Genomic DNA, 71,799 nt, shown 5'->3' on the forward strand with positions numbered 1-71,799 from the left:
TATATCGTCCTGCAGACTGAGGCTATCCTCCTCGCTATTTACCACCCTACCATTTTTTGTATCAACAGCGAACTTACTGATCATACCTTTTACATTCATATCCAAGTCGTTAATGTAGACCACAAACAGCAAGGGCCCCAGCACAGATCCCTATGGTACCCCAATGGCCACTGGCTTCCAGTCACAAAAACAACCTTCGACCATTACCCTCTGCCTTCTGCCACTAAGCCAGTTTTGTATCCAAAGTGCCAAGGCACCCTGGATTCCATAGGCTCGTACCTTCTTGACCAGTCTCCTGTGGGGGACTTTATCGAAGGCCTTACTGAAATCCATGTATACCACATCCACTGCGTTACCCTCATCCACACGCCAAGTCACCCCCTCAAAAAATTCAATCAAATTAGTCAGACATGATCTTCCCTTGACAAAGCCATGTTGACTATCCCTGATTAATCCTTGCTTCTCCAAGTGGAGACTAATTTTGTCCTTCAGAATTTTTTCCAATAATTTTCCTACCACTGATGTTAGGCTCACTGGCCTGTAGTTCCCCGGTTTTTCCCTACTCCCCTTCTTGAATAATGGTACTACATTAGCGGTTCTCCAGTCCTCTGGCACATCCCCTGTGGCCAGAGAGGTTCTGAATATATGTGTTAGAGCCCCCGCTATCTCCTCCTTTGCCTCACAGAGTAGCCTGGGATACATTTCGTCCGGGCCTGGGGATTTATCCATTTTTAGGCCTGCTAAAACCGCCAATACCTCCTCCCGCTCGATGTTAATATGTTCGAGAAGATCACAGTCCCCCTGTCGTATTTCTCTGTCTACGTCGTCCTTCTCCATAGTGAAAACAGATGCAAAAAATTCATTTAGAACCCCTCCTACATCTTCTGGCTCCACACACAGATTGCCATTTTTGTCCCTAATGGGCCCTATTTTTTCCCTAGTTATCCTCTTACCCTTAATATACTTATAAAACATCTTAGGATTTTCCTTTATTTTGCTCGCCAGTGTTTTTTCATGGCCCCTCCTTGATCTCCTAATTTCCTTTTTAAGTATCCCACTGCACTTTTTGTACTCCTCTCGGGCTTCCTCCGTCCTTAGCCTTTTGTATCTTCCAAAAGTCCTCCTTTTTTTCCTAATCCATTCTCGTATATCCCCTGACATCCAAGGTTCCCTGGAGTTCTTGGAAGCACCCTTGACCTTTACGGGAACATGTTGCCATTGTATGGTTTCAATCTCCCTTCTGAAAGACTCCCATTGCTCCGATGCGGATTTTCCTACAAGCAGCTGATCCCAGTCCATTTTGGCCAGATCCTGCCTTATCCTATTAAAATCGGCCTTCCCCCAATTTAGAACCTTTATGTCCGGCCCCTCCCTGTCCTTTTCCATGACCACTATAAATCTCACTGAATTATGGTCACTGTCACCAAAGTGCTCACCTACTAGCACTTCTTCCACTTGGCCGGCCACATTCCCTAGAATTAGGTCCAGTACTGCCCCCTCTCTTGTTGGACTTTCTACATGCTGGCTCAAAAAGCTCTCCTGGATGCACGTTAAGAATTTTGTACCCTCTAAGCCTTTGACACTCTGAGTATCCCAGTTAATATTGGGGAAGTTGAAATCCCCCACTATTATTATCCTATTATTTGCACAATTTTCTGAGATTTGCCTACATATCTGTTCCTCTATCTCCCCCTGACTGTTTGGGGGTCTATAATACACTCCCATCAAAGTGCTTGCCCCCTATTTGTTTTTAAGCTCCACCCATATGGCCTCATTTGAGGAACCTGCTAATATATCATCCCTCCTTATGGCAGTAATTGATTCTTTAATTAATATTGCGACCCCCCTCCTCTTATACCTCCCCCTCTGTCTCGCCTGAAGATTCTGTACCCTGGAATATTGAGCTGCCAGTCTTGCCCCTCCCTCAACCATGTCTCTGTGACAGCAACAATATCATACTCCCATGTGTTTATCAACATCTTCAGTTCATCCACCTTATTTTCAAGACTCCTTGCATTAAAATAGATGCCATCCAGCCTTGCTCTTACATATTTGCCCTGTCTTCCAAGCTGACTTGTTTTTTTCTCAATATTTGGCTGGACATCACCCCCTATTGTTGCTCCACTCTGCATCCCATCCCCCTGCCAAGTTAGTTTAAACCCCGCCCCCCCCCCCCCCCCCCAACAGTGCGAGCAAACCTCCCCGCAAGGATATTTGTCCCGCTCTGGTTCAGATGCAACCCGTCCGACTTGTACAAGTCCCACCTTCCCCAGAAGCAGGCCCAGTGATCCAGGAAACTGAAACCCTCCCTCCTGCACCAACTCTTTAGCCACGCATTCATCTGTTCTGTCCTCCTATTTCTATACTCACTAGCCCGTGGCACTGGGAGTAATCCAGAGATTACAACCTTTGAGGTCCTGCTCTTTAATCTGCTACCTAGCTCCCTAAATTCTTGATGCAGGACCTCATCTCCCTTCCGACCTATGTCGTTGGTCCCAATGTGGACCACGACCTCTGCCTGCTCACCCTCCCCCTTGAGAATGCCCTGAAGCCGCTCAGTGACATCCATGACCCTGGCACCAGGGAGGCAACAAACCATCCTGGAGTCACGTTTACGGCCACAGAAACGCCTGTCTGTTCCCCTTACGATAGAATCCCCTACCACAAAAGCTCTTCCACTCTTTTTCCTCCCAGCCTGTGCAGCAGAGCTACCCCTGGTGCCAGGAAGTTGGCTGCTGCTGCCTTCCCCTGATAAGTCATCCCCCTCAACAATATCCAAAGCGGTATATTTGTTTGAGAGGGGGACGGCCACAGAGGACCCCTGCACTGCCTGCCTGCTCCTCTTACTCTGCCTGGAGGTCACCCACTTACTTCCTGCCTGTACAACCTTTACCTGCGGTGTGACCATCTCACTAAACGTGCTATCCACGACGTTTTGAGCATCGCGAATGCTCCATAATGAATCCATCCGCAGCTCCAGTGCCGCAATGCGGTTTGTCAGTAGCTGCAGCTGGATACATTTCCCGCACACATGGTCGTCAGGGACACCGGAAGGGTCCCTGATTTCCCACATAGAGCAGGAAGAGCATAACACGAGGCTGGGCTGTCCTGACATGACTTACCCTTTAACTAATTAATTCAAATGAAATGAATTCCACCAATTTCACTTCAATTAAAAGGTATACTCGAGGGCCCTTGCTGAACAGCAGTCCCCCACTGCACAACAGAGACCCGAGAATCCACAAACTCGAACCTGAGACAAATTCAGCAGGAAAATACTCACCATCCAATCACTTACCTCTTCCTTGGTGACGTCCCACTTTGGATTACTTTTTGCTTCTTATTTATCTGAGGTCCAGGAGTTAAGTCCCTGAAAACAAAATATAAAAACGAACCTACCCTTTAAATTCCCTCTACCCCCCCAAAAGGTTAGAGGAGGTGGGAGGTTGGGAGTCACTACGAGTGTCGTGTCTCGGGTTCAGCAACCGCTCCACCTATTTCCGGGTACCAATGAATTGGCCCCGCCCCCTGCCTTTGAAAAAGCCGCGAAGCTCCTTCCCCGCTGGGGAAAAAGACTCACGTAGGTCTCTCCTCGGTCTGCTCCCGCCTGTAGCTCCGCTCCGAGTGGACGAACCACTGGTTATAAATCACTGGTCAGGCCTCAGCTGTCCAATTGTCTCTAATTCTGGGTATCACACTTTAGGAAGGATTTCAAGGCCTTGGAGAGGGTGAAGAGTAGATTTAGTAGAATGTTCCCAGGGATGAGCGACCAGGCTGCTGCTTTTACTCCCAGTCTGAAGTACAATTCCCTGTTTTTCTCCTCCTTACAGTGAACTTAGTGACGATTCTGATCCTGTCTCGAGGAAGGTGCGGTCTCTCCAAATGTGTCACCCGTTACCTGGTGTCCATGGCAGCGGCGGACCTACTGGTCGTTATCACTGATCTGATATTCAGGCAAATTCTTATTCTTTATTGGACTCAGTTTCAGTTCATTTGGGCCTTTAAAGTGTGTAATATCCACGCCGTCCTGCTTTACGCAGCCACAGACTGTTCTGTCTGGTTCACAGTCACTTTCACCTTTGATCGATTTGTGGTCATTTGTTGCCAGAAGCTGAAAACAAAATATTGCACCGAGAAAACGGCGGCTGTGGTTCTGGGAACAGTGAGTGTGCTGTTCTGTGTGAAGAACACTTTCTGGTACTTTATGTATGGAGGTGAATATTGGATTAGCAATAATCCCTGGTTTTGTTATATATCATGGGATGTTCGTTATTCACAGGTGTGGGCAGTAATTGAATTCCTTCATTATATTGTAACCCCATTTGTTCCATTTCTTCTGATTCTGCTGCTCAATGTTTTAACAGTCAGATACATTTTAGTGTCGAGCAGAGTCCGCAGGAGACTCCGGGCCCACAGCAGTGGGGAGAGTCCCAGTGACCCAGAGATGGAGAAGAGAAGGAAATCCATCATTTTACTGTTTGTTATATCGGGGAATTTTATCCTGTTATGGGCGGTGTTTCTGTTGTATTTTGTATGGAACCGATTGTATGTGTTAGACTTTATTCCTGTGTATCTACCTGAATTTGTACAAGAACTGGGATTTATGCTCCAGCTCCTGAGTTGCTGCACCAACACGTGTATTTATGCCGTGACCCAGACTAAATTCAGAGAGGAGTTGAAGAATGTGGTGAAATATCCCTTTACTGGAATTGTTAAATTCATTAAATAATGAGAAGACTTTCCATCATCACAAGGTGTTCGTCTGGTTTTCTGCCCAATCCCCTCATCTCTGTGATACAAACACAGTGAGGCCGGTTGACATCTTTTCCCGCCCTGATTTAGTGACTAACAGGGACGGTGGAGGTGGAGAAGTCCGCGGAGCTCAGTCCCGCTTGATTCCTGCTGGTTTTTAGCCCCGCTCAGTCCTCTGGAGCGGCCTGAGGCGGGTGTATGAAGCTCCCGTCCGCCAGGCTCTTGTTTCATGTGTTTGCACAAAGCGGGCGAGCTGGGCACACATGCAGCCCATGGAGTGAGGACCAGAGAATCATCTTTTAATTATAATTTTACGTTTCCTTTGGAACAGACATAGGCCATTCAGCCCCTTAAACCTTTTCCTCCATTCAATTAGATCAGGGCTGACCTGTATCTTACCTCCATTTCCCCCCTTGGATTTGTAACCATTAATACCTTTACCGAGCAAAGATCTATCAATCGGAGTTTTGAAATTTTCCACTCACCCCCAACGTCAACAGCTTTTTGGAGGAGAGGATTCCAGATTTCCACTGCCCTTTGTGTGAAGAAATGCATTCTGACATCACCCTTGAACGGACTACCACAAATTTAAAGGTTATGCCCATTTCTTCTGGACTCCCCCACCAGAGGAAATAGTTTCTCCCCATCGACCCCATCAAATCCTTTCATCATCTTAAACACCTTAATGAGATCAGCCATACTTCAGGGAATGCAAGTCTAGTCTGTGCAGTCTGTCCTCGTAACTTAACCTTTTTAGCCCCGGTATCATTCTGGTGAATCTGTGCTGTACCCCCTCCAAGGCCCATATATCCTTCCTGAGGTGCGCTGCCCAGAACTGAACGGAGTCTCGAGATGGGGTCTAACCAGAGCTCAGCACAGCTTTAACATAACTTCCACCCTTTTTTTTTCCACCCACTGAAATAAAGGCCAACGTTCCATTAGCTTTTCGATTATTTTGTTGTACCTGTCCATTAGCTTTTAGTGATTTCTGGACTTGGACCCCACAAACTCTCTGCTCTTCCACAGTTGCGAACATCTCACCATTTAGATACCCTGATCTATCTTTCTTCGGTCGAAAGCGGATGACCTCACACTTTCCCACATTGAACTCCATCTGCCACAGTTTTGCCCATTCATTTAATCTTTCAACGTCCCTTTGCAACTATCTGCTCCCATCTACAATATTTATTGTGCTTCCTAACTTACTGTCGTCAGCGAGCTTGGATACACGGCTCTCTAATCCTTCATCCAAGTCATTTATGAACATAGTGAAAAGCTGAGGCCCCAGTACAGATCCCTGGGGACACCACTAGTCACATCCTGCTGATTTGAGTCCATACCCATTATCCCCACTCTCTGTCTCCTACCTCATAAACAATTCCCTGTCCAAGTCAATAGATTGCCTCCAATTCCATGCACTCTCGATTTTGTGAACAGAGTCTTATGTGGAACCTTGTCGAATGTCATCTCGAAGTTCATATAAATAACATCCATAGACACTCCTAATTTACCACATTAATTAGCTCCTCAAAAAAATCAACTAGCTTCGTTGGACATGGTAGCAGGACAGGTAGATAAGGTGGTTAAGAAGGCAGATGGAATGCTTTCCTTTATTAGCTGAGGCATGGAACATAAAAGCAGGGATGTTATGCTGGAACTGTATAAAACACTAGTTCGGCCACAGTTTGAGTGCTGCGCACAGTTCTGGTCACCACATTACAGGAAGGATGTAATTGCACGAGAGAGGGTGCAGAGGAGATTTACGAGGATGTTGCCAGGACTGGAGAATTTTAGCTGTGATGACAGATTGGATAGTCTGTGGTTGCTTTCCTTGGAACAGAGGAGGCTGAGGGATGATTTGATTGAGGTGTACAAAATTATGCAGGGCCTAGGTAGAGTGGATCACAAGGACCTATTTCCCTGAGCAGAGGGATCAATAACCAGAGGGCATAGATTTAAAGTGATTGGTAGAAGGATTCGAGCGAAAATGAGGAAAATATTTTCACCCAGAGGGCGGTGGGGGCCTGGAACTCACTGCCTGAGAGGGTGGTAGAGGCAGAAACCCTTCACTCATGTAAAAAAATAACTGGATGTGCACCTGAAAAGCTGTGACCTGCAGGGCTACGGACCAAATGCGGGAAAATGGGATTGGGCTGGGTGGCTCGTTTCTCAGCCGGCGCGGACACGATGGGCCGAATGGCCTCCTTCTGTGCCGTAAATTTTCTATAATTCTATGATTCTAAGAGGTCCAGGATCAATTTATAGCTTATTGAGTCAGACTTGTCACTGTCCCGGACACTCCCTGTCCCTCAGTATCTGTGTCCGGGGAGAAGCTGATGGATTTGTGTGACCTTCTTCAGGTGAATCTTTGTGCTCATCGAGGTGATGGATGTCAGAGTCTGGAAATGGGACATTTAATCAGTCAGAGCACCTCTTGTCAGTATCCGGGACTCCCAGGTCAGGCACAGAGCAATTAACATACAACAACAAAAACTTGCATTCATGTAGCGCCTTTAACATAATAAAAGGTCCCAACGCGTTTCACAGGAACGATTATCAAACAAAATTTGACTCCGAGCCACATAAGGAGATATGAGGACAGGTGACCAAAAGCTTGGTCAAAGAGGTAAGATTTCATGAGCGTCTTAAAGGAGGAGAGAGAGGCGGAGAGGCGGAGAGGTTTAGGGAGGGAATTCCAGAGCTGAGGGCCGAGGCAGCTGAAGGCACGGCCGCCAATGGTGGAGTGATTTAGGAGAAAGGCAGAAATTTCGGAGGGTTGTGGGGCTGGAGGAGGATACAGAGATAGGGAGGGGCGAGACCATGCAAGAATTTGGATACAAGGATGAGAATTTTAAAATCGAGGTGTTCCCAGACCGACCAAAGCAAGCACAGGGGTGCCGGATGTACAGGACTCGGTGCGAGTTGGAATACGGGGAGCAGAGTTTTGTATGAGCTCAAGTTTATGGAGGGTGGAAGATGAGAGGCCGGCCAGGAGAGCATTGGAGAAGTCAAGTCGGCTGGAGATGCGCAATGTTACAGAGGTGGAAGTAGGTGGTCTTGGTGATGGAGAGGATATGTGAGCAAATCTCTCGCTGCACTGTCCCGTCAAACACTCCCAGGGCAGGTACAGCACGGGTTAGATACAGAATAAAGCTCCTTCTACACTGTCCAATGAAACATTCCCAGGGCAACGACAGCACGGTTTACATTTTTTTTTCGTTCATGGGATGTGGGCGCGGCGGGCAAGGCCAGCCTTTATTGCCCATCCCCAATTGCCCTTGAGAAAGTGGTGGTGAGCCGCCTCCTTGAACCGCTGCAGTCCGTCTGGTGAAGGTTCTCCCACGGTGCTATTTGGTTGTGAGTTCCAGGATTTTGACCCAGCGACGATGAAGGAACAGCGATATATTTCCAAGTCGGGATGGTGTGTGACTTAGAGGGGAACATGCAGGTGGTGTTGTTCCCATGTGCCTGCTGCTCTTGTCCTTCTAGGTGGTAGAGGTCGCGGGTTTGGGAGGTGCTGTCGAAGAAGCCTTGGCGAGTTGCTGCAGTGCATCCTGGGGATGGTACACACTGCAGCCACTGTGCGCCGGTGGTGAAGGAAGTGAATGTTTAGGGTGGTGGATGGGGTGCCAATCAAGCGGGCTGCTTTGTCCTGGAAGGTGTCGAGCTTCTTGAGTGTTGTTGGAGATGCACTCACCCAGGCAAGTGGAGAGTATTCCATCAAACTCCTGAATTGTGCTTTGTTGATGGTGGAAAGGCTTTGGGGAGTCAGGAGGTGAGACACTCGCCGCAGAATACCCAGCCTCTGACCTGCTCTTGTAGCCACAGTATTTATATGGCTGGTCCAGTTAGTTTCTGGTCAATGGTGACCCCCAGGATGTTGATGGTGGGGGATTCGGCGATGGTAATGCCCTTGAATGTTAAGGGGAGGTGGTTAGACTCTCTCTTGTTGAAGATGGTCATTGCCTGGCACTTGTCTGGCGCGAATGTTACTTGCCACTGATGAGCCCAAGCCTGGATGTTGTCCAGGTCTTGCTGCATGCGGGCTCGGACTGCTTCATTATCTGAGAATTTGCAAATGAAACTGAACACTGTGCAATCATCAGCGAACATCCCCAATTCTGACCTCATGATGGACTGTAGGGGAATCAAGGGATATGGGGATCGGGCGGGAATGTGGAGTTGAGATCTAAGATCAGCCATGATCATATTGAATGGCGGAGCAAGCACGAGGGGCCGAATGGCCGACTCCTGCTGCTATTTCTTATGTTCTTATCTTCTTATACAAAATCACAGATGGCGGAATGAATGTTGATTTCAGACAGTAAGGACGGAGGGAGGAGGGAGAAAGTGTTGAATGGGGAATTTACAGCTTGGAAGGGACAGGAGACGACCGAATATTCGTCAGAAACACCAACAACTTGTATTTATACAGAGCATTTAACGAAGTAAAACATCCCAAGGTGCTTCACAGGAGTGAAATCAAATAAAATTTGATGGTAGAATTTGAAACGAGAGACAAGAAACTAGAATTGTCTGTTCTGAAATTCTATCCTGTAATTAAAGTAGGATCTTTGGTAAACTCCTTTTACAGGATGTTAGAAGGGGAGGATTTACAGATGGGAAACTCAAACCAAACATCACGTCAAGGTCTGACAGTCACTCGATTCATCAGGACCTGAACATCATCGGCCTTTGGATACAGAAGGAAAACTCACCAATCACAGCAGTGAGAAACTGGTCACGTGTTCTGTGTGTGAACATCCTTTCAGCCAATCGTCCAGCCCATGAGACACAAACACAGACGTGCCGGGAATCAACAGTGTAAATGTGGGGACTGTGGGAAGGGGTTCAGTTGCTGGAAACTCTTCGACACAGTCACACGGGGAGAGGCCGTTCGCCAGCTGAGTGTGGGAATGGATTCACTCGCTCATCTCACCGACTGCCACACCAGAATCTTCGTAATGGGGAGAATCCGTTCACCAGCTGTGTGTGTGGAAAGGGATTCACTCGATCATCCCATTTACTGACCCACCGGCACTGTCACACCGGAGAGAGACCGGTTAGAGAAAAAGTACTAGGTAAACTAATGAGTCTAAAGGCTGACAAGTCCCCTGGAACTGATGGCTTGCATCCAAGAGTCTGAAAGGAGGTGGGTGCAGAGATCGTGGATTGGAAAACCGCAAACGTAACACCCCTATTCAAGAAGGGAGTGAGACAGAAAGCAGGTAACTATAGACCAGTTAGCCTAACATCTGTCATTGGGAAAATGCTAGATTCCATTATTAAGGAAGTAGTAGCAGGACATTTGGAGACTCATAATACAATCAAGGAGAGTCAACATGGTTTTATGAAGGGGAAAACATGTCTGACAATTTATTCGAGTTCTTTGAGAAAGTAACGAGCAGGGTGGATAAAGGGGAATCAATGGATGCAGTATATTTGGATTTCCAAAAGGCATTCGATAAGGTGCCACATAAAAGATTACTGCACAAGATAAGAGCTCATGGTGTTGGGGGTAATATACTGGCATGGATAGAGGATTGGCTAACAAACAGAAAACAAAGAGCCGGGATAATGGCAATCTGTAACTAGTGGGGTGCCGCAGGGCTCAGTGCTGAGGCCTCAACTATTTACAATATATATCAATGACTTCAATGAAGGAACAGAGTGTCTTGTGGCCAAATTTGCTGATGATACAAAGATAGGTGGAAAAGCAAGTTGCGATGAGGACACAAAGTGTCTGCAAAGGGATATTGACGGGTTAAGTGAATGGGCAAAAATTTTGCAGTTGGAATTTAACGTGGGAAAATGTGAAGTCATCCACTTTGGGAGGAAAAATAAAAAAGCAAAATATTATTTCAGTGGAGAAATACGACAGAATGCTGCGGTACAGAGGGATCTGGGTGTCCTCGTACATGAAACACAAAAAGTCAACATACAGGTGCAGCAAGCAAACAGAATATTGGCCTTTATTTCTCGGTGGATGGAGTATAAAAGCAGGGAAGTCATGCTACAACTGTACAGGGTGCTGGTGAGACCATACCTGGAGTACTGCGTAGAGTTCTGGTGCCTTTATTTAAGGAAGGACAAACTTGCATTGGAGGCAGTTCAGAGAAGGTTCACGAGGTTGATCCCGGGTATGGAAGGGTTGTCTTATGAGGAAAGATTGAACAGGTTGGGTCTATACTCATTGGAGTTCAGAAAAATGAGAGGAGATCTTATTGAAACATAAAAGATTCTGAGGGGATTCGACAGGATCGATGCTGAGAGGATGTTACCCCTCATGGAGGAATCTAGAACTCGGGGTCATTGTCTGAGAATAAGGAGTCGTCCTTTTAAGACGGAAATGAGGAGGAATTTCTTCTCCCACAGGGTCATGATTCTTTGGAAATCTTTACCCCAAAAGCTGTGGAGGCTGAGTCATTGAATACATTCAAGGCTGAGTTAGACAAATTGTTGATCAGCAAGGGAGTCAAAGGATATGGGGAAAGGGCGGGAAAGAGGAGTTGAGGTAAAAATCAGATCAGCCATTGAATGGCGGAGCAGGCTCGAGGGGCTGAATGGCCTGCTCCTGCTCCTATCTCTTATGGTCTCCCCGGTGCCCCGTCATGTGATCTCCCCAGTAGTTACCTGAAGTTGATCTTCCAGTTACAGTGGTGGGGGTGAAAACCTCAAGTTAACCGAGGGAACTTAGACTGGGGAATCTGAGGTTTGTATGAAAGGAGTGAGTAATAAAAAGGAAATTAATAAAAACTGATTGAATAAGAGAAAGAAACAGGTGAATTATACTAAAGTGAGCAATAAAAAGTAACTAAAAGAATACAAATTAAACCCATCTGATAATCAATGTTTAATATTAAAATATGAATCAATTATCTCTGGAAATTGATAAATAAATAACTGCAAAGAAAGAATGAAATCTCCAGGACCTGATGGTTTTTCCCTCAGGGTATTAAAGGAAACAGGTGGGGAAATTACAGAAACATTAGTCATAGTTTCCCAAAGCTCTCTGGACTCGGGAATTGTGCCTTTGGATATGAAAATACCACTCCAATATTTAAGAGAGGAGGAAGAGAGAGAAAAGGAAACGACAGATATGTCAGTTTAACGTCAGGAGTGGGGAAGTTACAGGAATCTATCAACAGAGACAGAATGATTGAGGACTTGAACAAGTCTGAGCTGATCAAAGAGAGTCAGCGTGGATTTGTGAAGGGTGGGTCATGTCTGACTAATCTAGATGAATTTTTTGAAGTCACCAACAGGCTGGACAGGGAGTGTCGATGGACATTGTCTGTGTGGACTTCCAGAAGGCATTTGATAGGGTTCAGCACAAGAGATTATTCGCAAAAATAAAAGTGCACAAAATTGAAAGTGACCTTGTGACTTGGGTTGGGAGGTGGGAGACAGGGAGTGGGGATAAAGGGAACGTTCTTTGATTGGTGGGATGTGACAAGTGGTGTTCCCCAGGGATCTGGACTGGGGTCTCAGCTTTTCACCATATTTATCAATAACTTGGATGAAGGAAGAGAGAGTTTTATATCCAAGTTTCCAGATGACACTAAGATCGGAGACACAGTAAGTTGTGTGGATGGGAGCAGGAAGTTACAAAGGGACAGATTAAGTGAGTGGACAAAACTGTGGCAGATGGAGTTCAGTGTGGGGAAGTGTGAGATCATCCACTTTGGATACAAGAAGGAAACATTGGAGTATTTTCTTAAAGTGAGAGACTGGGAACTGTGGAGGAGCAAAGGGATTTGGGGGTCCATGTACACAAATCACTAAAAGCTTGTGCCCAGATACAAAAAGTAATCACAAAGACTAATGGAATGTTGGCCTTTATCTCGAGGCTGGAATACAAAGGGGAGGAATTTATGCTTCAGTTCCACAGAGCCTGGGTCAGAGCCCCTCTGGAGTACATATATCCAGAATATTAAACTCCAGCCCAGTTCTGAGGGTTATTTACATCAGAAACAAACCCCAACTGTCAGAATGAACATGGTTCAGTCCTGGATGTGATTAACAGCAGAATGCAACCCCCGCATCACAGGTGAACTCGCTGGTGTGTCAGAAGGTGGGATGAACGAGTGAATCCCTTCCCACACACGGAGCAGGTGAACGGCCTCGCCCCAGTGTGAACTCGCTGGTGTTGCAGCAGGTGTGACGATTGAGTGAATCCCTTCCCACACACAAAGCAGGTGAACGGCCTCTCCCCCGTGTGAGTACGTTGGTGTCTCAGCAGGTTGGATGAACAAGTGAATCCCTTCCCACACACGGAGCAGGTGAACGGCCTCTCCCCAGTGTGAACTTGCCGGTGTTGAAGCAGCTTGGAAGACTCAGTGAATCCCTTCCCACACACGGAGCAGGTGAACGGCCTCTCCCCAGTGTGAACTTGCTGGTGTTGCAGCAGCTTGGAAGACTCAGTGAATCCCTTCCCACACACGGAGCAGGTGAACGGCCTCTCCCCAGTGTGAATTCGCTGGTGTGTCAGCAGGTGGGATGATTTAATTAATCCCTTCCCACACACGGAGCAGGTGAACGGCCTTTCCCCAGTGTGACTGCGTTGATGAGTTTCCAGGTGGGATGGGTAATTGAATCCCTTCCCACACACTGAGCAGGTGAACGGCATCTCCCCAGTGTGACTGCGTCGATGAGATGCGAGCCGGGAGTGGTAACTGAATCCCTTCCCACAGTCCCCACATTTCCACCGTTTCTCCATGAGCCGGGTGTCCTTGTGTTTCTCCAGGTTGGACGATCAGTTGAAGCCTCGTCCACACACAGAACACGTGGACGGTTTCTCCTCGCTGTGAATGGTGCGATGTTTTTTCAGACTGTGTGACTGGTTAAAGCTCTTTCCACACTCAGTGCACTGGAACACTCTCACTCGGGTGTGTGTGTCTCGGTGATTTTCCACTCACACTGATGTTTGAAATCTTTTCCCACAGACAGAACAGACAAACATTTCTCGTTCCACATTCAAAGGTCGATGATATTCAGGTCCTGATGAATCGAGTGACTCGGTCAGATTTTGACGTGATATTTGGTTTGAGTTTCCCGTCTGCAAATCCTCCCCTTCTAATACCCTGTAAAAGGAGTTTACAAAAGTCCTCACTGTAAATACAGGATAGAAATTCAGAACAGACAATTCTCATTTCTATGGAACATTCTTCCCGCTCATTCCCCCAGACTGTAAATCCCCGTCCCACACACTCTCCCTCCCCCCTGTGCTGAAATCCAAACCCATCGCACCATCTCCATCATTTCTTCCCTCCACTCCCAGTTTCCTCCCTCCCTCTACTCTGGTCGGGTTCAGTTCTCCACCCCCTGGGAGCAGAGTGAGAGGAAAATAAATGAGGCACAGGGACCCTGAAGCCCCGCCCACTCTTTGTTCCCAGTCACTGGGACCCTGAAGTCCCGCCCACTCTTTGTCCCCACTCACTGGGACCCTGAAGCCCCGCCCACTCTTTGTTCCCGGTCACTGGGGCCCTGAAGCCCCGCCCACTCTTTGTTCACAGTCACTTGGACCCTGAAGCCCCGCCCACTCTTTGTTCACCGTCACAGGGACCCTGAAGCCCCGCCCACTCTTTGTTCCTGGTCACAGGGACCCTGAAGCCCCGCCCACTCTTTGTTCCCGGTCACTGGGACCCTGAAGCCCCGCCCACTCTTTGTTCCCCGTCACAGGGACCCTGAAGCCCCGCCCACTCTTTGTTCCCCGTCACAGGGACACTGAAGCCCCGCCCACTCCGTTCCGAACAAAAATGGCCGCGCATGCGCCGTGATCCCTGATTTGACCAAGATGGCGGCCAGTTCCCCGCTCACCCGCCGGTCGGGCCTGTCACCGCGGTGTCAACACGGGGCCTGTGGGCTCTTATTCGGTGCCTGAGGCCTACACCTGGTGTTTATGAAGCTTCCCTGCCCACCCCCACATCCAATTCCTCCCCGGCGCCCACCGTCTCCGACCGGATCCCGACCCGCCTGTTCCCTCAGTCCCTCTCCACCACTCGCACCGCGCATGCTCAGAGCACAGCCCAGTCCCGCGCCTGCGCACTGGGCTCCTGTCGTCACTGATAGGGCACTTTCTGGGCCGCGGGGGATTCTGGGTAAACTCTCCGCCATTGAAGGTCCGACTCGGTGAACAGAAATTTCGTCATCGCATCGAGATTGGGGCCGGAGGGACAACAAACGTTAAATAAAATCAATCAATAAATTATACAGAATCCCGAGTGCCCGGGCCCTCAGACAGGGAGCGAAGTTCACCGGTCGCCACTTTTCCTTCACCAACTCGCACCTCAGGCCCCGCCCAGTCTGGTTCAATTGATCAATGTTTTCCAACTGTGTTTTCCAACTCGAGTTCAGGCCTGTCATTCTCAGAGAAACTTCGAGGCCTCATTTTTCCTGTGTGCTGTGAGGACCGATATCGATCATCTTGATCTATTTCTAGTTTAATAAGTTTTACTGAATGTGGCCCAGGCCAAGTGTCAGGAGATCGGATCAGGCCCACCATAGAAAATGATTTTGAACCCCCTGAGATAGACAATGTGAACCGGATTATCCTCGTCCACTGACCCAGCAACTTCTTCAAAAAACACCCCTGAGATAGACAATGTGAACCGGATTATCCTCATCCACTGACCCAGCAACTTCTTCAAAAAACACCCCTGAGACAGACAATGTGAACCGGATTATCCTCATCCACTGACCCAGCAACTTCTTCAAAAAACACCCGAGATAGACAATGTGAACCGGATTATCCTCATCCACTGACCCAGCAACTTCTTCAAAAAACACCCGAGACAGACAATGTGAACCGGATTATCCTCATCCAGTGACCCAGCAACTTCTTCAAAAAACACCCGAGATAGACAATGTGAACCGGATTATCCTCATCCACTGACCCAGCAACTTCTTCAAAAAACACCCGAGACAGACAATGTGAACCGGATTATCCTCATCCAGTGACCCAGCAAGTTCTTCAAAAAACACCCGAGATAGACAATGTGAACCGGATTATCCTCATCCACTGACCCAGCAACTTCTTCAAAAAACACCCGAGATAGACACTGCATGAAAGCATGGGGGAATCAGAGTCAATTCTAATTTTCAAAAGGGAATTGGATAAATACTTGAATAGGATACATTTGCAGGATAAAGGGCATGAGAATGGGACCAATTGGATAGCTCTTTCTTAAAGCTGTCACAGGCATGATGGGCCTTATGGCTTACTTCTGTGCTGTATCATTCAATGATTCTATGATAAAGGGCCAGACACTGCTTCATCCTTCACTAACAGGGTCCCTATTAACAGTCGCTCCCTTCTGTATTCAGTGCAGTGAATGGAAACCTGTCTATTTTAATGAGTTCAGCCTTTCTAAAATCTCTCACAATTTTCGAAGACCCATTTGACTCACTTGTTTCATTTTGAAAGACTTCTGATTTTTCCACTGTGTGTCGATGGTTTTGTTTCAAGGTGGAATGACATTTGTTTCAAAATATTCTGTTCTAACCCCCGGCCCAGTTTAAAACCCTCTGCACTACTGACCAGGAAAATCACAAGTCCAATCCTTGATCTCAGCCAAGGCAGCAGTTCAGGGGCTGGAATTGGCCTTAGTACCACTGGGCTAAATAAGAGTGACCCTGCTCTCGATGGAGATCCAGTGACCTCAACTGGGAAATTTATGGATGTCACTTGAGGGCAGGACTGGACTCGACCGTGATGCCTACCACAGTGGATAATCCTGCTGTCACTCACTGTGTGGGCTCATGTATAAATGTTCCCTTACTGTTAGATTATTAACTAAGTCTGGCTCATTACTCATTACTGAATCGAATCCACCCTCCTTAAAACCTACCTCTTTGACCAATCTCTTTATGTGGTTCAGTGTCAAATTTTGTTTGTTAATCGCTCCTGTGAAGGGCTTGGGACGTTTTACTGTGTTAACGGCGCTGGATAAATGGGTCAATAAAACAGGGAACTCTTGGAAACACACTGCAGGTCCTTCTTTATCTGGACATTAAATCACTGCTGTCGTGTTGTACCAGCAGTTAACATAAGAACATAAGAAATAGGAGCAGGAGTAGGCCATACGGCCCCTCGAGCCTGCTCCACCATTCAATAAGATCGTGGCTGACCTTCCACCTCCTTTAATATGTATCCAGAATATTAAACTCCAGCCCAGTTATCGGGTTTATTAACATCAGAGACAAACCCCAACTGTCAGAATGAACATGGTTCAGTCCTGGATGTGATTAACAGCAGAATCCAACCCCGGAAGTCACAGGTGAACTCGCTGGTGTGTCAGAAGGTGGGATGAACGAGGGAATCCCTTCCCACACACGGAGCAGGTGAACGGCCTCTCCTCAGTGTGACTGCGTCGATGATGTGTCAGCAGTTCCCATTTGCTCTTAAAGCTCTTCCCACAGTCAGAACATTTAAACGGTCTCTTATCAGTGTGAACAAGTTGGTGTGTCAGTAGGTGCTGTGACTGAATGAATCCCTTTCCACACATGGAGCAGGTGAACGGTCTCTCCCCAGTGTGAGCACGCTGGTGGGCAATGAGAGTGGATGACTGCCTGAACCTCTTCCCGCAGTGAGAGCAACTGAACGGTCTCTCGTCAGTGTGAATTCGCTGGTGTCCAATCAGTCCCTCCGAGCTTTTAAACCTGTTCCCACAGTCAGAGCATTTTAAAGGTCTCTCCGCAGTGTGAATAAGCTGGTGTGTTCGGAGGGCGGATGACTCAGTGAATCCCTTCCCACACAGAGAGCAAGTGAACGGCCTCTCCCCAGTGTGACTGTGGTGATGAGTTTCCAGCTGGGACGGATAATTGAATCCCTTCCCACACACGGAGCAGTTGAACGTCCTCTCCCCGGTGTGACTGCGTCGATGAGTTTCCAGCTGGGATGGGTAATTGAATCCCTTCCCACAGTCCCCACATTTCCACGGTTTCTCCATGGTCCGGGTGTCCTTGTGTCTCTCCAGTTTGGACGATCAGTTGAAGCCTCGTCCACACAGAACACGTGGACGGTTTCTCCCCGCTGTGAATGGTGCGATGTTTTTTCAGGCTATGTAACTGGTGAAAGCTCTTTCCACACTCAGTGCACTGGAACACTCTCACTCGGGTCTGAGAGTTTCGGTGATTTTCCACTCACACTGATGTTTGAAATCTTTTCCGACAGACAGAACAGACAAACATTTCTCCTTCCACATTCAAAGGCCGATGATATTCAGGTCCTGATGAATCGAGGGACTCGGTCAAATCTTGACGTGATGTTTGGTTTGAGTTTCCCGTCTGCAAATCCTCCCCTTCTAATACCCTGTGAAAGGAGTTTACAAAAGTCATCAATGTAAACACAGGATAGAAATTCAGAACAGGCAATTCTAGTTTTTCTGGATCATTTTTTCATCTTTTGAGCCACAAAAGCTGTAAATCCCCGTCCCACACACTCTCCCTCCTCCCTGTGATGAAATCTGAACCCATTGCACCATCTCCAACATTTTTTCCTCTGCTCTGCTGGGTTCAGTTCCACACTCACTGGTTACCCTCTCTCTCCTCCCCTGAAGGTGCTGACTCTGACTGGGTTCAGTTCTACACTCACTGGTTCCCCTCTCTCTCCTCCCCTGAAGGTGCTGACTGTCCTTCCCGTATCCTAACTCGCACCAAGTCCCATTCACCCATCACCCTTGTGCTCACTGACCTACAGTGACTCCCGGTCCAGCAACGCCTCATATTTAAATTCCTCATCCTTGTGTCCAAATCCATCCATGGCCCTTGCCCCTCCCAATCTCTGTAACCTCCTCCATGGCCCTCGCCCATCCCCTATGCCTGTCACCCCCTCCGACCCTCCCCTATCTCTGGAACCTCCTCCGACCCTCCCCTGTCTCTGTAACCTCCTCCAGCCCTCCGCCCCTCCCCTATCTCTGTAACCTCCTCCAGCCCTCCGACCCTCCCCTATCTCTGTAACCTCCTCCAGCCCTCCGACCCTCCCCTATCTCTGTAACCTCCTCCAGCCCTCCGACCCTCCCCTGTCTCTGTAACCTCCTCCAGCTCTCCGACCTTCCCCATCTCTGTGACCTCCTCCATGTCCCTCCGACCCTCCCCTATCTCTGTAACCTCCTCCGACCCTCCCCTGTCTCTGTAACCTCCTCCGACCCTCCCCTGTCTCTTTAACCTCCTCCGACCCTCCCCTGTCTCTGTAACCTTCTCCAGCCCTCCGACCCTCCCCTATCTCTGTGACCTCCTCCATGTCCCTCTGACCCTCCCCTATCTCTGTAACCTCCTCCGACCCTCCCCTATCGCTGGAACCTCCTCCGACCCTCCCCTTCTCTGTAACCTCCTCCAGCCCTCCGCCCCTCCCCTATCTCTGTAACCTTCTCCAGCCCTCCGTCCCTCCCCTATCTCTGTAACCTCCTCCAGCCCTCCGACCCTCCCCTATCTCTGCAACCTCCTCCAGCCCTCCGACCCTCCCCTATCTCTGTAACCTCCTCCAGCCCTCCGCTCCTCCCCTGTCTCTGTAACCTCCTCCAGATCTCCGACCTTCACCATCTCTGTGACCTCCTCCATGTCCCCCCGACCCTCCCCTGTCTCTGTAACCTCCTCCGACCCTCCCCTGTCTCTGTAACCTCATCCGACCCTCCCCTGTCTCTGTAACCTTCTCCAGCCCTCCGACCCTCCCCTATCTCTGTGACCTCCTCCATGTCCCTCTGACCCTCCCCTATCTCTGTAACCTCCTCCGAACCTCCCCTATCTCTGTAACCTCCTCCGACCCTCCCCTATCTCTGTAACCTCCTCCGACCCTCACCTATCTCTGTAACCTCCTCCATATCCCTCAGGCCCTCCCCTATCTCTGTAACCCCCTCCAGCCCTCCGCCCCTCCCCTATCTCTGAAACCTCCTCCAGCCCTCCGACCCTCCCAGATCTCTGCTCTCCTCCAATTCCGGCCTCTTGCTCCTCCCCCATTCCCTTCGCCCCACCATTGGGGGCCGTGCCTTCAGCTGTCTGAGCCCCAAGCTCTGGAATTCCCTCCCTGAACCTCTCCCCCTCTCTCTCCTCCTTCAAACCTCCCTCTTTGACCCAGCTTTCGGTGCCCTGTCCTAATCTCTCCTCATTCCTCTCTTCCCGCTCCTGTGAACCCTCTTGACCCATTTTGCTCCGTTAAAGGCGCGATCGAAATGCAAGTTGTTGTTGACTCTGCGGGTTCAGTTCGAGCGGAGATTGGGTCGGGCCCGATCCCGGGAAGCGGCGGGTAGTGGAGGGGGGATGATGCCGCCTGTTTACTCTCGGGTCCTGGGCCCTACACTCGGTGTTTCTGGGCCCTGTGATCCCCGCCCTTTATTAACCCGCTCTCTCCACACCTCCTCTGACCTGCTCGAACCGCGCTCTCTGCCTCAGACCCTTCGGGCCGCGCATGCTCAGCTCACACTGACCAACAATCAGCCTCTCCTGCGCCGGCGCACTGGGCTCCTCTCAGATCGATAGGGGACATTCCGGCGCGCGGTGCAGTCTGGGGACGGACCGCCGCCATTGGAGCTCCGCCCCGACCCTCAGTTTCTCGGATGGGACTGAGATTGGGGGCGGGGGAAAAGCGCTTTTGGAGCAGCGGAGGGCGGAGCGGAAATAAAATAAAATAAAAATAAACCCGAGAGCCCGGGGCACGCTGGGAAATTGAGACCGCCATTAAACCGTCAGAAACACTCACAGCGCAGGCGCGCACCGCCTCGCCTCGAAAAAACTTTGGGAAATGTATTTTTCCCCAAATCTGTTAATAATTTAGTCTCATTACACATTGGAACTGACGGGCTGGATTGATGTTTATTTTCCAATTGCAGCTCAGGACCTTCAATCCCAGCGTCAACCCGGAGCAAATGCGCTCCCGACCAATAGGAAGAGCGGAGAGGGACTGGAGGACCGAGCGGGCGGTTGGTCCTCCAACCAATTGGAGTGTGTGAGGGGTGGGACTTGCGGCGGAGGGTCTGAGCCCGGATCTCGCTCCGTGTCTGGATCTCTGCCGAATTTTTGAAACTTGATTCATCTCAAGATAAAACTCCAGAAGAAAACTGGACCTTTCAGTTGTGGCTTTAAACAGATGAAACCCTGTGGTGTCGAGCAAACAGTTCAACATTTGTTCGTAAAATGACTCTGATGAAGTAATGGAGAGCCATGTATCCAAGTTTGCTGATGACACTGAGTAAAGAGGCACAGTAAATAGTGTAGATGGGAGCAGAAAGTTGCAAGGGGGCAATAATAGATTCAGTGAGTGGTCAAAACGGTGGCAGGTGGAGTTGAATGTGGGGAAATGTGAATTCACCCACTTTGAACCTAAGACAGAGATCAGAGTATTTACCAAACGGCAAGCAGCGAGAAACTGTGGAGGAGCAGAGAAATTTCGGGGTCCAAGTACCGAAATCACTAAAAGCTAGTGGACAGTTACAAAAAATAATTTTAAAGGCTAAAGGAATGATGGCCTTCATCTCACGGGGGCTGGAATATAAAGGGGTGGAAGTGATGTTACAGTTGTACAGAGCTCTGGTTAAACCCCATCTGGAGACTGCCTTCAGTTCTGGGCACTGCACCTCAGGGAGGATATACTGGCCTTGGAAGGGGTGCAGCACAGATTCACCAGAGTGATACTGACAGATTGCATAGAGTGGGCTTGTTTTGAGTGGAGCTTGGAAGATTAAGGGGTGATCTAATCGAGGTGATTGAAGGATTTGATAGGGCAGATAGAGAGAAACTACTTCCTCTGGTGGGGGAGTCCAGAACAAGGGGGCATAACCTTAAAATTAGAGCGAGGCCATTCAGGGGCGATGTCAGGAATCACTTCTTCGCACAAAGGGCAGTGGAAATCTGGAACTCTCTCCCTGAGAGCAGTCGAGGCTGGGGGTCAAGTGAAAATTTCAGATCTGAGATTGATAGATTTTTGATAGGCGAGGGTATTAAAGGTTATGGTACCAAGGCGGGTAGATGGAGTTAAGATACAGATCAGATATGATACAATTAAATGGCGGAACAGGTTGGAGGGGCTGAATGGCCTCCTCCTGTTCATAATGATTAAATGTTCCTAATCTCTGCACTAATGACAGAACGGACCGATTGTTAACAGGAGCTGCGTTAATGAAATCCCCTGACATTCAAAGATAAACGGGACTGTCCCTTTAACTATAAACAAAGGGGAGTGCCTGTCCCTTTAAATATCTGCCCCATTCCCACAGGCAGTGGGAGGAGGAACAGCGCGCGGTCTCATTCCGCCCAAAACCAGCGGGGCCTCGCGCGAGGGAGCAGCTCCATGAGGGGGCGGGGCCAGTGGGTGAGGGCGGGGCCTCGGCTCTGAAGTCTCCAGGAGCCCAGCGCGCAGGCGCGGGAAAGGGTCCGCGCGGTCGCCAGACGGAGTCGGATGGTCGGGAGCAGGTAGGCGGGGGGCCGGGGACAGGACACTCAGAAACCGGGCGGAGGCCGCGCCCCACGGCTTATAAACATGGAGCGGGGACGCAGGACCCGAGTCGGATCCTCTGATCCCGAGTGTGAGTAGCCGGACGGCAACTGCGGGATTTCTCCCCGGAGATAGGCCCGGGTTACCGGGGGAACCGGCCGCCATCTTAGTACAGGAGGATAGGAGCGTCACTGCGCATGAGCGGCCATCTTGGTACAGGATGTGGTAGCGTCACGGCGCATGCGCGGCCACCTTGGTACAGGTACAGAGTGGGCGGGGCTTCAGGATATTTCACTCAGAATCTCAACCCGTGCTGTACCTGCCCCGGGAGTGTTTGATGGGACAGTGTAGAGGGAGCTTTACTCTGTATCTAACCCGTGCTGCACCTGCCCCGGGAGTGTTTGATGGGACAGTGTCGAGGGAGCTTTACTCTGTACGGAACCCGTGCTGTCCCTGCCCTGGGAGTGTTTGATGGGACAGTGCAGAGGGAGCTTTACTCTGTATCTAACCCGTGCTGTACCTGCCCTGGGAGTGTTTGATGGGACAGTGTAGAGGGAGCTTTACTCTGTATCTAACCCGTGCTGTACCTGCCCTGGGAGTGTTTGATGGGACAGTGCAGAGGGAGCTTTACTCTGTATCTAACCCGTGCTGTACCTGCCCTGGGAGTGTTTGATGGGACAGTGCAGAGGGAGTTTTACCCAGAATTTCAACCCATGCTGTCCCTGCCCTGGGTGTGTTTGATGGGACAGTGCAGAGGGAGCTTTACTCGGGATCTAACCCGTGCTGCACCTGCCCTGGGAGTGTTTTGGACAATGTGGAGGGTGCTTTGCTCTGCATCTACCCCGTGCTGCACCTGTCCTGGCAGTGTGAGACGGCACATTGTCGAGGGAGCTTTACTCTGTATCAAACCCGTGCTGTACCTGCCCCGGGAGTGTTTGATGGGACAGTGTAGAGGGAGCTTTACTCTGTATCTAACCCGTGCTGTACCTGCCCTGGGAGTGTTTGATGGGACAGTGTAGAGGGAGCTTTACTCTGTATCTAACCCGTGCTGTACCTGCCCTGGGAGTGTTTGATGGGACAGTGCAGAGAGGGAGCTTTACTCTGTACGTAACCCGTGCTGTCACTGCCCTGGGAGTGTTTGATGGGACAGTGTCGAGGGAGCTTTACTCTGTATCTAACCCGTGCTGTCCCTGCCCCGGGAGTGTTTGATGGGACAGTGTGGAGGGAGTTTTACCCAGAATCTCAACCCATGCTGTCCCTGCCCTGGGAGTGTTTGATGGGACAGTGCAGAGGGAGCTTTACCCTGTATCTAACCCATGCTGGACCTGCCCCGGGAATGTTTGATGGGACAGTGTAGAGGGAGCTTTACTCAGTATCTAACCCGTGCTGTACCTGCCCCGGGAGTGTTTGACGGGACAGTGTGGAGTGAGCTTTACCCTGTATCTAACCCGTGCTGTTCCTGTTCTGGGATTGTGAGACGGGACAGTGTGGAGGGAGCTTTATTCGGTATCTAACCCGTGCTGTTCCTGCCCCGGGAGTGTTTGATGGGACAATGTCGAGGGAGCTTTACTCGGTATCTATTCCGTGCTGTCGCAGCACTGGGAGTGTTTGATGGGACAGTGCAGAGGGAACTTTATTCTGCATCTAACCCGTGCTGTACCTGCCCCGGGAGTGTTTGATGGGACAGTGCAGAGGGAGCTTTACTCTGTATCTAACCCGTGCTGTACCTGCCCTGGGAGTGTTTGATGGGACAGTGTAGAGGGAGCTTTACTCTGTATCTAACCCGTGCTGTACCTGCCCTGGGAGTGTTTGATGGGACAGTGCAGAGGGAGCTTTACTCTGTATCTAACCCGTGCTGTACCTGCCCTGGGAGTGTTTGATGGGACAGTGTCGAGGGAGCTTTACTCTGTATCTAACCCGTGCTGTAACTGCCCTGGGAGTGTTTGATGGTACAGTGTGGAGGGAGCTTTACTCTGTACGTAACCCGTGCTGTCCCTGCACTGGGAGTGTTTGATGGGCCAGTGTAGAGGGAGCTTTACTCTGTATCTAACCCGTGCTGAACCTGCCCCGGGAGTGTTTGATGGGACAGTGCAGAGGGAGCTTTACTCTTTACGGGCCCCGTGCTGTACCTGCCCTGGGAGTGTTTGATGGGACAGTGTAGAGGGAGCTTTACTCTGTATCTAACCCGTGCTGTACCTGCCCTGGGAATGTTTGATGGGACAGTGTAAAGGGAGCTTTACTCTGTATCTAACCCGTGCTGTACCTGCCCTGGGAGTGTTTGATGGGACAGTGTAGAGGGAGCTTTACTCTGCATCTAACCCGTGCTGTACCTGCCTTGGGAGTGTTTGATGGGACAGTGTAGAGGGAGCTTTACTCTGCATCAAACCCGTGCTGTACCTGCCTTGGGAGTGTTTGATGGGACAGTGTAGAGGGAGCTTTACTCTGTACGTAACCCGTGCTGTCCCTGCCCTGGGAGTGTTTGATGGGACAGTGCAGAGGGAGCTTTACTCTGTATCTAACCCGTGCTGTACCTGCCCTGGGAATGTTTGATGGGACAGTGTAGAGGGAGCTTTACTCTGTATCTAACCCGTGCTGTACCTGCCCTGGGAGTGTTTGATGGGACAGGGTAGAGGGAGCTTTACTCTGTATCTAACCCGTGCTGTACCTGCCCTGGGAGTGCTTGATGGGACAGTATAGAGGGAGCTTTACTCTGTATCTAACCCGTGCTGTACCTGCCCTGGCAGTGTTTGATGGGACAGTGTGGAGGGAGCTTTACTCAGTACGTAACCCGTGCTGTCCCTGCCCTGGGAGTGTTTGATGGGACAGTGTAGAGGGAGCTTTACTCTGTATCTCACCCGTGCTGTGCCTGCCCCGGGAGTTTTTGATGGGACAGTGTAGAGGGAGCTTTACTCTGTATCTGACCCGTGCTGTACCTGCCCTGGGAGAGTTTGATGGGACAGTGTAGAGGGAGCTTTACTCTGTATCTAACCCGTGCTGTACCTGCCCTGGGAGTGTTTGATGGGACAGTGTAGAGGGAGCTTTACTCTGTCCGTAACCCGTGCTGTCCCTGCACTGGGAGTGTTTGATGGGACAGTGTAAAGGGAGCTTTACTCTGTATCTAACCCGTGCTGTACCTGCCCCGGGAGTGTTTGATGGGACAGTGCAGAGGGAGCTTTACTCTGTACGTAACCCGTGCTGTACCTGCCCTGGGAGTGTTTGATGGGACAGTGTAGAGGGAGCTTTACTCTGTACCTAACCCGAGCTGTACCTGCCCTGGGAATGTTTGATGGGACAGTGGAGAGGGAGCTTTACTCTGTATCTAACCCGTGCTGTACCTGCCCCGGGAGTGTTTGATGGGACAGTGTAGAGGGAGCTTTACTCTGTATCTAACCCGTGCTGTCCCTGCCCCGGGAGTGTTTGATGGGACAGTGCAGAGGGAGTTTTACCCAGAATTTCAACCCATGCTGTCCCTGCCCTGGGTGTGTTTGATGGGACAGTGCAGAGGGAGCTTTACTCGGGATCTAACCCGTGCTGTACCTGCCCTGGGAGTGTTTGATGGGACAGTATAGAGGGAGCTTTACTCTGTATCTAACCCGTGCTGTACCTGCCCTGGCAGTGTTTGATGGGACAGTGTGGAGGGAGCTTTACTCAGTACGTAACCCGTGCTGTCCCTGCCCTGGGAGTGTTTGATGGGACAGTGTAGAGGGAGCTTTACTCTGTATCTCACCCGTGCTGTGCCTGCCCCGGGAGTTTTTGATGGGACAGTGTAGAGGGAGCTTTACTCTGTATCTAACCCGTGCTGTACCTGCCCTGGGAGTGTTTGATGGGACAGTGTAGAGGGAGCTTTACTCTGTATCTAACCCGTGCTGTACCTGCCCTGGGAGTGTTTGATGGGACAGTGTAGAGGGAGCTTTACTCTGTCCGTAACCCGTGCTGTCCCTGCACTGGGAGTGTTTGATGGGACAGTGTAAAGGGAGCTTTACTCTGTATCTAACCCGTGCTGTACCTGCCCCGGGAGTGTTTGATGGGACAGTGTAGAGGGAGCTTTACTCTGTATCTAACCCGTGCTGTCCCTGCCCCGGGAGTGTTTGATGGGACAGTGCAGAGGGAGTTTTACCCAGAATTTCAACCCATGCTGTCCCTGCCCTGGGTGTGTTTGATGGGACAGTGCAGAGGGAGCTTTACTCGGGATCTAACCCGTGCTGCACCTGCCCTGGGAGTGTTTGATGGGACAGTGTAGAGGGAGCTTTACTCTGTACGTAACCCGTGCTGTCACTGCCCTGGGGGTGTTTGATGGGACAGTGTCGAGGGAGCTTTACTCTGTATCTAACCCGTGCTGTCCCTGCCCCGGGAGTGTTTGATGGGACAGTGTGGAGGGAGTTTTACCCAGAATCTCAACCCATGCTGTCCCTGCCCTGGGAGTGTTTGATGGGACAGTGCAGAGGGAGCTTTACCCTGTATCTAACCCATGCTGGACCTGCCCCGGGAATGTTTGATGGGACAGTGTAGAGGGAGCTTTACTCAGTATCTAACCCGTGCTGTACCTGCCCCGGGAGTGTTTGATGGGACAGTGTGGAGTGAGCTTTACCCTGTATCTAACCCGTGCTGTTCCTGTTCTGGGATTGTGAGACGGGACAGTGTGGAGGGAGCTTTATTCGGTATCTAACCCGTGCTGTCCCTGCCCCGGGAGTGTTTGATGGGACAATGTCGAGGGAGCTTTACTCGGTATCTGTTCCGTGCTGTCGCAGCACTGGGAGTGTTTGATGGGACAGTGCAGAGGGAACTTTATTCTGCATCTAACCCGTGCTGTACCTGCCCCGGGAGTGTTGGATGAGACAGTGCAGAGGGAGCTTTATTCTGTATCTAACCCGTGCTGTACCATCCCCGGGAGTGTTTGATGGGACAGTGTGGAGGGAGCTTTACTCTGTATCGAACCCGTGCTGTCCCTGCCCTGGGAGTGTTTGATGGGACAGTGTCGAGGGAGCTTTACTCTGTATCTAACCCGTGCTGTCTCTGCCCTGGGAGTGTTTGGTGGGACAATGTAGAGGGAGCTTTACTCGATATCTATTCCGTGCTGTCGCTTCCACGGGAGTGTTTGATGGGACAGTGCAGAGGGAGCTTTACTCGGTATCTATTCCGTGCTGTCGCAGCCCTGGGAGTGTTTGATGGAACATTGCAGAGGGAACTTTACACTCTATCTCACCTTATTGTACCTGCCCCGGGAGTGTTTGACGGGACAGTGTCGAGGGAGCTTTACCCTGTATCTAAACTGTGCTGTTCCTGCCCCGGGAGTGTTTAGGACACTGGAGAGGGACCTTGACTCTGCACCTAACCCGTGTTGTACCTTCCCGGGACTGTTTGATGGGACAGTGTGGAGTGAGCTTTGCTCTGTATCTCACCCGTGCTGTAACTGCCCCGGGAGTGTTTGATGGGACAGTGCAGAGGGAGCTTTACTCTGCACATAACCCGTGCAGTCCCTGCCCTGGGAGTGTTTGATGGGACAGTGTAGAGGGATCTTTACTCGGTATCTGACCAATGCTTTAACTGCCGCGGGAGTGTTTGATGGGACATTGTAGAGGGAGCTTTACCCTCTATCTAACCTGTGCTGTGTCTGCCCTGGGAGTGTTTGATGAGACAGTGTCAAGGGAGCTTTACTCTCGATCTAACCTGTGCTGTCCCTGCCCTGGGAGTGTTTGGGACAGTGCAGAGGGAGTTTTACTCTGTATCTAATCCGTGCTGTACCTGCCCTGGGAGTGTTTTGGACAGTGTGCAGCAATAAATAACCAATGATTAACACTATTCACCCCTATTTATTAAAATCTGGGATATAGTTTCTGAACAGCTTCATCAACGGAGCCTCTCACTTTTCCTCTCCCTATTCTTCTTCCCAAAATGTATCACTTCACATTTCTCTGCATTAAATTTCATCTGCCATCTATCTGTCCAATTTATTATCCAGTGTCCGTGACACTGAAGCCACTTCCAGTCCTCTTCACAGTTCCCCACACTACCTATCTTGGTGGCATTTGAATTATCTGGAGATTTTCATCTTGTGCCCTATATACCCGAGCCCAGATCATTTCCCTGTATTGAGAAGAGCAATGGTCCCAACACTGACCCTGGGGGACACCACTGTTCACATCCCTCCAGTCTGAACAATATACATTATCCACGACTCTCTGTTTTCTGCCCTTTCCCCAACTTCCTGTCCACGCTGCCCCACTCCCTTCAATTCCGTGAACCTTAATTTTTCAACAAGCCTCCTGTGCGGCACCTTCTCAAACACCTTTAGACAATCCATCTACACAACACCCACTGAATTCCCTTCATCACCACACTGTGTTATTCCTCAAATAATCCCTGCTGTCTGTCCTGAATTCACCCATTTCACGAACAAATGTTGAAATGTTTGCTCCACCCCACAGGGTTCAATCTGTTTAAAGCCTCACAGAGAGAGGTGGGAGAGGCCCATTGTTGGACAGTGTGAGCTGAGGGGTGGGGGAGGCCCATTGTTGGACAGTGTGAGCTGAGGGGTGGGAGAGGCCCATTGTTGGACAGTGTGAGCTGAGGGGTGGGAGAGGCCCATTGTTGGACAGTGTGAGCTGAGGGGTGGGAGAGGCCCATTGTTGGACAGTGTGAGCTGAGCAGGCGCAGGAGACGCAGACTTCAGTGAACACCGAGTGCCCCACAGACCCCAATATAAAACAGTGAACATTATCCCCCCAGACCCCAATATAAAACAGGAAACATTATCCCCCCAGACCCCAATATAAAACAGCGAACATTATCCCCAGACCCCAATAGAAAACAGCGAACATTATCCCCCCCAGACCCCAATATAAAACAGTGAACATTATCCCCCCCAGACCCCAATATAAAACAGTGAACATTATCCCCCCCAGACCCCAATATAAAACAGTGAACATTATCCCCCCAGACCCCAATATAAAACAGTGAACATTATCCCCCCCAGACCCCAATATAAAACAATGAACATTATCCCCCCCAGACCCCAATATAAAACAGTGAACATTATCCCCCCCAGACCCCAATATAAAACAATGAACATTATCCCCCCCAGACCCCAATATAAAACAATGAACATTATCCCCCCCAGACCCCAATATAAAACAGTGAACATTATCCCCCCCAGACCCCAATATTAAACAGTGAACATTATCCCCCCCAGACCCCAATATAAAACAGTGAAATTATCCCCCCAGACCCCAATATAAAACAGTGAACATTATCCCCCCCAGACCCCAATATAAAACAGTGAACATTATCCCCCCAAACCCCTCCCCCCAGACCCAAATGACGACGGATCAGGGAACGTCTGGAAAGGAAGTTGGAATGGTAACTGGTCAGAGAGCGTCTCTTTGATAGAGAAATCGGGGTGTGTCAGTGAATATAAGAAGGAAAAATGGAGATGGGTCAAGGAGAGCCCTTCACCAAAATTGGGAGATGTTGTGGAAGAGGGGGAGAGAACTTCACGGGGAGGGAGAGAGTGGAACCAGTGAGTGCAGAACTGAACCCAGTCAGAGTCAACACCTTCAGAGGGAGGGAGAGAAAACTCAGATGGAATGAAATATGTTGGGGATGGTGCGATGGGTTTGGATTTCAGCACAGGGAGGAGGGAGAGTGTGTGGGACGGGGATTTACAGTCTGGGGGAATGAGCGGGAAGAATATTCTATCGAAACTAGAATTGTCTGTTCTGAATTTCTATCCTGTATTTACAGTGAGGACTTTTGTAAACTCCTTTTACAGGGGATTGGAAGGCGAGGATTCACAGACGGGAAAATCAAACCAAACCTCAAGTCAATCTGACCGAGTCACTCGATTCATCAGGACCTGAATATCATCGGCCTTTGAATGTGGAAGGAGAAATGTTTGTCTGTTCTGTCTGTGGGAAAAGATCAAACTTCATTGTGACTGGAAAATCACTGAGTCACACACACCCGAGTGAGAGTGTTCCAGTGCACTGACTGTGGAAAGAGCTTTACCGAGTGACACAGCCTGAAAAAACATCGCACCATTTACAGCGGGGAGAAACCGTCCACGTGTTCTGTGTGTGGACGAGGCTTCAACTGATCGTCCAACCTGGAGAGACACAAGGACACCCAGACCACGGAGAAACCATGGAAATGTGGGGACTGTGGGAAGGGATTCAATTACCCATCCCAGCTGGAAACTTATCGACGCAGTCACACTGGGGAGAGGCCGTTTATCTGCTCCTCATATGGGAAGGGATTCACTCAGTCATCCACTCTGCTGAGACACCACCGATTTCAAACTGGGGAGAGGCCGTTCACCTGCTCCGTGTGTGGGAAAGGATTCACTTGTTCATCCAGCCTCATTTCACACCAACTTGTTCACAGTGATAAGAGAAATTTTAAATGTTCTGACTGTGAGAAGAGGTTTAAAAGCAGGAATGCTCCACTGAGACACGAACGTACTCACACTGGGGAGAGACCGATTATCTGCTCCGTGTGTGGGATGGGATTCACTCAGTCATCCACCCTGCTGAGACACCAGCGAATTCTCACCGGGGAGAGGCCGTTCATCTGCGCAGAGTGTGGGAAGGGATTCGCTCATTCAGCCGACCGGCTGAGGCACCAGCGAGTTCACACTGGGGAGAGACCGTTCACCTGCTCCGTGTGTGGGAAAGGATTCACTTGTTCATCCAGTCTCATTGAACACCAACTTGTTCACAGTGATAAGAGACCTTTAAAATGTTCTGACTGTGAGAAGAGGTTTAAAAGCAGGAATGCTCTCCTGAGACACCAACGTACTCACACTGGGGAGAGGCCGTTTACCTGCTCCGCATGTGGGAAAGGATTCACTCGGTCATCCGCCCTGCTGATTCACCAGCGAGTTCACACTGGGGAGAGGCCGTTCACCTGCGCAGAGTGTGGGAAGGAATTCACTCAGTCATCCGCCCTGCTGATTCACCAGCGAGTTCACACGGGGGAGAGACCGTTCACCTGCTCTGTGTGTGGGAAGGGATTCATTTGTTCATCCAGTCTCATTGAACACTAACCTGTTCACACTGATAAGAGACCTTTTAAATGTTCTGACTGTGGGAAGAGCTTTAAAAGCACAAACGGACTGCTGACACACCAACGCACTCACAATGGGGAGAGACCGTTCACCTGCTCAGAGTGTGGGAAGGGATTCATTAAGTCATACAACCTGCTGATTCACCATCGAGTTCACACGGGGGAGAGACCGTTCACCTGCTCTGTTTGTGGGAAGGGATTCACTCAGTCATCCAACCTGCAGTCACACCAGCGAGTTCACATGTTACCACAGGGGTTGGATTCTGCTGCTGTTCATCACATCCAGGACTGAACCATGTTCATTCTGACAGTTGGGGTTTGTTTCTGATAATAACCCCTATAACTGGGCTGGAGTTTAATATTCTGTATCAGTCTCAAATAAATCAGCTTTCTTTTAAATACAGTGTACCATTGTTTAAAAAGGGAGAAAGGGATAGACTGAGTAATTACAGGCCAGTCAGCCTCACCTCGGTGGTGGGCAAATGATTGGAAACAATTCTGAGGGACAGTATTAATCGTCATTTAGAAAGGCACGGATTAATCAAGGACAGTCAGCATGGATTTGTTCAGGGAATGTCGTGTCTGACTAAGTTGATTGACTCTTATGAGGAGGTAACGAGGAGGGTCGATGAGGGCAACGCGTTTGATGCAGTATCCATGGATTTTAGCAAGTCTTTTGACAAGGTCCCACATGGCAGACTGGTCAAAAAAGTTAAATCCCTTGGGATCAAAGGGAAAGTGGCTGGTCGGATCCAAAATTGGCTCAGTGGCAGGAAGCAAAGGGTGATGGTTGACAGATGTTTTTGCAACTGGAAGGCTGTTTCCAGTGGGGTTCCTCAAGGCTCACTATTGGTCCCTTGCTTTTTGTGGTATATATTAATGATTTGCACTTGAATGTGGAGGACTTGATCAAGAAGTTTGCAGATGATACATAAATTGGCCGCCTGGTTGGTAGTGAAGAGGAAAGCTGTAGACTACAGGAAGATATCAATGGACTGGTCAGGTGGGCAGAAAAGTGGCAAATAGAAATCAATCCAGAGAAGTGTGAGGTAATGCAATTGGGGAGGGCAAACAAGGCAAGCATCTGTCCATGACGGTATTGGTAGGAGTGACTACCGCACAGTCCTTGTGGAGCCAAGTCCCGTCTTCACACTGAGGACACCATCCAACGTGTTGTGTGGCACTGCCATCGTGCTAAATAGGATAGATTCAGAACAGATCTCGCAGCTCAAAACTGGGCATCCGTGAGACGCTGTGGGCCATCAGCAGCAGCAGAATTGGAATCCAACACAATCTGTAACCTCATGGTGTTCATATTCCTCACTCGTATAAACATACGAATTAAGAGCAGGAGTAGGCCATTCGGCCCCTCGAGCCTGATCTGTCATTTGATAAGATCATGGCTGATCTGATTGTGACATCAACCCTACTTTCCCGTCTACCTACTATAACATTTGACTCCCTTGATAATCAGGAATCTATCTAAATCGGCCTTAAAAATATTCAATGACCCTTCCTCCCCCGCTCTCTGGGGAAGGGAGTTCCACAGACTCACGACCTTCAGGGAAAAAAAATTTCTCCTCATCTCCGTCTTAAATGGGAGACCCCCAGTTCTCGTCTCTCCCACAAGTGGAAACATCCTCTCAGCATCTATCCCTTCTATTCCCCTCAGGATCTTATGTGTTTCAATAAGATCACCTCTCATCCTTCTAAACTCCAATGTATACAGGCCCAACTTGTCCAACCTTTCCTCATAAGATAACCCCCTCATCCCAGGAATCAGTCGAGTGAACCTTCTCTGAACCGCCTCCAAAGCAATTATGTCCTTTCTTAAATAAGGAGACCAAAACTGCACACAGTATTCCAGATGTGGTCTCACCAATGCCCTGAACAACTGTAGTAAAACATTTCCACTTTTATATTCCATTCCCCTTGCAGTAAATGGGAACATTCCATTTGCCTTCCTAATCACTTCTTGTACCTGCATACTAACTTTCTGTGATTCATGTACTACGATACCCAGATCGCTCTGGACTTCAGAGTTCTTCAATCTCTCTCCATTTAAATAAAATACTGCTTTTCTATTCCTCTTGCCAAAGTGGACAAGTTCACATTTTCCCACATTATACTCCATCTGCCAAATTTTTGCTCACTCACTTAACCTATCGATATCCCTTTATAAACTCCTTATGTCCTCTTCACAACTTACTTTCCGAACTACCTTTGTCTCATTCTCAAATTTAGCAACAATACATTTGGTCCCTTCATCCAAATCATTGATACAGATTGTAAATAGTTGAGGCCCAAGCACTGATCCCTGTGGCACTCCACTTGTTACATCTTGCCAACCTGAAAATGACCCATTTATGCCGACTCTCTGTTTCCTGTGAGCTAACCAATCCTTTATCCATGCAAATATGTTACCCCCTTCACCATGAGTTCTTATTTTGTGTAGTCACCTTTGGTGTGGCACCTTGTCAAAAGCCTTCTGGATCTCCAAGCACACCACATCCACAGGGTCCCCTTTATCCACGTTGCTTGTTACTTTCTCAAAGAACTCTAATAAATTAGTCAAACACGATTTCCCTTTCACAAAGCCGTGTTGACTCTGCCTGATTGCATTGAGATTTTCTAAGTGCCCTGCTAGAACCTCCTTAATAATAGATTCTCGCATTTTCCCCATGACAGATGTTAAGCTAACTGGCCTGTAGTTTCCGGCTTTCTGTCTCCTTCCTTTCTTGAATAGAGGAGTATTTGCTATTTTCCAATCTGATGAGACCCTTCCAGAACCTAGGGAATTTTGGAAAATTAATACCAATGCACCAACTATCTCTGCAGCCATTTCTTTTAATACCCTCGGATAAAGTCCGTCAGGACCGAGGAACTTGTCAGCTTTTAGATCTAATATTTTTTTCAAAACCCTTTCCCTGGTGATTGTAAATGTTTTAAGTTCCTCCCTCCCTTTCACCTCTTGATCCACAATTATTTCTGGCATGTTATTTGTATCCTCTCCAGTGAAGACGGACGCAAAATATCTGTTCAATTCATCCACCATTTCCTTATTCTCCATTATTAATTCCCCAGACTCACTCTCTGGAGGACCAACACTCACTTTACTTACTCTTCTTTTTAAATACCTGTGGAAACTCTTACTATCTGTTATTATATTTCTAGCTCGCTTTCTCCAGTACTCCAATCTCTCCCTCATTATTCTTTTAGTCATTCTTTGCTGTTTTTTAATATTTTGACCAATCTTCTGACCTGTCACTAATCTTTGCGGAATTGTATGCTTTTTCATTCAATTTGATACTATCTTTAACTTCCTTAGTTGGACACGGATGGTACGTCCTTCCCCGAGAGTCTTTATTTCTCACTGGAATGTATCTTTGCTGAGTGTTATGAAATATCCCATTAAATGTCTGCCACTGCATCTCTACTGACATATCCCTTAACCTCAGTTCCCAGTTCACAAGTCAGGAGTGTGATGGAATACTCTCCACTTGCCTGGACGAGTGCAGCTCCAACAACACTCAAGAAGCTCGACACCATCCAGGACAAAGCAGCCCGCTTGATTGGCATCTCATCCACCACCCTAAACATTCACTCCCTTCACCACTGGCACATTGTGGCTGCAGTGTGTACCATCCACAGGATGCACTGCAGCAACTCGCCAAGGCTTCTTCGACAGCACCTCCCAAACCCATGACCTCTACCACCTGGAAGGACAAGAGCAGCAGGCACATGGGAACAACACCACCTGCACGTTCCCCTCCAAGTCACACACCATTCCGACTTGGAAATATATCGCTGTTCCTTCATCGTCGCTGCGTCAAAATCCTAGAACTCCCTTCCTAGCTGCACTGTAGGAGAACCTTCACCACATGGACTGCATGGTTCAAGAAGGCGGCTCCCCACCACCTTCTCAAGGGCAATTAGGGATGGGCAATAAATGCTGGCCCTCCAGCGACACCCACATCCCATGAACGAATGAAAAATACCTAACTCACACATACAAACAACACACATGCTACAAACGGTCAGAAATTACACACATACAAACAACACAGGCAGATTACACACAGACACAAACTGTAAACAAACAAACACAGACACAAACTACACACACAAATACGACACACTACACAGACACATATTAGACACACAAACTACACATAGTACACACACGACACACAGACACAAATTACACACTCAAACTACACACAAACAACACACATTCGAGACACAGAAGGAAATTACAAGCATGCTACACACAGATACAACCGACTGAAGACAATTTACACACGCAGGCAGACATTTTCCGACTGCACCCTCTGCACTGTATAAAGAGATTCTAACCTTGGGACTGTACACGGGGATTCTAACCCTGGGACTGTACATGGGGATTCTAACCCTGGGACTGTACACGGGGATTCTAACCCTGGGACTGTACATGGGGATCGTGGCAAATGGAATTCAATGTAGACAAATGTGAGGTCATCCACTTTGGATCAAGAAAGGATAGAACAGGGTACTTTCCAAATGGTAAAAAGTTAAAAACAGTGGATCTCCAAAGGGACTTTGGGGTTCAGGTACATAGATCATTGAAGTGTCATGAACAGGTGCAGAAAATAATCAAGAAGGCTAATGGAATGCTGGCCTTTATATCTAAAGGACTGGAGTACAAGGGGGCAGAAGTTATGCTGCAGCTGTACAACACCCTGGTTAGACCACACCTGGAGCACTGTGAGCACTTCTGGGCACCGCTCCTTCGGAAGGACATATTGGCCTTGGAGGGAGTGCAGCGTAGGTTTACTGGAATGATACCTGGAATGCAAGGGTTAAGTTACGAGGAGAGATTACATAAATTGGGGTTGTATTCTCTCGAGTTTCGAAGGTTAAGGGGTGATCTGATCGAAGTTTATAAGATATTAAGGGGAACAGATAGGGTGGATAGAGAGAAACTATTTCCGCTGGTTGGGGATTCTGGGAGGAGGGGGCACAGTCTAAAAATTAGAGCCAGACCTTTCAGGAGTGAGATTAGAAAACATTTCTACACACAAAGGGTGGTAGAAGTTTGGAACTCTCTTCCGCAAACGGCAATTGATACTAGCTCAATTTCTAAATTTAAATCTGAGATAGATAGCTTTTTGGCAACCAAAGGTATTAAGGGATATGGAGTTAGATCACAGATCAGCCATGATCTTATCAAATGGCGGAGCAGGCACAAGGGGCTGAATGGCCTACTCCTGTTCCTACGTTCCTGTGGGATTCGAACCCTGGGACTGTACATTGGGATTCTAACACTGGGATTGTACACTGGGATTCTAACCCTGGGAGTGTAGATGGGGATTCTAACCCTGGGAGTGAAGATGGGGATTCTAACCCTGGGAGTGTAGATGGGGATTCAAACACTGGGAGTGTCGATGGGGATTCTAACCCTGGGAGTGTAGATGGGGATTCTAACCCTGGGAGTGTCGATGGGGATTCTAACCCTGGGAGTGTAGATTGGGATTCTAACCCTGGGAGTGCAGATGGGGATTCTAACCCTGGGAGTGCAGATGGGGATTCTAACCCTGGGAGTGTCGATGGGGATTCTAACACTGGGAGTGTCGATGGGGATTCTAACACTGGGAGTGTAGATGGGGATTCTAACCCTGGGAGTGCAGATGCGGATTCGAACCCTGGGAGTGTAGATGGGGATTCTAACCCTGGGAGTGTAGATGGGGATTCTAACCCTGGGAGTGTAGATGGGGATTCTAACCCTGGGAGTGTAGATGGGGATTCTAACCCTGGGAGTGTAGATGGGGATTCTAACCCTGGGAGTGTAGATGGGGATTCTAACCCTGGGAGTGCAGATGGGGATTCTAACCCTGGGAGTGCAGATGGGGATTCTAACCCTGGGAGTGTCGATGGGGATTCTCACCCTGGGAGTGTCGATGGGGATTCTAACCCTGGGAGTGTAGATGGGGATTCTAACCCTGGGAGTGTCGATGGGGATTCTAACCCTGGGAGTGTAGATGGGGATTCTAACCCTCGGGACTTTAAAATGGAAGTCGACCCTGGGGTTGTTACTTCAGAAATCTCTGGGAATCAGACTCACCCCAGCGCGTGTCAGCAGCTTGAGGGAAGGAGCTAAGAGAACGGTGAGAAACCCCTGTGTGCAGCGTGAGAACACATTAAATGAGTCAATGATTTTGTCTCCTGGTGACTGGAACCAGGTTGGGAACAGAGACACTGAAACCCCGCCAACTGCCACAGGTAAGGAGGTGCACTGTAACTTTAACTATAAATATATACAGAAAGTGGAGTCACTGTCCCTTTAAATATTTGCACCACTCCAACAGGTAAGAAGTGGCACTGTACCTTTAACAATAAACATGCACAGAAAGGAGTTAAATGATGCAGGGAGGAGGGTCGTGTGGAGCATTATCACCGGCTTCGACCAGTTGGGTCGAATGGCCTGTTTCTCTGCTGTCATCTCGAAGTAATTCTATGTAAAAGAAGGGAACCACTGTCCCTTTAAAGATCCGCCTCAGCCCCACGGTTGAGGAGACGCACTGTGCGTTTCACTACCACAAAAACACAACTTGGAGTCGAAGGGAGCACTTTAACTGCCAACGGCAGAGACAGTCCGCTCACTGTCCCTTTAAGAATGGCGACAGTCTCCTGTTGCTTCCGGTTAATGGCGGCCCAGCGAGCCTGGCGCGGGGCGGAGACCGCTCCATGTGGCGGCCGAGCCCCGGGCTCCAATGTTCCGATCAAGTTCCATTTATTTTCGCTGATCCCCCCGTTTCCCCCACCGTCCCCCCGGACCCCGCCGATCAAAGCAATCGCCAATAAAATGGTTCCAATGGCGGTCCGAGTTACCCAGAGTGCAGCGCGAATGCGAATACGCCCTATTCCCTATTAAAGGAGTCCAACGCGCAGGCGCGAGAGTGACTTCTGTCCGGAGCCGCGGGTCTGGTGGAGGGAAAAGAGCCCGGGGGCAGGAGATTAATAAACGGGGCAAGCCCTCGCCGCAGGGTTTATAAAGATAGAGCGCGGCCTCAGATTCCATCGGAGCGGGCGTGTTCACCAGGATTGAAGCCGTGAGCCTCATTCTCCGATAACAGGCGCGGGTCTCCCACCGCCATTTTTGTAGAGGAAGGTCAGGACGTTTGTCAGCAGAACTGCGCAGGCGCAGCCTTCCTGTTGCAGGAACATACAGTGGGCGGGGCTCCAGGCTCCCCGTGAGTGGGGACAAAGAGTGGGCGGGGCGTCAGGGTCCCAGTGACCGTGAACAAAGAGTGGGCGGGGCTTCAGGGTCCCAGCGACCGGGAACAAAGAGTGGGCGGGGCTTCAATGTCCCAGCGATCAGGAACAAAGAGTGGGCGGGGCTTCAGGGTCCCAGTGACCAGGAACAAAGAGTGAGCGGGGCTTCAGGGTCCCAGTGACTGCGAACAAAGAGTGGGCGGGGCTTCAGGGTCCCAGTGACCAGGAACAAAGAGTGGGCGGGGCTTCAGGGTCCCAGTGACCGGGAACAAAGAGTGGGCGGGGCTTCAGGGTCCCAGTGACCGGGAACAAAGAGTGGGCGGGGCTTCAGGGTCCCAGTGACCGGGAACAAAGAGTGGGCGGGGCTTCAGGGTCCCAGTGACCAGGAACAAAGAGTGGGCGGGGCTTCAGGGTCCCAGTGACCGGGAACAAAGAGTGAGCGGGGCTTCAGGGTCCCAGTGACAGGGAACAAAGAGTGGGCGGGGCTTCAGGGTCCCAGTGACTGGGAACAAAGAGTGGGCGGGGCTTCAGGGTCCCAGCGATCAGGAACAATGAGTGGGCGGGGCTTCAGTGTCCCAGTGCCTCATTTATTTTATTCTCACTCTGCTCACAGGGGGTTTCTCACCACGACTGAAGGTGCCGACTTCCACTGGGGTCACAGATCCACAGGCTGTGGTCAAGCTCCAAGACCAGTTAAGTGGCAACTCTTCACCCTTGAGTCGGGAGAGTGAGTGGCAGAAGGATATTTGACTGCAGAAGCGTCACACATTGGTTGGGGAGGGGATCACACTCACCTGTTACAGCCCTCACCCCTACAGTGGAGTAATTAACAGACTTTGTTCAGTGTTTATTGATCCCGGGCCTGTTACCGATACCTTCCCTGGATACTGAGGTTAGGAGAAGGAATCTGGGAGGTATGGAGAGCTGGGACTTGTCCATGAGAGTAACTGAAGGTATGAGAACTGAAATAATCCAGAGTTAGAAAGGAGAAAGATCCAAAAATGGAACAGTGGGTAACAGGACGTCAAATAGTCTCCTCTTACCTTGGAGAACTCAAGGACTTGACAAACTGTGTGTTTGAAGCAAAGCTGATTTATTTCACATGTATCAAAATATTAAATTGCAGCGTGTTACCGATCCCTTCCCTGGATACCACGGCTACATGTCATTAACATCAGCAGAAACAATCACCAACTGCGAAAATGAACATGGTTCAGTCCTGGATGTGATTAACAGCGGCAATAGCAGCAGAATCCAACCACTGCAGTCACTTGTGGACTCGCTGGTGTGACAGGAGGTGGGATGACTGAGTGAATCCCTTCCCACACACGGAACAGGTGAACGGCCTCTCCCCAGTGTGAAGTCGCTGGTGTCTCAGCAAGTGGGATGACTGAGTGAATCCCTTCCCACATGCGGAGCAGGTGAACGGCCTCTCCCCAGTGTGAGTACGTTGGTGTTTCAGCAGATGCTTAGTGCTTTTAAAGCTCTTCTCACAGTCAGAACATTTAAAGGGTCTCTTATTGGTGTGAACAAGTTGGTGTTTACTGAGGCTGGCTGAAAAACTGAATTTGCTTCCACACACGGAGCAGGTGAACGGCCTCTCCCCAGTATGAACTCGCTGGTGTCTCAACAGGTTGGAAGCCTGAGTGAATCCCTTCCCACACACAGAGCAGAGGTCCGGCCTCTCTGCAGTGTGAACTCGCTGGTGTGTCAGTAGGTGGCAAGACTGAATGAATCGCATCTCACACACGGAGCAGGTGAACGGTCTCTCCCCAGTGTGAACTCGCTGGTGTGTCAACAGATCCTTTGTGTTTTTAAAGCTCTTCTCACACTCAGAACATTTAATCGGTCTCTTATCAATGTGGACAAATTTGTGTTCAATGAGGTGGGATGATTTGGTGAATCCCTTCCCACACACGGAGCAGATGAACGGCCTCTCCCCAGTGTGACTGCGTCGATGAGTTTCGAGCTGGGACGGGCAATTGAATCCCTTCCCACAGTCCCCACATTCCCACGGCCTCTCCCCTCTGTGAATGGTGCTTTTTCCTTCCATACTCAAAGGCCGATGATATTCAGGTCCTGATGAATCGAGTGTCTCTATCAGATCTTGACGTGATGTTTGATTTGAGTTTCTGGTCTGTTAATCCTCCCCTTCTAGTGCCCTGTAAAAGGAGTTTACAAAAGTCATCACTGTAAATACAGGATAGAAATTCAGAACAGACAATTCCAGTTTCAATGGAACATTCTTTCATCTCTTGTTCCCCCAAAGCTGTAAATCCCCGTCCCACACACTCTCCCTCCTCCCTCTGCTGAAATCCAAACCCATCGCACCATTTCTAAATTCCATACTCCATATCCAGTTTTCTCACTCCCACGACTCCGGCTGAGTTCAGTTCGACACTCACAGGTTCCCCTCTCTCTCCTCCCCTGAAGGTGCTGACTCTGACTGGGTTCAGTTCTGTACTCATTGGTTCCCCTCTCTCTCCTCCCCTGAAGGTGCTAACTCTGACTGGGTTCAGTTCTACACTCACAGGTTCCCCTCTCTCTCCTCCCCTGAAGGTGCTAACTCTGACTGGGTTCAGTTCTACACTCACAGGTTCCCCTCTCTCTCCTCCCCTGAAGGTGCTGACTCTGACTGGGTTCATTTCTACACTCATTGGTTCCCCTCTCTCTCCTCCCCTGAAGGTGCTAACTCTGACTGGGTTCAGTTCTACACTCACAGGTTCCCCTCTCTCTCTTCCCCTGAAGGTGCTGACTCTGACTGGGTGCAGTTCTACACTCACTGGTTCCCCTCTCTCTCCTCCCCTGAAGGTGCTGACTCTGGCTGGGTTCAGTTCTATAATGACTGGTTTCTCCTCCTGAAGAGATGAGGTCAGTAACGTTCTGAGAATTGATGATCTTCAGTGGTGGGGACATGGTCGAGGGGGAAGTAGCAGGAGTTGTCTCTCTTTCAGGAAAGGGTTAATCAGACTGGCAACAGAGCTTTGCAAACTGCCTTGAAGTGAACTGATGAAAAGCGCTGATATAATATTGCTGATGATTTGTCTTTATATTTTTGTTATGTTGATTTTTAGCCTGTGTGTTAAATAGGTAAGTATGATTCTCTAACACCCCGTGACTCGTCTCCATTTCTCTTCGTTTATAGACGATCCCTGACGCATGATTTCTCCTTCATTTCTGGAAGCTGCCTGCTCCAACATGATTTCTCCATCATTTAAAGACGCTCCCTGACTCATCATGATTTCTCCTTCCATACAAATGCTCCTTGACACATTGTTATTTTTCTTTCATTTACAGACGCTGCCTGATGCATCATGATTTCACCTTCAATTGCAGACACTCCCAGATCATCACCATTTCTCCTTTATTTACAGACACTCCCTGACCCAATCACTTTTTCTCCTTCATTTGCAGACGCTCCTTTACCGTCACCGTTTCTCATCGTTTACAGACGCTCCCTGACAGTCCTGCAGTTTGGCGCATGCGCGGGGCCCACGGGCCGCTTGCTGCGTTTCCGCTTGAACCGACGTGTCACGAACGGGGGGAAAGGGGGGATAATGGAGGGGGGGTAATGGAGGGGGGATAATGGAGGGGGGATAATGGAGGGGGGGTAATGGAGGGGGGATAATGGAGGGGGGGATAATGCCGCCTGTTTTCTCTCGGGTCCTGGGCCCTACACTCGGTGTTTCTGGGCCCTGCGATCCCAGCCCTTTATTAACCCGCTCTCTCCAGCTCTTTCCCCTCCGCCTCTCCCTCAGTCGCCATTCGCCCGCAGCGCATGCTCAGCTCACACTGCCCGGGTGATTGACGGGAAGTGAGGGGGCGGGGCTGGAGGACCGAGCGGGTACGGGTCCTCCAACCAATGGGAGTGAGTGAGGGGCGGGACTTGCGGCACCGAGTGGGCGGGGCTGAGCCCGGATCTCCCTCATTGGCTGAAACTCTGCAACATTTTTCAACCTGATTGAAATCAAACTCCAGGAGAAAACTGGACATTTCTGTTGTGGCTTCAAACAAATGGATCAATTCAGGACAGAGAGGGGGGAGTAATGGGTGAATAACACAGTGTAGTTAATAAATAAAAATAAAAAGAACACAATGTCGTTAGTGCTAACAGGTGGGAAAACATTCATCAGGCTTTTTGAAGGGACAGTAACATGCATCAGGCTTTTTAAAAAGACGGTAACATTCATCAGGCTTTTTAAAGGGACAGTAACATGCATCAGGCTTTTTAAAAAGACGGTAACATTCATCAGGCTTTTTAAAGGGACAGTAACATGCATCAGGCTTTTAAAAAGAGGGTAACATTCATCAGGCTTTTTAAAGGGACAGTGACAGTCAACTGGCTTTTTAAAGGGACGGTAATGTTTCTCTGGCTTTTTAAAGAGACAGTACATCTGTAAACCAGAATGAAAGAGACAGGATCTTCCCCCTTATCCTTCTTTATTCCAATGACCTTCCCTCCATCATAAGGTCAGAAGTGGGGATGTTCGCTGATGATTGCACAGTGTTCAGTTCCATTCGCAACCCCTCAGATAAATGAAGCAATCTGAGCCCGCATGCAGCAAGACCTGGGCAATATCCAGGTTTGGGTTGATAAGGGGCAAGTAATATTCGCGCCAGACATGTGCCAGACAATGACAATCTCGAACAAGAGAGAGTCTAACCACCTCCCCTTCACATTCAACGGCATTACCATCGCCGAATCCCCCACCATCAACATCCTGGGGGAAACCATTGACCAGAAACTTAACTGGACCAGCCATATAAATACTAACCACCAGCCCGAACCACTAACCCCAATCCTCAATCCTACCCACCAGCCCGAACCACTGACCCCAATCCTCAATCCTGACCACAAGTTAGAGTGATGGAGCACGGAGTAGCAGCTATCGACGGAGTCTGGTTTCGACAGAGTCTATAATTGGGAATTTGGTGAGTGAGGGGATTCAGTGCAGTAAGGAGTGAGGTGCATTTGATGAGTCAGGGGAGAGGAGCGGACCGAGAGCGGAGAGGAGCGGACCGAGAGCGGAGAGGAGCGGACCGAGAGCGGAGAGGAGCGGACCAAGAGCGGAGAGGAGCAGACCGAGAGCGGAGAGGAGCGGACCGAGAGCGGAGAGGACCGGACCGAGAGCGGAGAGGAGCGGACCGAGAGGGGAGAGGAGCAGACCGAGAGGGGAGAGGAGCGGACCGATAGCGGAGAGGAGCGGACCGAGAGCGGAGAGGAGCGGACCGAGAGCGGAGAGGAGCGGACAGAGAGCGGAGAGGAGAGCGGAGCGGAGAGGAAAGCGGAGCGGACCGAGAGCGGGTCACAGCAACAACAAAACCAAACTGCAGTGTGATGTCCCAGGTAAGACAGTTCGGTGGTTGGTGGTGAGTATCTCTTCTGTTTTCTTCTTTCGTAGGACTGTGGGCTCAGTAACTTACAGCATAAAACTGCATTTAAAAAAAATAAACTTAATTTAATAAATTAAACAAGGCCAGTACTTGGTTCAACCTAAAAATAATTTGATGGGCATTGTAGTAATCAATTAAATAAATTAAATAGTTATGACAGGGCAGGAGATGTGTTGCAGCTGCAATATGTTGGAGCTACTGGACAGTTTTGTCCAGGGCGACTGCATCTGCGGTAAGTATCTGCAGCTCGAGGATCTTCGGCTCCGAGTTGAGGAGCTGCAGTCCGACCTGCAGACATTGCGATGCATCAGGGAGGGAGAACGTTACCTGGACACTTTGATCCAGGAGGCAGTCACGCCCCTTAGTCTTAATACTGTAGAATTGGCACGTGGTCAGGGACAGGAGGGTGTGACTGCGAGTGAGCCCGGTACGGGGATCCAGGAGGTAGCATTGCAGGAGCCTCAGCCTCTGCGCTTGTCCAATAGATACGAGGTTCTTGAAGGACGAGTGCAGGGACTGGAGGGAGGATGAGCAAACTGGCCACGGCACCGTGGTTCAGGGGGCCATTCAAGTGGGGGGAGTAAAATGGAATGTGGTTGTCGTAGGCGACAGTATAGTTAGAGGGATAGACACTGTTCTCTGCAGCCAAGAGCGAGAGTCCCGAAGGCTGTGTTGCCTACCCGGTGCCAGGGTTAAGGACATCTCCTCAGGGCTGGAGAGAAACTTTGAGTGGGAGGGGGCGGATCAAGTTGTCGTGGTCCACGTAGGTACCAACGACATAGGTAGGACTAAGAAAGAGGTTCTGCTGAGGGAGTTTGAGCAGCGAGGGACTAAATTAAAAAGCAGAACCATAGAGGTGATAATCTCCAGATTATTACCTGAACCACGAGCAAATTAACACAGGGTAAATCAGATCAGAGAGATGAATGTGTGGTTCAATGATTGGTGTGGGAGAAGTGGGTTTCGATTCATGGGGCACTGTCACCAGTATTGGGGAAAGAGGGAGCTGTTCCGTTGGGATGGTCTTCATCTGAACCATGCTGAGACCAGTGTCCTGGCAAAACGAATAATTAGGGCGGTAGAGAAGGCTTTAAACTAAATAGAGGGGCGGAGGACGCAGGTGGGGCGAAGTTTAGATTGATAAAGAGAAAAGACAAGGAAGTAGTACAGGAAAGTGATGGGGGTAATGACAAACAGAGTGTGTCAGGAAGGGACAGAGCGTACAACACGAGCAAATGGGACCGGGGTAGGAAAGAATGGTAAAAAGACAAAATTAAAGGTTCTTTATCTGAATGCGCGCAGCATTCATAATAAGATAGATGAATTGACGACACAAAGAGAAACAAATGGGTATGATCTCGTGGCCGTTACAGTGACGTGGTTGCAAGATGACCAAGGTTGGGAGCTCAATATTCAGGGTAATTTAACATTTCGGAAGGATAGGAAAAAAGGTAAAGGTGGTGGGGTAGCTCTGTTAATAAAGGATGAAATTGGTATAATAGTGAGAAATGATCTTGGCTCAGCAGATCAAGATGTCGAATCAATTTGGGTGGAGGTCAGAAATAGCAAGGGAAAGAAATCACTGGTGGGAGTAGTATATAGGCCCCCGAACAGTAGCTACACTGTAGGGCAAAATATAAATCAGGAAATCAGGGGGGCTTGTAAAGAAAAGGTAATGCAATAATCATGAGCGATTTTAACTTTCACTTAGATTGGACAAAACATATTGGAAAAAAATAGCCCTGAGGAGGAGTGCATAGAGTGTATTATGGACTGTTTCTTAGACCAATACGTCGAGGAACCAACCAGGGAACAGGGCATTTTGGATCTGGTAATGGGTAACGAAACAGGATTAATTAGTTATCTGAAAGTAAAGGAACCCTTGGGAAGCAGCGATCATAACATGACAGAATTTCACATCCAGTTTGAGAGCGAGGATCTTGGGTCTGAAACTATTGTATTAAACTTAATTAAGGGCAATTATAGAGGAATGAGGGTGGAACTGACTGAAGTGGACTGGGTGAACAGGTTCGATGGTATGATGGTGCATAAGCAGTGGCAAACATTTAAAGAGATATTTTATAACTCGCAACAACATATTTCCCTGTGAGGAGGAAAGTCTCCACAAAAAGGGTGAACCAACCATGCCTAAATAAGGAAGTAAAGGATGGTATCAGGTTAAAAGAAAAAGCATACAACATGGCAAAGATTACTGGTAAGCATGAAGACTGGGAAAAATTTAAAAACCAGCAAAGGATGACGAAAATAATAATACAGAGGGAGAAAATAAATGATGAGAGTAAACTAACAAAAAATATAAAAACTGACAGTAAAAACTTCGACAAGAAAATAAAAAGGAAGAGGGCAGCGAAAGTAAACATTGGTCCCTTAGAGGGTGAGACTGGGAGAATAATAATGGAAAACAAGGAAATGGCACAGAAATTGAACATATATTTTGTATCAGTCTTCACAGTAGAAGACACTAATAACCGAGAAATAATAATAGAAAATCAAGGGGCAAAGGGGAGTGAGGAACCTCAAACAATCACTATCACTGGAGAAAAAGTGCGTGGTAAACTAATGGGTCTAAAGGCTGACAAGTCCCCTGGACCTGATGGCTTTCATCCGAGTGTCTGAAAGGAAGTGGATATAGAGATAGTGGATGAATTGTTCGGAATTTTCCAGAATTCACTAGATTCTGGAAAGGTCTCAGCGGATTGGAAAACCGCAAACGTAACACCCCTATTCAAGAAGGGAGTGAGACAGAAAGCAGATAACTGCAGACCAGTTAGCCGAACATCTGTTTTTGGGAAAATGCAAGAATCCATTATTAAGGAAGTAGTAGCAGGACATTTGGAGAATCAAACTACAGTCAAGGAGAGTCAACATGGTCTTATGAAGGGGAAGTGATGTCTGACAAATTTATTAAAGTTCTTTGAGGAAGTAACGGGCAGGGTGGATAAAGGGGAACCAATGGATGCAGTATATTTGGATTTCCAAAAAACATTAGATAAGGTGCCACATAAAAGGTTACTGCACAAGATAAGAGCTCATGGTGTTGGTGGTAATATACTGGCATGAATAGAAGATTGGCTAATAAACATAAAACAAAGAGTCGGGATAAAAGGGTCATTTTCAAAATTGCAATCTGTAACTAGTGGGGTGCCGCAGGGATCTGTGCTGGGGCCTCAACTATTTACAATATCTATCAATGACTTGGATGCAGGAACATAGTGTCTTGTGTCCAAATTTGATGATGATACAAAGATAGGTGGAAAAGCAAGTTGGGATGAGGACACAACGTGTCAGCCAAGGGATATTGACGGGTTAAGTGAATGGGCAAAAATTAGGCAGATGGAATATTAGGTGGGAAAATGTGAATTCATCCACTTTGGGAGAAATACTACAAATTGCTGCAGTAAAGAGGGATCTGGGTGTCCTCGTACATTAAACACAATAAGTCAACATACAGGTGCAGCAGGTAATCCGGAAGGCAAATTGAATATTGGCCTTTAATTCTAGGGGGATGGAGTATAAAAGCAGGGAAGTCATTCGACAACCTCACAGGGTGCTGGAGAGACCAGACCTGGAGCACAGCGTACAGTTCTGGTGCCCTTATTTTAGGAAGGACATACCTGCATTTGAGGCAGTTCAGAGAAGGTTAACTCGGTTGATTCCGGGCATGTAAGGGTTGCCTTTTGAGGAAAGATTGAACAGGTTGGGTCTATACTCATTGAAGTTTAGAAGAATGAGAGGAGATCTTATTGGAACATACAAGATTCTGAGGGACTCGATAGGGTAGATGCTGAGAGGATGTTACCCCTCATGGGGGAATCTAAAACGAGGGGGCATAGTCTCAGAATAAGGGTTCGACCATTTAAGATGGAAATGAGGATGAATTTCTTCTCCAAGAGGGTCTTGAATCTTTGGAATTCTTTACCCTATAAAGCTGTGGAGGCTGAGTCATTGAATAAATTCAAGGCTGAGTTAGACAATTTTTTCATCAGCAAGGGAGTTAAAGGATATGGGGAAAGGGCGGGAAAGTGGAGTTGAGGGAAAAATCCGATCAGCCATGATCTCATTGAATGGCGGAGCAGGCTCGAGGGGCCGAATGGCCTACTCCTGCTCCTGTCTCTCATGATCTTATCACCACTTTATACCCTGTACATCACCACTTTATACACTGTGCATCTCCACTTTATACCCTGTACATCACCACTTTATACCCTGTACATCACCACTTTATACCCTGTACATCACCACTTTATACCCTGTACATCCCCACTTTATACCATGTACATCTCCACTTTATACCATGTACATCACCACTTTATACCCTGTACATCACCACTTTATACACAGTGCATCTCCACTTTATACCCTGTACATCACCACTTTATACCCTGTACATCACCACTTTATACCCTGTACATCACCACTTTATACCCTGTACATCACCACTTTATACCCGGTACATCACCACTTTATACCCTGTACATCACCACTTTATACCCGGTACATCACCACTTTATACCCTGTACATCACCACTTTATACACTGTGCATCTCCACTTTATACCCTGTACATCACCACTTTATACCCTGTACATCACCACTTTATACCCTGTACATCACCACTTTATACCCTGTACATCACCACTTCACACTCTGTACATCACCACTTTATACCCGGTACATCACCACATTATACCCGGTACATCTCCACCTGATACCCGATACATCACCACTTTATTCCCTGTACATCAACGCATTGTTCAAATAGTTTTCAATTAAGTAGAGATGAAGCAGGAAATTATAAACCCATTCGTCTGTCATCAATTGTGGGGAAGTTAGTAGAATCTGTTATTCGGGACAGAGTGACTGAGCATCTGGAAAAATTGGAGCTGATCAGAGAGAGCAGCATGGATTTGTAAAGGGTAAGTCATGTCGAATGAACCCCCAGTTAAATTTTTTGAGGAGGTAATTAATGTGGTCGGCAATGGCGTGTCTCTGGATGTTATTTATATGGACTTTCAGAAGACGTTCGATAAGGTTCCACAAAGGAGTTTGTTAATAAAATCGAGAGTGCATGGAATTGGAGGCAATCTATTGGCTTGGACAGGGAATTGGTTCGGAGTTAGGAGACAGGGAGTAGGTTTAATGAGTCTGTAATCCAATCAGCAGGATGTGACTAGTGGTGTCCCCAGTGAACTGTACTGGGACCGCAGCTTTTCACTGTATTTATAAATGACTTGGATGAAGGAATATAGAAGCGTATATCTTAGTTTACTGACGACATCAAGTCAGGTAGCACAATAAATATTGTAGATGGGAGCAGATAGTTGCAAAGGGACATTGATAGATTAAGTGAATGGGCAAAACTGTGACAGATGGAGTTCAAAGTTGGAAAGTGTGAGGTCATCCGCTTTGGTCCGAAGAAAGATCAGGGTAATTTCTGAATGGCGAGAAGCTGGGAACTGTGGAAGTGCCGCGAGATTTTGGGGTCGAAGTACAGAAATCATTAAAAGCTGATGGACAGGTACAAAAACTAATTGAAAAGACTAATGGAACGTTGGGCCTGATCACAAAAGGCTGGAATACAAAAGGGTGGAAGTTATGTTGCAGTTGTACAGAGCTCTGGTCAGACCCCAGCTGGAGACTGCGTTCAGTTCTGGGCACCACATCTCAGGAAGGATATTTGGCCTCGGAGGGGGTGCAGCGCAGATTCACCAGATTGTTATCGGGGTTAAACGGTGAAATGATGAGGACAGGTTGCACAGACTAGGCTTGTATTCCCTTGAATATAGAAGATTAAGGGGTGATCTAATTGATGTTTAAGATGATTAAACGATTTGATAGGGTAGATGGAGAGAAACTATTTCTTCTGGTGGGCTAGTCCATGACAAGGGAGCATAATCTTAAAATGAGAGGTTCAGGGGTGATGTCAGGAAGCATTTCTTCACACAAAGGGAGTGGAAATCTGGAACCCTCTCCCCCAAAAGCTGTTGATGCCGGGGGTCAATAGAAAATTACAAAACTGAGATTGATAGATTTTTGTTGGGCGAGGGTATTAAGGGTTGCAAAACCAGGGGGTAAATTGAGTTGAGATACAGATCAGCCATGATCCAATTGAACGGAGGAATAGGCTCGAGGGGCTGATTGGCCGACTCCTGTTCCTCTGTTCCTAAGGAGACGTTAAATGATTATTAAAATATGATTCTCTCGTCCTCACACCACGGGCTGCATGTGTGCCCCGCCCGCCCGCTTTGTGTAAACACATGAAACAAGAGCCTGGCGGACGGGAGCTTCATACACCCGCCCCAGGCCGCACCAGAGGACTGAGCGGGGCTAAAAACCAGCAGGAATCAAGCGGGACTGAGCTCCGCGGACTTCCCCACCTCTACCGTCCCTGTTAGTCAGTAAATCAGGGCGGTGAAGGATGTAAACCGGCCTCACTGTGTTTGTATCACAGAGATGAGGGGATTGGGCAGAACACCAGACCAACACCTTGTAATGATGGAAAGTCTTCTCATTATTTAATGAATTTAATAATTCCAGTAAAGGGATATTTCACCACATTCTTCAACTCCTCTCTGAATTTAGTCTGGGTCACGGCATAAATACACGTGTTGGTGCAGCAACTCAGGAGCTGGAGCATAAATCCCAGTTCTTGTACAAATTTAGGGAGATACACAGGAATAAAGTCTAACACATATAATCGGTACCATACAAAATACAACAGAAACACCGCCCATAACAGGATAAAATTCCCCGATATAACAAACAGTAAAATGATGGATTTCCTTCTCTTCTCCATCTCTGGGTCACTGGGACTCTCCCCACTGCTGTGGGCCCGGAGTCTCCTGCGGACTCTGCTCGACACTAAAATGTGTCTGACGGTTAAAACATTGAGGAGCAGAATCAGAACAAATGGAACAAATGGGGTTACAACATAATGAAGGAATTGAATTACTGCCCACACCTGAGAGTAAATAACATCATTTGATACAAAACAAAACCAGGGATCATTACTAATCCAATATTGATCTCCATACATAAAGTAACAGAAAGTGTTCTTCACACAGAACAGCACACTCACTGTTCCCAGAACCACAGCCGCCGTTTTCTCGGTGCAATATTTTGTTTTCAGCTTCTGGCAACAAATGGCCACAAATCGATCAAAGGTGAAAGTGACCGTGAACCAGACAGAACAGTCTGTGGCTGCGTAAAGCAGGACGGCGTGGATATTACACACTTTAAAGGCCCAAATGAACTGAAACTGAGTCCAATAAAGAATAGGAATTTGCCTGAATATCAGATCAGTGATAACGACCAGTAGATCCGCCGCTGCCATGGACACCAGGTAACGAGTGACACATTTGGAGAGACCGCACCTTCCTCCAGACAGGATCACAATCGTCACTAAGTTCACTGTAAGGAAGAGAAAAACAGGGAATTCTACTTCAGACTGGGAGTAAAAGCAGCAGCCTGGTCGAATTCAGGGTGAAATGTTCAGCGTTATTATTGAATCCAGGGACAGAATCTAATTACTGGTGGAGTTGTGTTCGAAGATCAGCCATGATCTTATTGAATGGCGGAGCAGGCTCGAGGGGCCGGATGGTCTACTCCTGCCCCTATTTCTTATATTCTTATGTACTTTCCTTGCAACAGAACTTTCTGCTGCGGAGAGGGTTTGTTGTAAAGGACTGCCCCGGTGTAGAAGGAAACCAAAACCACCAGCAGGGCCCAACTCCAATCCAGGGCCTGTCGTGGGTCGGTAGTTGGAAGTTACAATGGCCTCAGTGACCTTGGGTTAGGAGATGAAGTAGAACGCCTACTAGACCGATTTAACCTAAGATCCTGGCCAGGGAGGGGGCTGGAATCAATAGCGAGGGAAAGGAATTTGTGATAGGGGCCGAAGACAATGGCTTCAATTTTCGCAATGTTTAAATGGACGACATTTCTGCTGATCCAGGACTGGACGTTGGACAAGCAGTCTGAAAAATCAGAGGCAGTGAAGGGGCCGGGAGAGGCGGTGCTGAGGTACTGCTGGGTGTGAGTGTACACCTGGAATCTGACAGTGTGCTTTCGGAGGATGTCGCCGAGGGGAAGCTTGCATATGTGAAATAGGAGGATTGTTCCTTTGGGGACACCAGAGATAACGGTGCGGGGGTGGGAAGATATGCCGATCCAGGAGATTCTCTGAAGAAACCTTGAAGGTAAAGAATGGAACCAGGCGAGGGCAGTCCCACCCAGTTGGACAACGGACGAGAGGCGTTTGAGGTGGATGGTGTGATCACCCGTGTCAAAGGATGAAGATGGATAGTTTACCAATGTCAATCACATAGGATGTGATCTGTGACTTTGATTCGGCCCGATTCCGCGCTTTGCAGGGGCGGGAACCTGATTGGAGAGGTTACTGGTGCAGTTTCAGGCAAGAAAGGCATGTATTTGGGAGGTGACAACAAGTTTCAGGAGAGGAAAGGGAGGTTGGAGACGGGGGCGGTAATTTGCAAGGACAGAGAGGTCATGGATGTTTTTTTTGAGGATGGGGTGATGACGGCAGATTTGAAAGGAAGTTGACAGGATCAGACAAAAGAGAACCGGGAAGGAAACAGTTAACTCTGCCCCTTTAGATATTACATTCGGACATTGTAAGTTTAAACTGCAAAGGCAGCAATGTGCAGAGACTTCGAGAAGCTTCGAACAGGCTTTTGGTTCTCAAAACAACTGATAGGAACCTCAACAAATAGCAACTTGGAAAAACAGTGCTGAGAGAGTTTGAAATCTTTGGGAGAGACAATTCAAGTTACTTACACCTGGTTTCACACGGGGAAAAGGCTGTTGGAGATTTCACACGGTGATTTCACTCGGTGGTTTCACACGGTGGTTTCACTCGGTGATTTCACTCGGTGGTTTCACTCGGTGGGTTGACACGGTGGTTTCACACGGTGATTTCACACGGTGGTTTCACTCTGTGATTTCACACGGTGATTTCACACGGTGGTTTCACTCTGTGATTTCACACGGTGATTTCACACGGTGGTTTCACACGGTGGAAAGGCCGCACCTGGGGTCACATTGTTTTGAGTGGCCCAGCCAACAGTCCATCATTAATGCAATAGTGGGTGAGTGGCCAAAATGGGACTTCTCTTCACTATTACTCACACCCCAACTGGCAAAATCATATAAAGATGGGACATCGTGGCAGACTCTTTAATGTCGTTGGAGGAACGTTAAGAAGCTTCGCCTGGAGGAAGGACGTCCAACAACAAAAGAAGAAAACTTCAAGAGAGAGAGAGAGAGAGCTGATCACTCTTCTGCCTTGATGCTGAAATCCTTGGATTTAAGCTTGAATGTATTGTTTGATTTGTTTGATGCTTGTGAGAATTATGTAAATCATTAAATAATCACTTTGATTAACGAACCTACAACATACATCTTTGACTGATTATTGTCCAGGCCCTATGATCGTTTACAATATCAGCTAGCATGGGGATCAGGAAGGGAAGTTGGGTGGTCAGCAGTTCAGTGGGAAAAGGGCCGAGGGAGCAGCAGATTGGTTTCATGGTCAAGATGAGCTCGGAGAGGGCATGAGGGGAGATAGAAGAGAAACTAGAGAAAGATGTGGATTCAGGGCTGGGGGGCGGGGACCTTCGGGAAGTTTGGCTCGGTGGACGAGGGGAAGGGAGAGAAGCGGCAGAGGCAGCTGAATGAATGGTCTCAATCTTAGTGACAAAGAAGTCCATGAGCTCCTCGCACTTGAAGGAAGTGAGGGTGGAGGGGGCAGGGAAGAGGGGTTGAAGAAGACGGTTTGTAGTGAAGAGAAGCCGGGTCATCTTCGCATTCCCGGGTGATCCTGGAATAGTGAGGAGTTTTAACAGAGGAGAGCAGGTTCCGATAGTGCTTGATGAGGTCCAGCGAGATCTGCCGATTAATGGCTTATCCAGACGTGCGCCATAAGTGTTCAAATCTGCGTCCCTTGGACCTGAAGGAGCAACGATGGAAGTCGTGCCAAGGAAAACGAACAGGGTGAGAGAGAGTAAGGGGTTTACTGGGGAAAAGTGCATGAAAGGTGGAGGTGAGGGTGAGATTGAGCAGATCAGTCGATGCAGAAGTATCGTGGCGAATGGAGGGTCAAAGGTGAAACAGTTGGGAATTTCGAAGTGATTTGAAGGAATGGGATTAAATCAAAACCAAAGGAAATAAATCAATTCAAACATAACTGAATAAACAACAACAATTTGCATTTATATAGCGCCTTTAACATAGTAAAACGTCCCAATGCGCTTCAACAGTAGATGTCAGATAGTCCATGTGGACATCACTGAGATCTCCTGTAATGTGGCCCACGGGAACGGCACGAAATGAAAACAGTGGAAATAAATCAACTCAAACATAACTGAATAAACAATTTACTGGAATATATATTATAGTTTAAAGCCTCTCCTGACCATCGAGCACCAATGACCATAAGGTAGAGCGGGAGATGGTTGAAAGTAAGACAGCTCCTGGAGCTGAATCATTGTTGGATGTTGTCCAATATTTCAGAGTGTATTGGTGATCTGACTGTCAGCGCTGGTTTCTACAGATCAGTGTCATTAACTATAACCAGCAGACCTTAAAACTCCTGTTACCTGTGAACACATATTTCTGATCCGATACTAGGGTTCAGTGCAGAGAGCAGAGGGCAAGCTGTTCAATAAAGAGAATCGTCCACCAACCTTCCTTGTTTACAGCCAACAGTCAAATTAGCAGTTGAATCCTATAAAAATGACGATCAGTTGAAGAAAGTAATGAAAAGTAATGAAAAGGACAGACTGTTCATTGGACTGGGAGCAGGGAATCGGCAACTGTTCACATGTTACATGAAGGAAACAAGGCGCATTACCAGACACTGAACAAGAGGCTTACACTGAATACAATTCATAACCGGGTCTAAAGGACAGGGACAGTAAATACAGTTAAATATGGTTGACAGAATTAATTGCTGAAATAATGACTTACCAGGAACACCAACAGCAGCGAGGAGCGGATAGTAAATCTTTTGTACATCATAAAGTGCCCACAGGATCCGAAGCTCAGTTGGAATATACCAGAACATTCTTTCATTATCTCTGAGATCCAATGATCACTGTTTGACCTGGAGGCAAAGCTGCATCAAACACTCTGATGTGGCGCTTTGAAAACAGTCCCTATTTATATCTTGGGGGAACACTCCAGTGAGACAATTAAACGACACACTGACTGACATTAATTACAGTCACTGAACAAACAGGTCAGGTTAATCCCTTAACACCATCACTCTATATTGTCAATTATAGGTAAACAAGCATTTTACTGAAATGAAGTGATGGTACCGATAATTCTAAATATTACTTCAAAAAAAATCGTGACGGAAGAAAATATGAATCCCGCAGTCTTACAGTACTGATGTGAAGAGAGAGCAGCTTTACTGACAGAGTTCAGATTAATTCTGTGATATGGATTCAGCCGGCAATTTCAGAATTTTTCAAATCAGTTTCTGGGTTGGACTTAACAAATGTGCGAAAGACAAAAAAGGATGGATTGAAGCAGATCAAGTAATGGCCAGTAAGGATACACGGGGGTTTATCATACAATGTTCAGTAAGGGTACATGGGGGCTGATAATACAATAGTCAGTGAGGATACATGGGGGCTGATAATACAATGGTCAGAAAGGATACATGGGAGCTGATAATACAATGGTCAGTAAGGATGCACGGGGGGTTATAATAAAATGGTCAGTAAGGGTATGTGGGGGCTGATAATACAATAGTCAGTAAGGATACATGGGGTCTGATAATACAATGGTCAGTAAAGACATAAGGGGGCTGATAATACAATGGTCAGTCAGGATAAATGGTGGCTGATAATATAATGGTCATTAAGGATACACGGGGGCTGATAATACAATGGTCAGTAAGGATAAATGGGGGCTGATAATATAATGGTCAGTAAGGGCACATGGGCGCTGATAATACAATAGTCAGCAAGGATACATGGGGTCTGATAATACAATGGACAGTAAAGACATATGGGGGCTGATAATACAATGGTCTGTCAGGATAAATGGGGGCTGATAAAATAATGGTCATTAAGGATACATGGGGGCTGATAATACAATGGTCAGTAAGGATACATGGAGGCTGATAATACAATGGTCAGTAAGGATACACGGGGGGTTATAATACAATGGTCAGTAAGCGTACATGGGGGCTGATAAAATAATGGTCATTAAGGATACATGGGGGCTGATCATCCAATGGTCAATAAGATACATGCGGGCTGATAATTCAATGATCAGTAAGGATAAATGGGGGCTGATAATACAATGGTCAGTAAGGGTACATGGTGTCTGATAAGGTAATGGTCAGTCAGGATAAATGGGGCTGATAATACAATGGTAGGTACGGATAAATGAGCGATGATAATACAATGGTCATTAAGGAAACACGGCGTCTGAGTTTACAATTGTCAGTATGGATACAGGAGAATGATAATACAATGGTCAGTTAGCATACACGGGGCTGATTATTCAATGGTCAGAAAGGATGCAGGTGGATGATAATGCAATGGTCTTCAAAGATACATGGCTCTGATAATGGAATGGTGAGTAAGGACACAAGAGGATGATAATACAACGGTAACTAAGGACACCGAATGATGATAATAGAATGGTCAGTAAGCATACCGGAGGATTATAATAGAATGGTCAGTTAGGATACATTGGGGCTGATAATACTCTGGTCAGTAAAAATACAGTAAGCTGAGAATACAATTGTCAGTGAGGATACATGGGGTCTGATAATACAATGGTCAGTCACGATACATAAGGGCTGATAATACAATGGTCAGAAAGGATACAAGGCGGCTGATTAAACAATGAGTAAAAGGGCAGTCAAAGGAAGCGTGCGACTGATTTGGGACAAAAAAGATCTTCTTGTGGAGACAGTGGGCAAGGCTGAGGTACTAAATGAATGCTTCGCATCAGTCTTCAAGAAAGAAGAGGATGCTGCCACTTTCACAGTAAAGGAGGAGGTCGTAGCGATATCAGATAGGGCAAAAATAGGTAAAGATGAGGTACTTGAAAGGTTGGCAGCTCTCAAAATAGAAATATCACCCGATCCAAACTAGATCCATCCTATGTGACTGAGGAAAGTAAGGGTAGAAATTGCAGAGGCTCTGGCCACAATCTTCCAATCCTCCTCAGATACGGGGCAATATCAGATTATTGGAGGAATGCAAATTCCATACCCCTGTTCAATAAAAGGGAGAGTGATAAACCCGGCAATTACAGGTCTATCAGCCTAACGTCAGTGGTGGGGAAACTTTTAGAGACAATAATCCTGGACAAAATTAATTTGCACTTTGAAAAGAATGGGCTAATAAGTGAATGTCAGAACGGATTTGTCAACGGAAAATCGCGTTTGACTAACTTGATTGAGTTCTTTGATGAAGTAATGGAGAGGGTTGATAAGGGCAGCGGGGTTGGTGTTGTGTACATGGACTTTCAAAAGGCATTTCATGAAGTACCACATAATAGACTTGTTAGGAAAATTAAAGCACATTGGATTAAAGGGACAGTGGCAGCGTGGATAAAATATTGGCTTCGGGTCAGAAAGCAGGGAGCAGTGGTGAACGGTTGTTTTGCAGGCTGGAGGGAAGTATACAGTGGTGTTCCTCAGGGGTTGGTGTTAGGACCATTGCTCTATGTGATATACATTAATGGCCTGGACTTCGGTACACAGGGTATAATTTCAAAGTTTGCAAATGATACGTAACTCAGGAATGCAAGAAACAATGTGGAGGATAGTAACAGATTTCAGGAGGACATGGATAGACTGGTAAAATGGGCAGACACATGGCAGATGAAATTTAATGCAGAGAATGTGAAGTGATACATTTTGTAAGGAAGAATGAGGAGAGGTAATATAATCTAAATGGTACAATTTTAAACTGGGTACCGGAACAGAGAGACCTGGGGAGTTATGCACACAAATGTTTCAAGTTGGCAGGGCAAGTTGAAAAGGCTGTTGAAAAAGCACATTGGATCCTGGGCTTTATTAACAGAGGCATGGAGTACAAAAGCAAAGAAGTTATGCTGAACATTTATAAAACACTGGTTTGGCCTCAGCTGGACAATTGTGTTCAGTTATGTGCACCACACAGGAAGAAGGATGTGAAGGCCTTAGAGAAGGTGCAGAAGAGATTTACTAAAATGGTACCAGGGATGAGGGACTTCAGTTGTGTGGAAAGACTGGAGAAGCTGGGATTGTTCTCCTTCGAGCCGAGAAGGTTAAGAGGAGATTTGATAGAGGTATTCAAAATCATGATCAGTTTTGATAGAGTAAACAAGGAGAACCTGTTTCCATTGGCAGATGGGTAGGTGACGAGAGGGCACAGATTTAAGGTGATTGGCAAAAGAGCCAGAGGCGACATGAAGAAACATTGATTTAATGCAGATATTTGTAATAATGTGGAATGCACGGCCTGAAAGGATGGTGAAAGCAGATTGAATAGTAACTCTCAAAAGTGAATTGGATAAATACTGGAAAAGAAAAAAAATTACAGGCTCGAGGGGCTGAATGGCCTCTTCATGTTCCTATGTTCCGAAGCGAACTCCACTTACCCATGATGAATGTCATAGCCATATTATCATTGTTTAATGTTAAAACCCAGATAGAACCACAGTTATTTTCCAACAATGGAAACTTATTTTAACCCTGGCGAATGGTTTTCCTCTTGAACGAACGATTGTCTTTGAAATGGGACACACACTGACCGCCCATTATTCTCCCATCATTGGTCACCGCCCACCAGCCGCCCTCCTGTGTCCACGAAGATGAGTCTGACGGACAGATTAATCACATTTTAAATGATCTTCCTCCACATTTACCAGGAATACAAGTGTCTGCCGCCTTCCACAAAGAGGCGCGAGGCATTGTCTGTGACTCCGTGCAGCAGCCTCGATGAGAAGTTCAAACCAAAGGGAAGTAAGTCTGAAACTGCAGATAAATCCTTGTGACTGTAGTGCCTGGATTTCTGTCCCATTCACCAAACACCTGGGTTCGGGTAAAGATACATTGATCGCCTATTCCTCTATTACCCGGACATTCTTGAGGCTAAGATCCTGCCCAGGTTTGGCTGCTCCCTGGGGAGCTCCTTTGCTCGGTAACTCTATCCTTGGTCATCCGTTGCCATCCTTTGCCCTTTCTCCCCCAGTCTCCCCTCTTCCACTGTTTAAGTTCCTTTGGCTCCAATAGTGGGTGCATTTTAGCCCGATCTACAAGTTCAAGCTGCAAGTTTAAAGTTACCTGGGCCCACTGCCCATCCCCCGACCATGCCTGCTCTTTGTTTTCATCAGTGAACGCTGGATCTTTGCTCAAATTTGGATTCCAAATTCCTGAACTTCTCTGCTGTCAAGACGACGCTTCTCCACTGGACTACACTGCAAGACTCAGCTGCTGTGACTCTGATCTGCTATTCAGTTGCTTAAGTTTTCATGTAACTTTGTCTGGCCCACAGCCCAACCCCCACCACTGCTGCTGTCTGCTGAGCTGATGACTGTCCAATTGGTCCTACTGGTTTATCAGCTTTATTTTACTGAAGTGAGGGTTCCTGCCCAGAAATTCACTCTCTTGGGCCGTCGTCCATCTCTCCGCCGCTTCTGGATCTTACAATGACCTCCAACTTCGACACCGTTTTTCTGCCCCGCGATCGATTCTGCACACATCCGGGCTCTTCATTCTCACGGAAATACCTCCAGCAGTGCCTTCTCTGATACTTCAAACAGCTTCTGGATTCTCTCTCCCTCCGCTCCTGTCTCCGAACCAGGACATCAGTTCGTTGATGCTCCAAGCTGACTCCACCCTATCTACGTCATCTTTATCCCACCACGGGACTTCTAACTGTAACTTTGTTCTCCCTCCTATTGTCTTCTCTATTTCCTGTTTATTACCAGGACATTTCTATCCCAATCTTGCTCTGTAACCGCGCCTATGTAACTTGAGTTTCCCTGTGTCCATTCACGTGTGTGTTTTTGCTGCCGCTTCAGACTCGAGCCCATCGCTTCTATTCCCCCTTTTTTTTCTTTTCTCTTTACCCCTCCTAGGCCTCTTCCTCCTGTCGTCATGCCTCCTTTCATTTCTGCCCTCTCGGGTACTCTGCCCCCCAATCCCTATCCCAACCCTTCATCACTCCTCCACCTTCCTACTCTCCTACCGCCATCCCAGGTTTGACTCCCTCTTAGATAATCCCACAGCTTCCTTCTGTGCCTCTCTTGACATCCTCTGAAGGGCCCATTGAGACACTCGTCGCTCCCTCCTTATGAGCAGTAACCCCAACTGCCCCTTCCGACTCTCTCACCGACCTTCCAACCCAACGTATCCGATGGGGGCTAACCTTCCTGTCCCACTCACCCCTCCCAGCGCTGACACTGTCGATTCTCCCACCGGATCAGCTATCGCCGCCACTCTCCGCTTCTCCCTCCAGAATGTCCGTTAACTTGTGATCAAAGCCCTTGCCATCCATGATCTTAATGTGGATGATTGCATCGATATCACGGCCTTGACAGAAACCTGGCTGACGGGTGATGACACCTTCCCCCTTCCTTAAGCCTGACGCCTGGTTATATCTATCACTTGACCCGCCCAGACCGCCGCGGTGGCGGTGTGCATCTGATCACCAAATCACTCCAATGTCTGACCCCCTACTCCTCTGGCACCTTCTCCTCCTTTGAGCATCTCAGCCTGTTCCGCTCCTCTCACCTCTCCGAAAAAATCCTCGTTCTCTGCAGCCACCCAAATCCCACGCCACGTTTCTCACCGAGATATCTTCACTGCTTCCCTCCCTCAACCTCTGCACCGAGCGACTTCTCATCCTCGGTGATTTCAATCTCCATCTCAACTCATCATTCTCTCTCTTCTCTGAGTTCACTGCCCTCCTATCCTCCCTTAATCTCTCATATGAACATACGAACTGGGAATTCATGAGGTGCTGTGGGCCGTCAGCAGCAGCAGCAGAATTGTATCCCAGCACAATCTGTAACCTCATGGCGCGGCATATTCGTCACTCGTATGAGGCCATTCGGCCCCTCGAGCCTGCTCTGCCATTTGATAAGATCATGGCTGATCTGATTGTGACATCAACCCTATTTTCCCGTCTACCGACTATAACATTTGACTCCCTTGATAATCAGGAATCTATCGAATTCAGCCTTAAAATATTCAATGACCCTGCCTCCACCGCTCTCTGGTTAAGGGAGTTCCACAGACTCACGACCCTCTGATAGAAAAAAAATTCTGCTCATCTCCGTCTAAAATGGGAGACCACTGGTTTTTAAACTGTGGCCCTAATCTCTCTATTCTCTCCCACAAGGGGAAACATCCTCTCAGCAGCTGCCCATTCTAGTCCCCTCATGATCTTGTATGTTTCAATAAGAAAACCTCTCAGTCTTCTAAACTCCAGTGTATACCAGCCCAACGTGTCCAATCTTTCCTCACAAGATAACCCCCTCAATCCAGGAATCAGTCGAGTGAACCTCCTCTGAACCGCCTCCCAAGTAATTATGTCCTTTCTTAAATAAGGAGAACAAAACTGCACACAGTATTCTAGATGTCGTCTCACCAATGCCTGTACAACTGTAGCAAAACATCTCCACTTTTATATTCCATTCCCCTTGCAATAAATGACAACATTCCATTTGCCTTCCGAATCACGTGCTGTACCTGCATACTAAGTTTTAGTGATTCATGTACTCGGACACCAAGATCCCTCTGTACTTCAGAGTTCTGCAATCTCTCTCCATTTCAATAATGTACTGCTTTTCTATTCCTCTTGCCAAAGTGGACAAGTTCACATTTTCCCACATTTCCACCATCTGCCAATTTTTTTGCCCACTCAACATATTTAACGTATTTATATCCCTTTGTCGACTCCTTATGTCCTCTTCACAACTTACTTTCCTACCTACCTTTGAGTCATAAGCAAATTTAGCAACTACACATTCGGTCCCTTCATACAAGTCATTGATATAGATTGTAAATAGTTGAGACCCAAGCACTGATCCCTGTGGCACTGCACTTGTTACATCTTGCTAACCTGAAAATGACCCATTTATGCCTACTCTCTGTTTCCTGTTAGCTAACCAATCCTGTACCATACGGTCGCTCTCCCTCCATTTAAAGTCCCCATTCATATCCATAGCCACCGCCTCGACCTTGCCATCTCATGTGACCTCTCCACTCCTATCGTGTCAATCACGGATAAGGCCATCTCTGACCACTGAGTTGTATCAATCTCCAACCGTATCGCCACAGCCCCTCCCAACTGCACTTCTTTCTGTGTTCGTCCCTCCACCAAATCACTTATAAAGGCAATTTCAAACTCACAACTGTCTAGCCTTTGCCCCTCCATTCACCACGATATTTCTGTTGCTACTGATCTGCTCCGTCACAACCTCACCTGCACCTTTGATGCCCTTGTCCCCATTAAAACCATTATTCTCTCTCACCCGGGTCGCTCCCCCTGGTACGGCCCCTGTCTCCGCTCCCTTCAGTCCAGGGGACGCAGACTGGAAAGATTATGCTGGACAATTGGTTTAGACATTCATCGCCAGATCTGGATGGACCACATAAAGCACTATCGGGTCCTGATCTCCTCTGCCAAAACTGCTCACTTTTCAAGGATCACCATTGGCGGCCGTGCCTTCAGCTGCCGAGGCTCTAACTTCTGGAATTTCCTCCCTAAATCTCTCCGCCTCTCGACCTCTCTCGCCTCCTTTTGGACGATGCTAACAAACTACCTCTTTGACCAAACGTTTGATCACCTGTCCTAATATCTCCTTATGTTGCTCGGTGTCAAAGTTTGTTTGATGATCGCTCCTGTGAAGCACCTTGGGACGTTTTACTACATTAAAGGCGCCATTTAATTGCAAGTTGTTGTTGATGTCGAATATATGCGGGTATTATAGAGTGGCAGCAGCATTAAATAACGGTAAATTATTGAGATTAAGGATCTCCACTGGTGCTGCTCACAAGTGAGCTGGAGATCGCACTGGTTAATCCCATGTTACCATCTATCAGCTGGCCCACTGATGTACAGCGAGTGAACCAGTCCGACTGTACCTTTATTACTGACTGGTCGACCTATCGTGACATTGCTTGTAAGTGTTGATCGGGTGAAGAGGGGTTAGATGTCAGAGGATAATGGCACAAGGAGTCCTAACCTCGTTCAACCCTAATTTTAAATTTCCATGGCAAGCTATTCCACCTTGTCCAAAACAGTGGGACCAGAGGACACGGCCTGCAATTGAAGGGGGTAAATTCAAAACTAATCTGCAGAAATAATATTTCAGTGAGCGAGTGGCCAATGTGTGGAACAGATTCCCCTAAGGGAGACAGTGGAAGCAATTGTTATCGATTCAACAGTATCGATACAACAGTAAGTTGGATCGATTTCTTTCAGAAAATATCGGATCCAGTATAAGAGTAATAGGAGACATGACATGTGGTAAGTGTAACATGTTTGGGAGGCACAGGTGACTTTGGACCTTTGGTTCCTAAAGCTCTCCACCACTGGGGTTTCCCTCCCCTCATGCCTGCGTCTGATGTAGATTAATTTATAGAGATTGATTGTCATGATTAGTCAAAAACTCCATTATCATTATATCATGCGACTACCCAGGGTGGTAGAAGGTCAACTAGATGGACCTTGGTCTTTCTTTCCTTTTGGAATTTCTATGTTCTTAAAAGCACAAGGCCGTTTTTGAAATGGGAACCGCCTCTGTAAACTTGTCACGCTGCAATTACACCCTCCCACCAGCAGTGGCACTGCAGCGCTTTCACTGGCAGGAGAATGAAACTGCATCGTGCCAAGTTGCAAAGGCGGTTCCCATTCGAAATGTGGTACAATCACATTGTTAGTGATATTCTTCGGCTCAAATTTGATGATTATGTGCATATTAACATGCAAATTGTAAATCAGCGATCTTGATTATTACATGTCTGTTTAACCATGTAAGTAAACAAAAAACATTGAACAATCACAATGAACATGTCTGCTTTGGAATATACAGAGGAAGTCCCGCTCACCCATCACCACTGTCCTCGCTGTCCTACATTGTTTTCCAATCCCCCAACGCCTCCAATTTAAAATTCTCATCCTCGTCTTTAAAACCCTCCATGGCCTCGCTCCTCCCTATCTCTGTAACCTCCTTCAGCCCTACAACCCTCCAAGATCTCTGCGCTCCTCCAATTCTGGCGTCTTATCCACCCCCACACTTTTCTTCCAACCATTGGCGGCCGTGCCTCCAGCCGTCTTGGGCCCAAGCTGTGGAATTCACTCCCTAAACCGCTCCACCTCCTTCAAGACCCTCCTTGGAACCCACCTCTTCGCCCAAGCTTTCGGCCGATCATCATAATACTTGATTCTGTAGTTCAGTGTCCATTTATATCTGATTATGCATCTGTGAAGCGCCTTGCGTCGTTTTTCTGCATGAAAGTCTTGATCAAGAAGTTTGCAGATGATATAAAAATTGACCGTGTTGTTGATAGTGAGGAGGAAAACTGTAGACTGCAGGAAGATATCAATGGACTGGTCAGATGGGGAGAAAAGTGGCAAATGGAATTCAATCTACAGAAGTGTGAGGTAATGCATTTCGGGACAGACAAGGCAAGGGAGTACACAATAAATGGGAGGATACTGAGAGGTTTAGGGGAACAAAGGGACCTTGGAGTGCATGACCACAGACCCCTGAAGTAGCAGGATATGTAGATAAGGTGGTTAAAAAGGCATATGTAATACTTTCCATTATTAGCCAAGGCATAGAATAGAATGGGATATGACGCTCGACTCATCGATCGACAGTTCCGACGGGCCACAGCGAAAAATCGCATAGACCTCCTCAGGAGACTAACACGGGACGCAACCAACAGAGTACCCTTTGTCGTCCAGTACTTCCCCGGAGCGGAGAAACTACGCCATGTTCTCCGCAGCCTTCAACATGTCATCAATGACGACGAACACCTCGCTATGGCCATCCCCACACCTCCACTACTCGCCTTTAAACAGCCACCCAAGCTCAAACAGACCATCGTTCACAGCAAATTACCCAGCCTTCAAGAGAACAGCGTCCACGACACCACACAACCCTGCCACGGTAACCTCTGCAAGACATGCCAGATCATCGACACAGATACCACCATCACACGAGAGGACACCACCCACCAGGTGCACGGTTCATACTCCTGTGACTCGGCCAACGTTGTCTACCTCATACGTTGCAGGAAAGGATGCCCCAGAGCATGGTACATTGGCGAGACCATGCAGGCGCTGCGACAACGGATGAACGGACACCGCGCAACAATCACCAAACAGGAGGGTTCCCTCCCAGTCGGGCAACACTTCAGCAGTCAAGGACATTCAGCCACCGACCTTCGGGTAAGTGTACTCCAAGGCGGCCTTCGAGACACACGACAACGCAAAATCGTCGAGCAGCAATTGATAGCCAAGTTCCGAACCCATGAGGACGGCCTCAACCGGGATCTTGGGTTTATGTCACGCTACACGTTACCCCACCAGCGAACAAATGTTATCTGTTTTTAATATAACGGGTCAGTTGCTGTCTTTTCTATGTTTCTACCTCTCTATCTCTTTTTTTTTTGTTCTTTTGTGTTTTTTTTTGTGATTTGTGTATTCGGAGACATTGCAGGTAACACCTGTCTGTCTGCACACTAATTGCTTTGGCAACAGGCAGTTGAAAAAACTGTCTGTAATCATCAAGCATTGTTCTGTGATGTATAAATGCGATTTCATTTCGAGGATTTCATTTCCAACAACGTTCACCTGAGGAAGGAGGAAGCCTCCGAAAGCTTGTGAATTTAAAATAAAATTGCTGGACTATAACTTGGTGTTGTAAAATTGTTTACAATTGTCAACCCCAGTCCATCACCGGCATCTCCACATCATAGAATAGAAGAACAGGGAGTTTATGCCAGAACTGTATGAAACATTGGTAAGGCCACAGCTTGAGTGCTGCGTACAGTTCTGGCCACCACGTTACAGGAACGACGTGATTGCACTCGAAAGAGTTCACAGGAGATTTACGAGGATGTTGCCACATCTGGAGAATTTCAGCTATGAGGAAAGATTGGATAGGCTGGGGTTGTTTTCTTTGGAACAAAGGAGGCTGAGGGGAGATTTAATTGAGGTGTATAAAATTATGACTGGACGAAACAGAATGGATCCGGAGGACCTATTTCCCTTAGCGGAAGTGCAATTGACCAGGGTGCATAGATTTCAAGTGATTGGTAGAAGGATTAGAGGGGAGCTGAGAAGAATCTTTTTCACCCAGAGGTTGGTGGGGTCTGGAACTCAATGCCTGAAAGGGTGGGAGAGGCAGAAATCCTCAACTCATTGAAAAAGTACTTGGATTTGCACTTGAAGTGCCATAACCTACACGGCTATAGATCAAGTGCTGGAAAGTGGGGTTCAGCTGGATAACTCTTTTTCGGCCGGCACGGGCACGATGGGCCGAATGCCCTCCATCAGTGCCGTAACTTTCTATGATTCCATGATTCAGCCCCTCAAATCTGTAACACGGGAACAGTAGGAAGCCTCGTCAGATCCCCTGCCTGTTACATTGGAACAAGACGATGCCCATTAATCCCCTCGAGCCTGTGACACAGGAACAGGAGGAGTCCATTCTGCCTCTCAAGCCCATTACACAGGAACTGGAGGAGGCCATTCTGCCTCTCAAGCCCATTACACAGGAACAGGAGGAGCCATTCTGCCTCTCATGCCCATTACACAGGAACTGGAGGAGTCCATTCTGCCTCTCAAGCCTGTTACACAGGAACTGGAGGAGTCCATTCTGCCTCTCAACCTGTTACACAGGAACAGGAGGAGGCCATTCAGCCTCTCAAGCCTGTTACAAAGGAACAGGAGGAGGCCATTCTACCCCTCGAGCCTTTCAACGCCATTTTATTAGATCTTTGCCGAACTGCATCTCACTCCATTTCCCCGCCTCAGCTCCATATCCCTCGATCCCCAGACCAAATAAAAGGGGAGGTTTTATTATCGACCACTTTGTACTGAAAACCGAATCTGATCCTGTTCAGAAACTAGAACCCAGGGAAACAGAGAGACTAAGTGAGTGGGCAAAACTGGGGCAGAATTGATGTTTAATGTGGGCAAGTGTGAGACCATCCACTTTGGGTCAGAGAAAAACAAAGGAGAATATTTTCTTAATGGGGAGAGATTAGGAACCGTGGATGAGCAGAGAGATTTAGGGATCTAAGTACACAATTCACCAAAATTAATCAAAAGCCCATTGGGCTGTTGGCCTTTATCTCAAGAGGGCTGGAATACAGAGGGTGGAAATTATGGTGCAATTGTTTGGAGCTCTGGTTAGACCCCATCAGGAGACTGTCTTCAGTTCTGGGCACCGAACCTCAGGAAGGATATATTGGCCTTGGAGGGGGAGCAGCGCAGATTCACCAGAATGATACAGGGCCTTAAAGCGTTACATTTTCAGGACAGGTTGCAGAAAATTGGCTTGTATTCCCTTTAGTTTAAAAGGTTGTGGGGAGATCTGATTGAGACGTTTAAAATGATAGGGGGATTAGATAGGGTAGATACGGAGAAACTATTTCCTCTGGTGGGGGAATCCAGAGCAAGGGGGCTAATCTTAAAATTATAACTAGGCTGTTCAAGGGAGATGTCAGAAAGCAGTTCTTCACACACAGTGCAGTAGAAATCTAGAACCGTCTCCCCCAGAATGCTGTGGATGCTCGGGGTCAATTGAAGCTTTAAAGACTGAGATTGATAAGATTTTTGTTGGGTGAGGGGATCAAAGGAGACGGAACAAAGGCGAGTAAATGGAGTTGAGGTCCAGATCATCCACCATCTAATAGAATGGTGGAACAAGCTCGAGGGTCTGAATGGCCTCCTCCTGTTCCTATGCTCATGAGTGATTAAAGTTAGAGGTATGGCAAGCACCACAAGTAGGGTCTAATTGCGTCGACCCCACCCCCGCAACAGCTTGTTACAAAAACAATTTGGACCTGTGCTCGATCCCCTTCTCAAACTACTGACCTTGTCTCTCTTCCCATTGGGTGTTTTGACAGCTGATTTTCATTTGGTCCTATCTGTAACTACTTTAAACCTAATTATATAATGATCACCATTACCCAGATGTTCTCCCAATGAAACACACTCCACCTGCCCTATTTCATTCCATAGAACTGGATCCAGCACTGCTTCTTTCCACTTTGGGCTCGAAACATACTGATTCAGAAAGTTCTCCTGTGCACATTTTAGGAATTCGTCACCCTCCTTTCTTGTTACGTTGTTTTTCCCCCAGTCTTCTCTGTTTCTGTGGAAATAGTTCCAATATCTAACCCCAAGACAGTTTCCCTTCCTTGGCTTCATTAGATTGAATCTACACTGTGCTCTCTCTGGCGTGAATATAGTTTCTATAATGGGCTGCACAAAGCTGCACATAATACTCTGGAAATGTGGGCTAACCCATGTTTTGTACAAATTTGTCATTGCTTCTTTATATTTACACTGTGTGACCCTACTTATAAAATTCAAAATGCAGTTTGCATTTGTTTATGATTTATGGAGCTGCCGTCACAATTCCATGTAATTATACATTTGAGTACTTAATTCTCACTTTTATTCAACATCATTCGGCGTCTTTTCATTAACTGTGTACACAAATTCATTGATTTGCTTCCAATATCGTTCACTTTACATTAAAATACAGCTGCCTCGTGTCTGCGCAATCCAGCCAAGCTGCCTGAATCTTTCTTTAATTTTGTTATAGTCTTCCTCATATTTTGCAAACCGTGCTTTTGTTTCTCACCGGAAATGGAGATTGTCCTCCGTCGGCCTAAGTCCAAATTTTCTCTACAAACCGTGGGACTTCGTGGGGTTTGGCACATGGACAGTCCTTGATTAACCCGAGCATTATTACATGTTCCACGGTTTTAGATCTAATGGTGGATTCTAAGAGTTTCTCCACAAATAAGGTTAGAACCAGTGGTCTGCAAGTATCCAGTGGATTTCTCTTTCCCACCCGTGCCAAAAAAAAATCTAATTTAATACCAAGATACCACAATGTCAGAACATACGGGGTCTTTCTCAATCAGCAGCAGGGAGCAGTGATATCACAGTCTGGATGTCAAAAAGTGAAAGACACAGTGATACAGAGCACGGGAGTGAGTACAAAAACCTGGACCTGGCGGAGAGTGGAGACTAGGAATCGGCACAGTGATACAGAGCACGGGAGTGAGTACAAAAATCTGAACCTGGCGGAGAGTGGAGACCAGGGATAAGCACAGTGATACAGAGCACGGGAGTGAGTACAACAATCTGGACCTGGGGGAGAGTGCAGACTAGGGAGAGGCACAGTGATACAGAGCACGGGAGTGAGTACAAAAACCTGGACCTGGGGGAGCGTGCGGACTAGGGACAGTCACAGTGATACAGAGCACGGGAGTGAGTACAAAAACCTGGACCTGGGGGAGAGTGCGGACTTGGGACAGTCACAGTGACACAGAGCACGGGAGTGAGTACTAAAACCTGAACCTGGCGGTGAGTGCAGACTAGGGAGAGGCACAGTGATACAGAGCACGGGAGTGTGTCCAAAAAACCTGGACCTGGCGGAGAGTGCGGACCGGGAACAGTCACAGTGATACAGAGCACGGAGTATATCGTCCGTCTTTGCCCCTGTCTGAGTTCATCTGCTGCTGGAACCCTCATCCATGCCTTTGTTCCCTCTAGAGATAACGATTCCAATGCTCTCCTGATCGGCCTCTATGTTCCACCAGACATAAACTTGAGCTCATCCAAATCTCTGCTGCCCATATCACGAGAAGTCCTTATCGCCCGTCACTCCCGTGCTCGGTAAATTAAATTTTCTTCGGGGCCAGGAATGCTTCGATTTCAAAATTCGCATGCTTTTTTTCAAATCCTTCCATTGCCTCGCCCCTCCCTATCTCTGTAACCTTCTCCAACCCTACAATCCTCCGAGTTCTCTGTGCTCCTCCAATTCCGGTCTCTTGCGCATCCCAATTTTAATCGCTCCACCATTGGCGGCCGTGCCTTCAGCTGCCTCGGCCCTAAACTCTGGAATTCCCTCCCTCAACCTCTCTGCCTCTCCAACTCTCTCTCCTCCTTGAAGACGCTCCTTAAATCGTACCTCTTTAACCAAGCTTTTAGTTACCTGTCCTAATATCTCCTCATGTGGCTCGGTGTCAAAGTTTGTTTGATAATCGCTCCTGTGAAGCACCTTGGGACATTTTACTACGTTAAAGGCGCTCTATAAATACAAGTTGTTGTTCTTGTTGTTGAACGGGAGGTGGTTAGACTCTCTTTTGTTGGAGATGGTCATTGTCTGGCACTTGTGTGGTGCGAATGTTACTTTCCACTTATAGCCCGATCCTGGATGTTGTCGAGGTCTTGTTACATGTGGGCATGGACTGTTTCATTACCTGCGATCACCAGAAAAAAGCCCCACTTCTGACGCCATGATGACGTAGCTGAAGGTAGTTGGCCCCAGGACATTGCACTGATGACCGTAGGATTTCAACCCCCACTTTCAGGATTATAATTTAATCCAATCCAAGGACTGGTTCGTGACAACAACAAGACCACCACGTTATTATGGTTAAAGGTAAAACAGGTTTATTAAGCAGATCACAATTAGTACAAAAAGGTGGTACTTAACAAAGAGAAATAGTCACAGTCTGTTTCGTGAAACATTGGAAGTATCCCTCCAAGTGAATGCGGTGCGGTCTCTCTCTCTCTCTGTATCACTTGCTGTGTTCTGTTGACTGAAGAATTCTTTTCTTCCTCGCCAGAATCTTGTCGCCTCCCTCATGTCTCTCACCCTTTGGAAGTTACATTCCAAGCCACTTCTGGTACTACCTGTACCTTGTTGTTACAGACTTACCTTATTTTAGAGTTTACATTGCCAGCCTTCACAGGACACCGTTTGTAGACCAGACTTCTATTCACTAGCTTGCGGGGGCTCGAGATTGAGAGGGCCTGAGCCTGGGTGACTCCCTGATCATTACAGCCCATCCTCCTTCAAGCCTGCGATTTTCCCAAAGTCTGTTAATTGTCACTTCAATACTGTCAGCATTCTATTAGTTTTAATTGCAAACTTGACTATAATAACCATCATGCACCCTTCTCGGCCTACCCAGTGAGGTGGGCCTCAGGGGAGGAGGAGTGTACAATAGTTATCTAAGATCCTGTGTTAATCAACATTGTCTGCCGTACCCCTCCGGCAAGGAGGCCGGGATCACAGGTCGGCCATGGCCGTCCGGCTAGAACCTCACTCTCTCCATCGGGAGGGGGTGGGATCCTGTCATAAGGAAGGAGGGAGTTCCGGCCGCGACTCTGTAATCTGGGCTACCGGACGCTCATGCACGCGGGTGGTTATTAAGGTCTGCACAATACTGGTCAGTTTTTCTATCCTATCATCTACAGTATCTCACCATGCCTTGGAATTTGGTGGCTCCGGGGCTCGATATTCGCCCGGGGCTGGGTTTCACTTGGTCATTTGATTTGATCTTGGGGTCTGGTTTACTCGAAGCCCTCCTGTTCTATCTCTCCCAGCATTGAAACGTTTATCAACTGGACAGTCTCTCGCGAAGTGTCCGGCGACTCCACAATTATAGAATGCACCGTTAGGTCAGAGCGGTGGCGCAGAAGCAGTTTGACGTGGACCTTCTACTGTGTTAACAGGCCTGTCTGGGGAAAACATACTGGCGGGTAGTACCTGCATCTGGGTTTTCGCAAACTCCCAAGCCGACGTGGTTTGTTGGAGTATCGTGTCCCACTGTGACCAGTGGGTAACAGTATGTCCCAGAGCTGATCGAAG

The 71,799-nt window shown here is 47.9% G+C and overlaps 3 protein-coding genes and 1 pseudogene across 5 annotated transcripts; 1 reads left to right on the forward strand and 3 right to left on the reverse strand.

Annotated features, from left to right (window-relative positions):
- Nucleotides 1–12,574: 12,574 nt before the first annotated feature.
- Nucleotides 12,575–13,532, reverse strand: LOC137315685 (zinc finger protein 436-like). Its single transcript, XM_067980196.1, has one exon. The coding sequence runs from the start codon at nt 13,469–13,471 to the stop codon at nt 12,797–12,799; it is 675 nt and encodes a 224-aa protein (XP_067836297.1). The 5' UTR covers nt 13,472–13,532; the 3' UTR covers nt 12,575–12,796.
- Nucleotides 13,533–16,837: 3,305 nt separating this feature from the next.
- Nucleotides 16,838–17,712, reverse strand: LOC137315684 (zinc finger protein 383-like). Its single transcript, XM_067980195.1, has one exon. The coding sequence runs from the start codon at nt 17,700–17,702 to the stop codon at nt 17,025–17,027; it is 678 nt and encodes a 225-aa protein (XP_067836296.1). The 5' UTR covers nt 17,703–17,712; the 3' UTR covers nt 16,838–17,024.
- Nucleotides 17,713–29,491: 11,779 nt separating this feature from the next.
- Nucleotides 29,492–31,650, forward strand: LOC137315753 (zinc finger protein 615-like; annotated as a pseudogene).
- A 7,919-nt stretch (nt 31,651–39,569) lies between these two features.
- LOC137315683 (zinc finger protein 551-like) lies at nt 39,570–42,218 on the reverse strand. Of its 3 annotated transcripts, none has more exons than XM_067980192.1 (2): nt 41,915–42,218; nt 39,570–40,650 (listed from the first exon to the last, which is right to left on the reverse strand). In XM_067980192.1, exon 2 carries the CDS (start codon nt 40,539–40,541, stop codon nt 39,756–39,758), a length of 786 nt encoding a protein of 261 aa, XP_067836293.1. In that variant the 5' UTR covers nt 40,542–40,650; nt 41,915–42,218; the 3' UTR covers nt 39,570–39,755. The 3 variants fall into 3 exon arrangements, with proteins under 3 accessions (XP_067836293.1, XP_067836294.1, XP_067836292.1); XM_067980193.1 differs by lacking the exon at nt 41,915–42,218 and adding an exon at nt 41,813–41,895; XM_067980191.1 differs by lacking the exon at nt 41,915–42,218 and adding an exon at nt 41,272–41,399.
- Nucleotides 42,219–71,799: the final 29,581 nt, after the last annotated feature.

This window comes from Heptranchias perlo, unplaced genomic scaffold (genome assembly GCF_035084215.1).
Source record: "Heptranchias perlo isolate sHepPer1 unplaced genomic scaffold, sHepPer1.hap1 HAP1_SCAFFOLD_56, whole genome shotgun sequence".
NCBI classification, from domain to species: domain Eukaryota; kingdom Metazoa; phylum Chordata; class Chondrichthyes; order Hexanchiformes; family Hexanchidae; genus Heptranchias; species Heptranchias perlo.

What these genes read in the sequence shown, in the direction of transcription:
- LOC137315685 (XM_067980196.1), bottom strand. Translation starts at nt 13,471, where the DNA reads ATGGAGAAACGGTGGAAATGTGGGGACTGTGGGAAGGGATTCAGTTAC.
- LOC137315684 (XM_067980195.1), bottom strand. Translation starts at nt 17,702, where the DNA reads ATGGAGAAACCGTGGAAATGTGGGGACTGTGGGAAGGGATTCAATTAC.
- LOC137315683 (XM_067980192.1), bottom strand. Translation starts at nt 40,541, where the DNA reads ATGGAAGGAAAAAGCACCATTCACAGAGGGGAGAGGCCGTGGGAATGT.